This window comes from Sapajus apella, unplaced genomic scaffold (assembly GCF_009761245.1).
Source record: "Sapajus apella isolate SASKATOON/1434 unplaced genomic scaffold, GSC_monkey_1.0 scaffold36, whole genome shotgun sequence".
NCBI classification, from domain to species: Eukaryota; Metazoa; Chordata; class Mammalia; order Primates; family Cebidae; genus Sapajus; species Sapajus apella.
In genome coordinates this window covers 7,788,693-7,860,781 of record NW_022436976.1, presented here as the reverse complement: position 1 = coordinate 7,860,781, position 72,089 = coordinate 7,788,693, and the positions used below count along the sequence as shown (strand labels likewise).

The following is a 72,089-nucleotide window of genomic DNA, read 5'->3' as shown; positions in this document are numbered from 1 at the left end:
ATCATACTTAAAGGGAATTTCACATGTTGCGAAAATAGTTTTTGAAATGTTTATTTTGTTTAAAAATTTTAAGCTCTAAAGGCAAATATTAAACAATAAATATAAATATAGTTTAAGCTAAGCTTTGTACTATGACATAATTTCACACCATTATAGACAGGAAAAAATTTGGAGACCATTGTAATAAGTATATAAAAATGTAATTTTAGGAGTGACTTTATATGTTTATTAGTGTTATCTGATTCACAGGGTAAGCTGTTCCAGACAAAAGATTAATTCTGTGTGAATGGACTTTGCTTCAATTCAGATTGTGCATATTACTAAAAGAGTTGATATAAATTTTAATAATGAAAGGAAAAACTAAGGTTTACTTGGTTTAAAACTTTTTTTTTCAAAAAATAAAAATAGCCTCATATGATTTTGACATCTGTCTTGAGACAAGAATAACAATGAAGAAAAATTCTGCAGCATTGAGTTCCCAGTTATGTTCAATTCTAACTTAAAATATTTGTCAGGTAAAATTAGTTAATCTGTTATTAGAGTATTGGAAAATAAATGAATGTAAATGTTATAACCGTTCATTTTATCTTTGCCTTTGTAAACAAAAATCTTACTATATCAGGCAAAATTTATTTTTATATTTAAAATACTTCCATGTCTATCTGTATTGTCCCCATTCAGATGCTTCTGCCCATTTCCAGCTGATGTATTCTGTTAGCACCATCTAAGCTAGTGTGACTGACTGGTCTAAAAATGCACAAGTTTTCCGCAAATTGGGGCATCTTTGTTATTTGGAAATAAGTAAAAAAGTGAAGTTGGTTTAAAACTGATTCAAAACAAATTCCTTTTTTTTTTATTTTCTATTTTTTTGAGATGGAGTCTTGCCCTGTCACCAGGCTGGGCGCAGTGGCGCAATCTCGGCTACTTCCAACTCCACCTCCTGGGTTCAAGCGATTCTTCCGCCTCAGCCTCCCGAGTAGCTGGGACCATAGGCGCATGCCACCATGCCTGGCAAATTTGTTTGTATTTTTGGTAGAGACGGGGTTTCACCGTGTTGGCCAGGATGGTCTTGATCTCTTGACCTCATGATCCGCCCACCTCAGCCACCCAAAGTGCTGGGATTATAGGCGTGAGCCACAGCGCCCAGCCCATAACAAATTTTGTCAATAAAAAAAAAATCAGTCAAATAGTTTTTAAACTTCAATAAGTTATTTTTTCTGAGAGAGGCCTTCCTTGAACACTCTCTTGGTCCATTCAGGCTGCTATAACAGAATACCACAGACGGAGTGGCTTATAAATAACAGATATTTCTTTCTCACAGCTCCAGAAGCTAAGAAGTTCAAGATTTGTTGTTTCATGTGGGACTGGTTCATGGTTTATAGATGACTGTCTTCTCTCTGTGTCCTTACATGGTGCAGGAGTGAGGGAGCTCTCTGGGGCTTTTTTATAAGGGCACTAATTCTGTTCATGAGGGCTCTTCCCTTATGACTAATCATCTCCCAAAAACCCCACCTCCAAATATCATCATACTGGGGATTAGCTTCCAACATGTGAATTTTGGGGAGGCACAAACTTTCAATTTACAGCGATCACTCTGACTAGAATAAAGTGTCCTCCCTAATCTCATGGCCCTACTCACAAAACACAATAGGAGTTCTGTAAATGTTTATTCATTAGCTTATTCAAAAAGATTGTGTTTGATATCATTTGAAAGCTAACATAAGCAGCTTAGAAATAGTCCATTCTGTAGCATTCAATGACCTTACTGATTCTGATTTTTCAACTAATCTCTGTGGGGTAATCTCTCCAGAACAGTCACTGTGTGTGTATGCATGTGTGCACATACACACACATTTTCTGGTGTGAGTTGAGGAATATGGTAAGGGGTAGAGTGAGAGAAAGGAATAAAATCGGCTATAAGGTAAAATGCAAGGAAACTGACCATCATTTTTCATTTAGAAGTATCAAATGAACACGTGAAATTATTATTGGCTAGAAGTTATGCAAAAGTTTGTCCTACTACCTGACATTCTTAAAACATGTTAAGCAGTATGATTTTAGGGCACTTGACCATTGGAAAACCAAAGAAAACATTTTGGGGATTTGTTTATTTAGCTTTGGCATGTTTCATAACTAATATTCTGATAAATGCTATTTAAACTTTTATATTCTGGTAAAATAAAATGTATTAAACAGATTCTTATCCTAAAAGCTCTTATAAATAATATTTGTCTTAATGCTAAAGTGATGTGTATAAGTAGTTCCATTAAACTGGCCTAGATGTCATTTTATAAATGCCTAGTAAAAACTGCTGACTGTCATGAAATATTAGCGCAGTATCTAGATACTTTTGAGATGTCATGTCTTTTTCATCTATTTGAGAAGAAATTAAACTTTAAAACCTACCTCTGGATAAATATTTTGTTCTATTGAAAATTATAGAAAGGTAATATAATAGCTCTCAATTATGACAGCTATTATTAATAGCTGTGTACTTTGTGCTAAGGTACTTTGGTAAGCATTTTGCACCCATCATTTTAAATGTTCCTGTAATAGAGATTCTTGGAATTAGAATTCCACTCAGATGGTTCTGCTGAATACCCTTTATTGATGGGGACAGGGTTAAGGAAACAAACATGATACTGAAGTTCCCGGAGCCTAGCAATAGTGGCAAACCACTGTGATTTGAGGGGGCTTGAAAAAGGAAATGTCACCGGAATCCAATGAAAGTGGGAGCCCTCCTGGAGGGTGTGACTGACAAGAGCTGAAGTCCTAGACATATTCAGCCATTGTCTGAAGTTCACAGTACAAAAGCAGGGCATTAGCAGGGAGGTGTACAAGAGAGAAATAACCCCGTTTCTCTCTTTTCCTATCTTCTGATCTTCTAGTGGTGCCTCAAAATAGGCTATACTAGAAAGGGTAGAAAGGGACTCTATGGATACAGTCCATGGGTGTCAGCCTACTGGGAAATAGACTAGGACAGAGAAAATGGAAACTGATCAGTCATCTCAAGGAGTAAAAACTATGTTATAAACATGAAGGCACCGGGCTCAGAGAAGTTAAGGAGTCTGCCATACACGGATTATAAATGATAAGGTCAGGATCTGACCATATACCTCTGTTCTTTCTATGATATCATTAGAATGGGTTAATTCTGGATGAGAAAGAATAGGTCTAGACTTGTATGCAATCAAGATGGACAATGGTGAATAGATTGGAAGAGGGTGTGAAATTGAATTTCGGAGAAGAGACCAGGTAAATAAAAGATTGACAAAAAGTCAGATCAATGGTAATACACTATGGTTCATTGCAAAATTGCTAAATGTTATTTATAAGGAACTAACATTATGCAATAAATGTGATATTAAGTGTATACAGAGAGGCTGAAGATGGCCTTTACTCAGCAGACTTCGAGATAGCCTCTCATAAACTGTTAGCCTGCATTCAGTATAATCTATCCTTCTACTGTTCCATATTTATAAGCCCCTTCTCTGGCAGTGAGAAAATGGGTCCATCTAGCCATAATGTGTTTACTTATTTACTCAATATCCACTCTGTAGCTGAACTGTTAGTCAAGCCAGGTGGAAACTTGGCTTAGGACTCGTGGCTGTGCCTTACCTCCTGCTGAACAGGCTGGCTAAGCCATAGGAGGAGTGAAGGAAGGAGACTGAAAGTCAAGAAGGCTTAGCTTGGGATATGCTATTCTCCAGCTCCTTGTGAGTGGTAGTGCCATCAAAAAAATTTTGTCCAGAACCAAAAACCTGCTTCACCCTCACCCTGCCTCATGTGGAATCCACAATAATTTGATAGCGAGTGAAGAGAATGTTTCCAATTAGCTAAGATTGGTCCCTTGAAATCTTTCAGGTATTGCACCAACTTCTCCTCTCCTTAATTATCTCAGACTTTTTGGCTGAAAATCTTTTAGTAACCAGCATTGCTGTGGCTGACTGAAACTAAATTTAGCTTTCAAAGCTGACTTAGTGTGTGTTTGCAAAGCTGACATATTAGTTGGGATTAGGTTTAATACTATAATGGGGGGAAAAACTGTCAAAGTAATAGTGGCTCATATTAAGATGAAAATTATTTTACTTTCATATAAAAGAAAGCTGGAAATATGTAAACTCATCCTAGTACTGCAGTACCACAGTTTATTAGACAGCCAAATTCTCTTCCTTGTATTTTCCCATCCAAGGGTGTGGTTTCCTTCGTCTGGGACATCACATGACTCATAACAGCCAGCAGAGCTTCAGTCATCATGTGATCTGCAGAAGGAGGGATGGCATAAGGGAAAATAATTGGCCCCAACTAACTGTGGCGACTGTTGTCAAGCAAGTCTCCTCAAGTTCTGCAGAATCCTTCTACTGATATCCATTGACCGGAATTTAGTCATAGTGCGGCCACAGCTTTAAGGAATGTTGGGCAGTATACTCTTCTATTTCCGGTGACAATGCGCTCAGCTAAGAATCTATTGCTGAGGAAGCAAGGTTAGGATAGGGCTTTTCTAGTTTCTGCAAAAACTAATACTGGTCAAACAATGTTGGAGAACTTGGAAGCCATTAAATGAAAATAAAGCACACTCAGTAGGTGACAATATTAAATAAGGAGAATACAGTCATGTGTAGCACAATGATGTTTCAGCTAAAAATGGACAGCATATATGACAGTGGTCCCATAGAAATATAATGGAGCTGCCCTTTCCAGTTGTACCATATTAAAATCTCTTATACCATATTTTTACTGTACATTTTCTATATTTAGGTACACAGTTATCATTGTGTTACAATTGCTTACTGTGTGCAGCACAGTAGCATGCTATACAGTTTTGTAGCCTAGGAGCAATAGGCTATACCACTTAGCCTCGGAGTGTAGCAGGCTGTACCATCTAGGTTTGTGTAAATATGCTCTATGATGTTTGCACAATGATGAAATCGCCTAAAGAAAGATGCGTTTCTTAGAATGTATCTCTGTTGCTAAGCAAATCATGACTGTAATACAAACTCCTAATCTGATAGACAACTCCATTAAATTTTGAAGTCTGTTCTTGGTGTCAACATGTATTAAAAAATACGTAGGTTCTTCTCTCAGGAGGTCATAAGTTTATATGTAAATGGTCCTCCAGGAAATGTCTGAGAAAGTAGCCTTCTCTCAAGAACAATAATACTCAGAGTAACAACTACAAATGTCTATTGTGTACTAATTAAATAATAATCTAATTTACTATTAAAATAATTGTAACATTAATTTTAGTAAGTACTGCCCCATTGATTTTGGAGTGGTTTAACTCATTCTTAATCAATCTGATAGCATATTACCCTATTGTACTTAGACTCTCTATAATATAACTAATGACAGTTTTCACGTTCCACTTAACATTGAGCTTTAACAGCAGAAGAGAGAAAAAGAGAGTAAGATAATCATAGATCTGAATAAGGAGACCTATTTTGAACGTTTTAATATAATGATGTTAAAAACAGTGTATGGCATTTGGCAGTGAGTACTCTTAAAAGGTTGAAGTGCTGGCATGTCCTCACTAAAAGCTGAATGGGATAGACATCATGATAAGGATATTCTTTTAGAGGGTCTGCTCACTCTGCCTTCATTGGTATTCCAGATACCTCTCAACTGAGTTACATAGAGGTTTATAGATAGATCGAAGAAGCAGTTCAGGGATGTAAAAGTAAAGGTACGGTGGTCTCCCTCACCGCTTGAGTGGATACATTTCAAGACCCCCAGCATATTCTGTAATTTTCTCTCTGTCTCTTTCTAAATATTCCTACTCCCTCACTGTTTTCCTGAGATCCTTTCCAAAATAAACTGTCTGCATTCAAGCCCTGTTTCAAGCTGAATTTAAAGGAAACCAAACTAAGGCATATATTTACAAGAAATGTTCTGCTTTTCTAACTGTTTTTAGATAATAACAATATCAAAATATCAACAATAGCACAAAAACAATGTTCCTTGTCTCTTCTTACTCAGCCTTAGTTTAGGAATAAAACAAGTAGTGGAGCTTAAAGTAAACTGAAGAGATTACTTCCGACCTAAAGGAGGTAGTGCAACCTAACTACAGTCAATTGTTACTTTATGGGAACAGGCCAGATCTTCTAATTTTTCAGAAGAAGTTAGAAATAGTGACAATTAAAATTTTTTAAATTAAAAACAATCTGAATACAGTACTTTGCTTTCAGCCTGGATTCAGCCCTTGGATTACCAGTGACGATATAAAAACATAATGTCATTGGGTGGCTTTGCTGTATGATAGACAAATCACATAGTATCAAGTACCTGGGAATAAATGTAACAAAAATGTGCAGGATCTAAATGAAAAGCAAATCAAAACCCCAAAACCACAGCAAAAACATTATTGAGGAAGATAAAATAATATTTAAAAATTATAAAGATGTAAGCTGTTCCTAAATCGGTTGTTCAAATTAGCACAATACTAATGAAAATTACATTGGCATGTTTTGGGGAATCTCAAAAATTATTCTAAAGTTAATCTGGAAAAAGAGGTAAACAAAAATAGCCAATGTTTTTGAAGAAAAGTAGAAGGGGACATTTGCCAAAGCAGATAGTAATTTTATTACAATATTACAGTAATTAAAACTTTTTGGAACTGAGGCAGGAGAATAGAGCTTGGGGGCAGGAAATCTAAGACCAATTCACCCTGACTTCCTCAAACTAAATCAAAATGAAAACACAACTTTCCACTCCCAAGTAATAAAAAAGATCAGAGTCTACTCCCTTCGCAAACCCCTCCCTTTTGGCCATGCAGATGAAAATGGAAAGTACCTCTGATCAGTCCCCTCCTGCCACCAATCAGACTGAACACAGGTCTAGTCTTCATTTGCATAGGGGTGTGACTTTGTAAGTTCACTTCAGCCTCTAATTGGTTGCCTTCTGCAATGACTTAGACTGGTCCTTTGTCACTACTTCATTTACATAGAGTATAACCAAGAAACCAATGAGAAACCTCTAGTGGGTATTTAAACCCAGACAATTCTGTATCTAGCACTTTGGAGCCACTTGCTCAAGCCAGCTCCCACTCTGTGGAGTGTACTTCCATTTCAATAAATCTGTGCTTTTGTTGCTTCATTATTTTGTTGCTTTATGTGTGTGTTTTGTCCAATTCTTTGTTTAAAATGCCGAGAACCTGGACAATTCAGTCAAGACTCTCCATGGGTAAAAGAAACACAATGAGCTACCACTTTATGCAAACTAGGTTGAAAATGATAATAACGGTAATAATAATAATAATAATAATAATAAAACACAAAGTAACAAGTGGTAGTGAGGATGTGAAAAAATTAAAGCCTTTGTACATTGCCGGTAGGAATGTAAAAGTGACAATGTAAAAGTGAATCTTTGGGAAACAGTTTGGAAGTTCCTCAAAAGGTTAAACATATAATTAGCATATGATCCTGCAATTTCACCTTTAGGTGTATACCAAAGGAATTGAAACAGGTTATTCAGACAAAAACATGTACACAAATGCTTATAACAGCACTATTCACAGTCACCACAAGGTGGAAGCAGCTCAAATGTTCATCAACTGATGAATGGATTAACAAATGTTGTATATCCATACAATGGAATATTATTCAGACATAAAACGAAATAAAGTACAAGTACATGCTACAACATGCTAAGTAAATGAAGCCATACACAAAACTCATGTATTGTTGAATCTGATTTATGTGAAATATTCATAAAGTAGATCAGTAGTTGCCAGTGGAGTGGCTGGGAGGTGCGAGGAGTGACCGCTTAACGGATATAGTGTTTCCCTTTAGGGTGATGGAAACCAGGTTGGTGTGATTGTTGCACTACATTGCTAATGTGTTAAATGCCACTGAATTGTATCCTTTTAAATGGTTAGTTTTATGTTACATAAAGATAGTCTCAAAGTTTTGTTTTTAAAAAGCCCTGTATATGGTGCAGGAATAACCAAGTAGAAGAATGAAATATAATAAAATTTCCAGAAATGAACCACATATACATATAAATATTATTTGCTGGGTTTAGTGCATCAAGTCAGTGAGGAAAATGATAGATATTCAAATAAATATATTGAGAACAATTTCATATGAAAAATAAAAATTAGTTTTTTACTTACCAAAATGAATTATAGGCAGACAAGATTATATAAAAATATGAAAACTGACAAAAATAACCAGAAGAAAATACAGTAAAAAATATAATGGAATACCTGCATCTTGGCAGAACAAATATATGGGAAAAATCAGGAAAAGATAAGACTGATGGATTTGATGACATAAAAATAACTTTCAAGTATTTCCAAGCAATTAAAATTTTATTCACTTTTGTGCCCCAAGAAAGTTGGGGGGGGCGTATCTCAGTACCGTCATCATATTTTATCCTGTTTCTCTTTTATTTTAAAATACTCAGTGGTTCTCTTTAGCCTACAGGAAAAACTCTACATTCCTTTGAATATCATAAAAGTAATTTTATAATAAGATCATCCTTATCTAATGGGCACCCCCTCTTCCCACTCTGCCTCCTGCTCATGTTCACCACAGCACTTTGTTGTATAGGGCCAGGTGGCGAATGCAACCTAATAAGTTACCAAGGAAATTTAATTCTTTTAGAACTGTGAAGGTCAAAATAAAATATAAAGACAAATCTCTAAATTTAACCTTTTGTTTGGGGAAGCAAGAATTGAAATTCAGGGCATATGCAGAATGGGTGTTCTTTGATAAGTCTGAAGAACGAAGAGAAGTTGGGAATCTTACTAGAAAGAGAAATGTTGCATATTGTTTTGAAAGAAAGCTCATTAACACTAGAGAAGCTTTTGGGAGCTGGCAAGCTGTGATTGGTGAGTGGTGATGCTAGGTGAAAGCTGTGATTGGTGAGTGGTGATGCTAGGTGAAAGCTGTGATTGGTGAGTGGTGATGGTGGGTGAAAGCTGTGATTGGTGAGTGGTGATGGCAGGTTGTTTTAGCAGCTACTAAGCAAAACTGGTCTTAATATTAGAGCAGGCCATTTCAGCAACTGGGCTTATGGAAAAGTTAATTTAGGGAGCAGATGCTATGCACCGTGAGTGCTATTTTTATTTCCTGGCCCTTCTACTCTGATTTAATTGGATATGAAAAGAGTGACCCAATTTTTATAATCAACTTTTACAGAACTTATGTAAAAAGTTTGGAAACATTCACAGAAACCTATCAGTCACTCTGCATTAATGACAGCCAGATAGGTTTGATTAGTAGGTAAGATTCAAGATTACAAATGACAATGAAGGTACAGTATAGCAACAGCATTAAAGTAAGGAAAAGCATGACTGCTAAAAGTGACTCACAGGCCCGGTGGGGTGGCTCACACCTATAATCTCAGCACTTTGGGAGGCCGAGGCAGGTGGATCACTTAAGGTCAAGAGTTCAAGATCAGCCTGGTCAACATGGTGAAACCTTGACTCTACTAAAAAAATAAAAATTAGCTGGGCATGGTGATGTATGCCTGTGATTTTAGCTACTCAGGAGGCAGAGGCAGAGGAAACGCTTGAACTAGGGAGGTGGAGGTTGCAGTGAGCCACAACTGGGCCAACACACTCCAGCCTGGGCAAAGAGCGAAAGTGCCACACTGCGAAGTATGCAAGTATGTCTTTAAAAATATATAAATATTTCTTAATAAATACAACTATTATATTTGGAAGTGAGCGAAGATTTCTGTCCAATGATTAGCCCTTCATCTGTAGGAGGAGGTTTGAACAGGGTGTGGGGGAACAGTGAGGAAGGCTGAGGACAATTCAAGTTTCTTTGAGTTGACAAACACCAGTCTCCCCAGGCTTGAGGAGAACAGTTAGAAAACAAAACTGTATGTACCTATCTAAAAAATTCTAAGAAGGAAAAAAATACTGTCATTCCAAAACCTCAGAAACAGAGTCTACCCATGGAAATTAGATATACCACCAAAAATATAGAAAACACTGGCATTCTGGAAATGATGAATTAATATAAAGTCAATGGTAGAAGAGGCTAAGATAAAAAGTAGCTGAATAAAACAAAAACAAAAAATATTGGAAGTGGAATAGAAAAATTAAAATCCACATTAGGAGTAATAAACAGCAAAACTTTTAATGGACAGTTGTAACCAGATTAATGGAGTTCTGATTTGAGAAAATCGCCTAGAGTGAAGAGGAAAATGAATTAAGAGGTTAAAATATGAAATAGTAATAGAAATAGACAAAAGAAAATAGAACTCTGACTGAAGAATTAATCGCAATCCTTAGGAAGTACTTTATAAAATAATAATTAAAAAATCCCTAAGTAGTAAAATAAAAGGCCTCATTACAAGGACTCATTATTTTCTAAGGAAAGTTAATTTAAAAATCCATAGAAACAGCCTGCGAATTTTTTGAATTATATGTGAAAAAGAAATAAGCTTGTAGGATAAAGGAAACACAGACAGCAAACATGGGACAATGAATGTGTGGCACCACGCCTGGCTATTTTTGTTTTTATTTGATTTTTGTAGTGATAGGGTCTCACCATATTGCCTGGACTGGTCTTGAATTCCTTGGCTTGAATAAATTTCACAAGTAGTTCTTAAATGAAAACACATGTAACATTGGAAATAATAATTTGAAGTTAATAATATATATTGAATTGCTTAGATTATATTTACAAATGTAGAAGAGTGAGTAAAAAAACTTAGTAAGTTTTCATTTTAAGAGAAGAAAAACTAAGTAAATTTCATTTTATATGGCGTGAGTGAGGCAAATTCATCCTTTTGATAATCAGAAAATTAATGATCTTTTGTTTTTAATATTAAAGTAATTAGCAGCATTTAAGAGCAGGACACATCTCTTCTATCACTGAGTAGATAGTACTAAGAATATATAGTCTGTAATAAAATGCAAAAAAGTTGAGAGCTGTTTTAAAAAAAAGAAATTCAAAATAAGAGGAGTTATATCCGTTACAAAAAATAAACACAAACGTTTATTAAATTAAAAGTAGTTGCAAAAACCGAAATTATGTGTGCATCAAGCTATGGTCCCACAGCTGATTAAAATAAAGGAGCAATGAAAGATTATAGGGCAAGTAGAAACAAAAACCAAAGGAAGTGTTAGATTTCAAAGAAAGGATAGCTTATGGCAGGCAATTAAGCACAATAATACCCGATCATCAAGTATGGTTCACAATGACAATATTCGTCATGAGTCATTATAGTAGACTATATAAACTTGAAGTATTTTATGTAAAAATGTGCCAGAAGTATACAGACAACTAGAGAGAAACAATATTTGTAGAACATTATAAAACACTCAACTAATAAATTATATCCAAAGGACAGCTATTTCAATTAAGACATTCATAATTTTATAATTTATATGTATTTTTAAAATAAATAAGTACACTCACCTAAATAACTATTGGATATAAAATAAAATGCAAACTCAATTTCACACTGTTTAGAGAAAACTAATATGAGAACATTAAATGTATCCAAAGAGCTACTCAAGAGCAAATTCAAGGCCTTAAATATTTAAATGGTTCAAACAGATAAAATTTTAAACGATTGATTCAAGCATTTAACCACTGAAATTTGAAAATGAACAACAACAAAAAATCTTGAATAGTGAAAGCACTACGCACTAATGGGAAAATTCTGCAGGACAGGTAAAAGTAATGTCATTTCAAAAGTTCAGATGAAGAGCATGATGACAAAAACTATGCACTTAGGAACCTGATGATAATTAATTGTTCGGTTTCTTATCACACGTGAAAAATGACCTTTATGGCAAATGAGTATGGAAATAAAAAATTAATAACCTAGAAAATAGATGAAGCAAGAAAACTGGATAAAATTAAAAATTGATTGTTTGAGAGAAACCTAATAATCTAATGATATATAAAAGCATGAGAGAGATAATTGGCATAAAAAGAAGAAAATCAATAAAAATAATGAAAAATCAAATATATTTTTTAAATTGAGCATATACTGCACACAATTCCATCCTAACAATATTAAAAACTGGGCAAAATTGATTACTTTTATTCATCTCAATTTGTCCTATCTCACCATACATTATATAAATAGAATTTAACTAGTCTAATGGCACAGGTGGAATTAGACTTCGGAACCTAGACTCTATTACTGTTTCACTGTCGAAACATTGTTTGAACTATCGTTTAGTTGTTTTTGTCTCCATTTCCTTTCTCTAATAATAATTTTATATTCTATCTATCTGATAATCTATAAGCTATCTTTAACCCCTTCTTTCAAAGAATGTTATACACACAAGCCTGCCAGTATTTGTAAAGCTCTTTTAAGGTTCCTGGAAGTGGTTCACTAGCTCTCAAGGTAGAGATAACTTGGAGTTTCATTGTAAACACTCAAGTGCACACCTATTTTTGTAAGGTATCAAACCGCCAGCATAAATGTGTATGGCCTTATAGTTTCCCTAAAATGCATTATGCCCCAGCCACCGCAGCTGGGTATCTGGGTTAAAATTAAGCTCCTCAGTGAGACGCCCAAGCTTCATTTGAGCTCAGCTTTCCAAAGGCCATACATTATGAAAGGCAAATAATAACTTCTTAATATTTCCAATGAAGTCATTAGGTACAAAAGTATAGCAATGGAATAGAGTATAGGAAATGAGCAGGCTTTTTGTACATTAATAAAAACAACATCTGTTGGCTCCTGACCCCTGCACTCTGTGTTCCTCAAAACAGGTGCTTAATTTTCCTGCTCTATTCACCTTGTGTAGATTGTAACACAATATCACCTCCATGAGAAATATTGATCCTTCCTTCCTTGTAACAAATATTTGCTGAACTCCTTTCAGTATCTCCCAATTTTAGAAGCTACATACTAAAACTACACATTAATCATTAAACTCATGGCAACAGAGTGGCCAATATTACTTTCATAACAGTAGAAAACACAATGGAAATTTGAGGCCCACACAGGGTATTATTAATTTAATAACACCTGGTAATTTTAAGAATAAATTAACTTTCCTTGTCCATTTATAAAACTAAAAATCATTGATTAATGTAATTTGAATATACTTTCTTTGACTTATTTTGGCTTAGGCATATCATTTAGACTCCTTGGAACCATTTTCTCTCATATATAAAGTAAGAACAACATTATTTATCTCCTGGATTGCTCAATATTTTAATAAATAATAATGATACACATATAAAGATATGACCATTATTTCCATTTCCATTATTTCCATTGTCTGGCAATTAGTCTAGGATAAGATCAGAATTGAAACAATAGGGGAATTCTTGGTTTGGGTGTAGGGAAGAGTCTTTTCAAAGATGCACATGTGTGAAAACATGGTGGTTAGAAATACCGCATCATTGGAGCTTAGGGTGAAATGTAGTCAAAGACTAGTTGAAGATTCTTGGAGAACTTGGACATTACTGAATTTGTATCATTCGGAAAGCCATGAAGAATCACCAAACTATTTTAGAAAGGAAAATCATGTAAGATTTGCATTGTAGAAATGTGCCATGCCTTTCACAGCAGTGAGTGAAATGTACTGGGGGGACTGTTAGTTACCCTTGACTAGTTGAGGGCAATGGCCTGAGCCCCTCATGAGCCCACTGATGATCCCAACAGGGACAGTGCCAGTCAGGACAGAGAGGGAAGGACAGAGGGCTAATGCTTAGAAGACAGATTACCAGGGCTTGGTGACAACTATATTTAGGGGGCAAGGAAGAGAAAGGGATAAAATTTAATTCCAGTGACATTGATTTAGGTACACTAGGTGAAAGCCTATACTACTCAAGCTAGAGAACAGAGAAAGATCAGGTTTAGGGAGGAAAATGGTGAGTTTTAAGTGCCTGACATCATTAGAGATAAAGTTCATATTTTCAGTTGTCAGCTAAACACAGCAGTCTGGAGTTTAGTGGGGAGGTCTGTACAAGTGTAACACAGCAGCTTTGAACATACAGGCTTCATATGGCTTCAGTTAAGCCATGGAAATGAATGGGGTTTCTTAAATCCAAGGACCATGCTCATTGAGACATTGCTGGTACTAGTTAGACAGAAGATAAAATACTGATATAAATGATTTATTTTAAATAAAATAATGGAGATGTGCAATTTTTCAAAGGTAGCACACAGACATTAGGTGTCAGATGAATGTTGGATCTTATTATTTTATGAAGATGTTTCATTCTAGCAGTGTCAATTGGGAACTGTATTCTGCTTCATAAAGTAAACCAAATTACCAGTGATTAACTTAAAAAAGTCATAAAGTAAAATCAAACATTTATGAAATAATGACAGAAATATCTCTAAATTTAAGATAAATAATAAAATGGAAACTGTTCTCAGAGTTCATGAACTGGGCTACTTTCACCAAGGTTAATTACTTTATATAAAAGAAAGAAAGCAATATTCCTATTTTGAGAAACAATAGTAAGAACTGTGAAAAAAAAGTAATATTCCTATTTTGAGAAATAGTAGTAAGAACTTTGGAGTATAAAAGACTAATTTCTAGATATTTTGAAATTTCAAGCAGGTGTCAAGCATAGTCAAATAAATTGAATATTATATGATCAAAAATATTAAGAAGCTGGAGAGTATCAGTGCCAATCAAATGGAATTATAAAGGATCTTAAGCTTTCACAAATTGATCTATTTTGTTGGGAAGAGAATAAGCATTTTTACACAATGTTGTATATATGGCCTATATGCAAATCTGAATTTTTCTGAATAAGTTCTATGTCAGACTGCACTTCACCAATCCTAGATATAGGATTGCATGATAAGTCAGAAATAATATTAGTGACTAGAATTTAAGGAATTTATAGAGAATGACTACAAAATATACCTAGATGTAATGTTTTTATTGTGCTTATCTTTAAAGTTCCAGGAATTTTTGAGGACACCAAAAACTAGATTTTTGACTGATATTTTCAAAGCTAGTGGCTAGTATGTGGTCTGAAATTACCACAATCCAATAACATAATGATGTTATTCCTCATTTTCTTTGTTAGTATGTGTGAGCTCATCCCAGTGTGTTTACGCATGCATGTTTTACATCCAGCTAGATCGAGTCTTACCTGGGTGCAAACATTAAAAAACATTCTGTTGCATAATGAAAAACTCTCTAGAGATTTAAATATTTATTACTATCACCGCAATGATCAGATTCTATAATTTAACAATATTTGTATGAATGTATTTTTAAGATCTCTGTCTTGCATTAGATGAAAGCTTTGTGATGACAGGGACCATATCAATTTTTTTTTTTCCAGCACTCTCTCCAGTGCTTAGCTCAGTCGTAATGAAGCACATGGAGATGGTCCATAAAAAATTTGTAAATTAATAATAATGAAAAAATAGTTTTGATTCTTCTCTGTTCATCCCTGCCATTCATTATCATCTGTTACTTCTTTATTTCTTGACTTTCAAGGATATAGTTTAGATTTACTGAGTTCTAAGGCAAGATAGCAGGAACTATATTAATAAAACAAATGATAAAGAGGTGCTGTGAAATTTGATTGTCTAGGAACAGAGTAAGAAGTTGTGCTCGATCAATATTATTCTCTTAATATTATATTCATTTTTTGGAAGTTTTTGAAGATATTTAAAAGCTAGAACTTCAATGATATACTGCAGTGAACATGCAAGATGGGATTTATATTTCTTGATTGGAAGTAAATGGAACCATATGGAACCAAAGAGTCTAATGCAAGTCCTACTGGCCCTAAAGAATTATTTTTAACATGTCTGGCGTTTCCTACAAAACACTATTTATCACTGACTTGAAAATCAGACTTCAAGTAATAGGAGAAACTTTTATTGATATACATATATCTTATTTTATATCTTTCCATTTTTGAACACTTATTGTTCACTTTTGAACAGCATTGTTTTTTGATCTGTTAGAATCTGAATGCTTTTCTTTAATTTCAAGAACTAAGTGATTTCATGACCATTTTAAAGAAAGAAAAGATAATTTTATTTATAGTTCTTCTAACATTTGTTATTTAGTAGGGTTTATGTCCTCCCCAAATTTGTATGTTGAAATTCTCACCACTAAAATGATAACATTAGGGAGCCTTTGGGAGGTCACTAGGCCATGAAAGCAGAGCGCTCATGACGAGATTAATTCCTCTATACGAGAGGCCCAAGAGAGACCCCTGGCTCATCTACCATGTGCGGCTAGAGTGAGGATGCACCTGTCTTTCAGGAAGTGGGCCCTCACCACACATTGAATCCACCAGCACCCTGATCCTGGACTTCTCAGCCTCTAGAACTATGAGAAATAAATTTCTGTTGCTTATAGGCCACACTGTCTATGGTATTTTGTTATGGCAGCCTGGAAGGACTGAAGGGACAAAGACACTGGCAAACTGAAATGTATACATGGCAATATATTTCTCTGTAATCTGTCTCTGTCTTCTTGTCTCTGTCTTTCTTCCTCTCTGTCTCTCTCTCTTCCCCCTTTCTCATTATGTCACATTCTGACTAAAATTAAAATGTGATTTTTTTTGGGGGGAGACAGTGCCTCGCCCTGTTGCCTAGGTTGGAGTGCAGGGGTACAATGAAAGCCTTCTGCAGCCTCCATCTCCCAGGCTCAAACTGTCCAACTGCCTCAGCCTCCTGACTAGCTGGGATTACTGTCATGAGCCACCATGCCTAGCTATTTTTTTTTAATTTTAATTTTTAGTAGACATGAGATCTCTCTATGTTGCCTAGGCTGGTCTCAAACTCCCAAGTTTAAGTGATTCTCCCTCTCAGTCTCCTAAAAATGTTGAGATTACTGCTGTGAGCCATTGTGCCTGGCCTAAAATGTGAATTTTAAGAGTATTTTTCTTTAAATCAGAAAGTGAAATTATCTGGTAAGAATGATAGTTAAGTCTCCAATTCCAGTTTGGAGAAATCTTCATTTATTTTACCAAAACTGGTTTGTTACCAGGATTGACTTATCAGATTAGTGGAGAAAATAAATCTAATTTGGGCAAACAACCAGCATTCACCTCATTTAAAAAACAAATCCTTAAAGCTTTGGTATTTGAGTTGGTTTTAAAAGTGTTTTCTGGGCTCAGTGGCTCACACCTGTAATCCCAGCACTTTGGGAGGCTGAGGCAGGCGGATCACCTGAGGTTAGGAGTTCATGACCAGCTTGGTCAACATGGCGAAACCCTGCCTTTACTAAAAAACTGCAAAAATTAGCTGGGCATAGTGGTGGTGGATACCTGTAATTCCAGCTACTCTGAGGCTGAGGCAGGAGAATTGCTTGAACCTGGGAGGCAGAGGTTGCAGAGAGCCGAGATGCTGATGCTGCACTCCAGCCTGGGTGACAGAGCGAGATTCTGTCTCAAAAAAAAAAAAAAAAAAAAAAGATAACAGTCTGGGTGCAGTGGATCTTGCCCATAATCCTAGCACTTTGGGAGGCTGGAGGATAGCTTGAACCCAGGAGGTCAGGAACAGCCTGGGCAAAATGATGAGACTCCATCTCCACAAAATGTAACAAATCTTAGCCGGATGTGATGGTGAATCCCTGCAGTCCCAGCTACTTGGGAGGCTAATGTGGGAGAATCACTTGAGCCCAGGAGGTAGAGGGTACAGTGAGCCAAGATCATGCCACGGCACTATAGCCTGGACAACAGAGTGAGACCCTGTCTTAAAAATGAAATAAAAATAGATTAATAAGTAAAATAACGAAAACACAATCTCTCTTCAGGTAATCTGTTTTTCAAAAATATTAGCATTGGGTCAGGTAATCTAAAAATGGACAAAAAATAGTTTCCTATCCCTGACAGCTTACTAGTCTCTGGGCAGAGAAATGAGACAAATATTCTGTCTACAAAGCAGAAGTTAAACTAGGTAAACTAAGCTCTATTTTTTAAGCAATGGCTATTTGGGAGTATGTTATGTTGTGGGGGTAGAGGAGTGACACACTGCACATTACCTAACTACAGCCTGCTGGAGTTTTCAAACAACGGCTCAAAGGTAGAGAGAGGGAGAGAAGATAAATGGTATGCACAAATCGTGCTGCGAAAGGCACTCTTAAGGAGCTCTTAAACTCTCCTCACCCAACAGCTAACTGAGAAATGTCACATGGTTGTTCAACTTCTAACTTTGTATGTCCAAAATGGAACTTTTGGGTCCCTATGTCAAATCTGATCTTTCCTGAGTTTCCCTTTGGTTCAGAAAACGACACTTTCATTCAGATAGTTGCTTAAGCCAAACAGTTAGGAGTTGTTCTCCGTTTCTTTCTTCCTGCCAGTCCCATACATAAACAACCCTCAGGTTCTCCTGGCTTTCCCTCTGAAACACTACTTTTATAACTATTTGGATTCAAATTGCTTTGTTCTTGAATATACTGTTTTACCAAATCAAATGAGATGCATATCACTGACTTTCTACTGTATGTTTACTTTATGAGGTCTGAGGCATTCAGTACGTTGTGTATAACACAAGATTTGTGGAACAGTCAGATTAAAAAATATTGTGATGAACTGAAATGATTGTTTAAATGTAACAGAAAGTTAATAAGGATTTAAAAAGTCCTGCAATGTAGATTGTACGATGGTTTAAACATAGCATCCAGAAAAAAAATCATCTGTGGGTATTAACCAACTGCTAGTTTAAGCAAAGTCTGTGATAGGATATAGCTGATGAAAATACTTCAGTTGACTTAATAGGAGTGTATACTCTGTACAAAACAGAAGAATTTGGTCCTGAGAGACAGAGCAATCACAAAGGCTAGAAATTACAAAAGGTAGAGTTAAATATTAAGTTAGAATGCACTTTGTAGCAATCAGGTAAAGGTTTTGGAGAAATGTTCCAGTACTCATTGGATGACCATTTTCAGGGTAATTGTAAGGAAGCTTCATGCTTCATATTATATTTTATAGATTTACAGAAAAAGATTTTCAGAAGAGTGTGCCTTGCTGGGCCTTTTAAAGATAAATTAGCACAACACATCAGAACACCAACAAGAGAATCTGGGAAATATAGTCATTATCAATGCAGCAAGAGAACCCCCTTGCGGCCAGAGAACATTTTTTCCAAATGGCTTTAGATTTTTAAAAATCTTAGGCCCAGTACACTTGAATTGTGAGTTAATGACACCACATTCGCTGATTTGATGTGATCACATTTGTTTGTTTTTGTTTGATTTCCTCTACTCTCTTTTAAAAAACAATTTATTAAAATATAACGCACATACAGAAAGTGATACAAAGCATAAAGGTACACCTCCGTGAATTATCACAAATTAAACACCAGTGTAATCAGCACAAGAATATTATTAGCATTCAAGATGTTCCCCTTGTTTCCATTTCTAGCCACTACCCCTGCAAAAGTAGCCATTATTCTAATTTTTAACACCATGAATAGATTTTGACTATGCTTGAAGTTTGATAAATGGGGCCATATAGTATGTATTCTTTTTTCATCTGGTTTCTTTCACTTAACATTATGTTTGTGGGATTCATCTATACAGACTGTGTGTATATATGTTTCATTTATTCTCACTGCTCTACAGCATTCCATTTTGTGAATATACCATAATATATTTATTTGTTGCATTGTGCATTTGAGTAGTTTTCACTATAAAAATAAGGCTGCTATGAACATTTGTGTAGATGTCCTTTGACAAATTTGCATACGATTATGCATACTGGAAGTTGAATTGCTGGATCGTGAGGTACACAGATGTTCAGCTTTTGTTGTATTGCTTGCCGGTTTGTAAAGTAATTGTACCCATTTATACTTCCACAGCCAGAATTTCCACTGTGCCACGTTCTAGCTAAAACTTGATTGGCCTTTCTGATTTTAGTCAATATTGTAGGTGAGTGGTGGTATCTCATTGTAGTTTTCGTTGTGCCATTCTTGATTGCTGATGGAGTTGAATACCTTTGTGTATGTAGGCTGAGCATTTCTGAAGTACCTATTTTTTTCTCTTGTTTGTCTATCTTGATTTGTAGTTGTCCTTTAAATACTCTGAACATGAGTTCTCTGTTGAATATATGAATGGGAAATATCTTCTTTAACTTTCCAGGATACATTTTATTATAAGTGGTGTGTCTTTGATAAGAAGTTCTTAATTTTCAAATTTTCATTCTATCATTTTAAGTGGTTAGCACCTTTTTGCCTTTAAGAATGCTTTGCCTACTCCAAGGCCTGGAAATGTTCTCATATATCTTTCTTCTAAAAGTATGATTGTTTTATCTTTGACATATAAACTTGCAATCCATTTGGAATTTATTTTTAAGTATGGTATGAGATATGGGTGAAAATTAATTTGTCTTGTGTGCCTATCAACGGACCTAGAACTATTTATTGAATAAACCATCCTTTCTCCATTCCCATCTCTTGTTTATCATTGATCAGGTGATAGTCTATGTGTGAGTCTGCCTCTGGGTTCTATACTGTTCAATTGGTTAATTTGTTTCTCTTTGCATCAATAACACAGCATCTTATTGCCTTCATCTCTCCAGGCTGCTGTGACAGAATATCATAAAGTAGGTAGCTTTTAAACAAAACAAACTTATCTCTCACAGTTCTGCAGGCTGAGAAGTTCAAGATCAAGGAGCCAATAAGCTCAGTGTCTGATGAGAGCTGCTTTTTGGTTTATAGATAGTGCCATATTTCTGTGTCCTCACATGGAGTAAGAGGAAGGCAACTCTCTGATGCCTCTTTCATAAAAGCACTAAGTCCATGTATACAAGCCCTGCCCCCATGACCAAATCACCACCCAGAGGGCCTACTTCCTCATACTGTCATATTGGTGATTAGGTTTCAACGTATGAACTTAGAGCATTGTTGATATATAGAAATGCAACTGACTTTGTGCATTAATTTAGTATCCCAGGACTTTACTGATTTCGTTTATCAGCTCTAGGAGTATTTTTGGAGGAATTTTTAGTGTTTTCTAGTCATAAGATCATGTTGCCAGCAAACAGAGATAATTTGACTTCTTCTTTTCCAATTTGGATGCCTTTTATTTCTTTCTCCTGCCTGATTGCTCTGGCCAGATCTTCCATTACTATATTGAATAGGAGCAGTGAGAGTGGGAATCCTTGTTTTGTTCCAGTTCTTAGGGGGAATGCTTCCAACCTTTGTCCATTCAGTATGGTGTTAGCTGTGGCTCTGTTATAGATGGATTTTACTATTTTGAGGTATGTTCCTTTGAGGTCTAGTGTGTTGAGGGTTTTTTCTTTTATCATGATAAGATGTTGGATTTTATCAAATACTTTTTCTGTGTTCACACAAAAAATTACCTAGAAATACATTTAACTGAGGAGGTGAAAGATCTTTACAATGAGAATAATGAAACACTGATGAAAGAAATTGTAGATGACACAAACAAATGGAAAAACATCTAATTCTCATGGATAAGAAAAATAAGTATCATTCAAATAACCATACTTTCCAAAGCAGTTTACAGATTCAATGCTATTGCTATCAAATTACCTTAGTCATTTTCAAAGAATTAGAAAAAAACAATTCTAAAATTCAAATGAAACCAAAAATGAGCACAAATGGTCAAAACAGTCCTAAGAAAAAAAAGAACAAAGCCAGAGCCTCACATTACCTGACTTTATACCATTCGGCTTTATACCACACAGCTCAATGGAACAGAACCGAAAACTCAGAAATAAAGCCCCATACCTACAACACACTGATATTTGACAAAGCTGACAAAAGTAAACAATGAGGAAGGGAGAGCCTATTAAGTAAATGGTGCTGGGAAAACTGACTTGTCATGTGTAAGAGTAGAAGAATGAAACCGGACCCTATATGTCATCATATACAAAAATTAACTAAAGATGAATTAAAGAATTAAGTGTAAAACCTGAGACTATAAAAATTATAGAAGAAAATGTAGGAAAAATTCTTCCGGGCATTGGTCTAGTCAAATAATTTATGACTAAGACCTCAAAAGCAAATGCAACAAAAACAAAAATATATAAATGGGACTTAAACTAAAGAGCTTTTGCATGGAAAAAGAAACAACAGTTAACAGACAACCTATGAAATGAGGGAAAATACTTGCAAACTACGCATCTGACAAAGAACTAATATCCAGAATCTATAAGGAACACAGACAAATCAATAGAAAAAAAACACTAAAAAATAGGCGGCCGTTTGCTGTGACTCAAGCCTGTAATCCCAGCACTTTGGGAGGCCGAGGCGGGTGGATCACAAGGTCAAGAGATCGAGACCATCCTGGTCAACATGGTGAAACCCCGTCTCTACTAAAAATACAAAAAATTAGCTGGGCATGGTGGTGCGTGCCTGTAATCCCAGCTACTCAGGAGGCTGAGGCAGGAGAATTGCCTGAACCCAGGAGGCGGAGGTTGCGGTGAGCCGAGATCGCGCCATTGCACTCCAGCCTGGGTAACATGAGTGAAACTCCGTCTCAAAAAAAAAAAAAAAAAAAAAATAGGCAAAGAACATGAATAGACATTCCTCAAAACAAAACATACAAGAGGCCAACAAACATATGAAAAAATGTTCATCACTAATTTTCAGAGAAATGCAAATTAAAACCACAATGAGATATCATCTCATACCAGTCAGAATGGCTATTACTAAAAAGTCAAGAAATAACAGATGTTGGGGAGGATTTGGAGAAAGTGAATGCCATACACTTTTGGTGGGAATGTAAATTAGTACAACTCCTATGGAAAACAGCATGGAGATTTCTCAAAGAACTAAATATAGAACTACTATTTGACCCAGCAATCCCACTACTGGGTATCTACTCAAAGGAAAGAAAATCATTTTATCCAAAAGACACCTACACTTATATGTTTATTGCATCACTATTTACAATAGCAAAGTCATGGAATCAGCCAAGTGTTCATCAACAGTTGACTGAATAAAGAAAATGTGGTACATATTTCATGCCATGGAATACTATGCAGCCATGAAAAGAATAAATTCATGCTCTTTGCAGCAACATGGATGGAGCTTGAGGCCATTTTTCTAAGTGAAATAACTCTGAATCAAAAAATCAAACATCAGATGTTCTCACTTAAAGTGGGAGCTAAACAATGGGTATACATGGACAGAGATACGGAAATAGTAGATGTTGGGGACTCCAAAAGGGAGGAGGGTGGAAGAGGGCCAAGGGTTGAAAACCTACCTATTGGATAGTATTTTCACTATTTGAGTAATGCTTTCACTAGAAGTCCAAACTTCAGCCTTACATAATATACCTATGCAACAAACCTGCATACATAACCCTGAATCTAACGTTTAAAGAAAATGAATTTGGAGGGGTGATGCAAACATTCAGACCATAGCACTTATTTATGACGGTTCTATAATAGTTTAATAATATTAGGTCCTCTAGTTTTATTTTCTTTTGTTCCAGTTATCAATTTATTCCTTCAGCTTCAAACTCATGCATTGTCCAGTCCCTGCAAAGGGAAACAGTCCCTTTAAATGTTTTTCCTTTGTCAGCTGGGATAAACTTAAGCTTTGTCAGTAGAGGGCGTTGAAGAGACATTGCAAGAGAAAGTTTGCTCTCTGGTTCTGCAGATTCTGAAGCACGTGTTACTGCCCAGGGCCTAGCTTCTGCAGCAGGCCGGCTCAGCTATTCCTGTGCCAAGCTCCTGCAGTGAGTTCATGTTGGCCAGCAGCACCTAGCAGCTTTCAGCTTTCTTCAGCCTCCCCCTGAGTTGGTTTTATAGCAGTGTGACTTGGGTGAGACTTCTCCATGTGACTAGCTTTCCTCAATACCCTAGAGTGTGAATTTCCAGCAGTTTTTACCAGTACAGCACCATGAACACTTTTCTGCCATTTCATGAGCCACAGTCACACCCATGGTCTGGCTATCAGCCTGCCAGGACCTCTTCATTGTCTAATATGTAAAAGAATTCACTAGCAAAGTCATGGGGGTTGGGGATTTTCTTTGTAGGAAAGTTGTCCTTTAAATTTTTTATTTTCCCAATAATTTTACACTTACAGAAAAGTTGAAATATGACACAGAAAGTTTTCATATGCTCTTGATTCAGCTTTCCTTAAAATTAACATTTCCCATAACCATAGTAAAATGATCAAAACTAAGAAATTAACATTAGTATAATCTTAGTAACTAAATCACAGGCCTCATTCAAAGTTCATTAGTTTTTCTATTAGCATCCTTTGTCTGTCTCAAGATCCGTTTAAGGTCCCACGATGTATTTAGTCGTCTCTTTAGTCTCCTCCAGTCTGTGACAGTTCCTTAGTCGTTCCTTGTCTTTCAGGATCTTGACACTTGAGGAATTCTGGGAAGTTATTTTATAATATATCCTTCAATTTGGGTCTGTCTGATGTTTTCTCATGCTCAGATGAAAGTTATGCAAAAATACCACGCAAGCGATGCACCCATCTCTGTGAATGATAACTAGGGGTACTTGGTATCCATATGCCCATCATGGCAATATTAACCTTGATCATTTAGTTAAGGTGGTGTCTGCAGGGTTCATCCACTTTAAAGTTACCATTTTTTTCCTTTTAAATTAATAAATACACCAGGGGAGAGTCTTTGAGGCTGTATACATGTTCTATTTCTCTCCAAATTTGTACACATTAAGTTTAGCATACATTGCTGGATCATGCCTGTAAAAATGGATTATTACAGAGTTCACCTAATGTTGATTTTCTACTTCCTTCATTTTTCCTATATTTATTAATAGAAATCGAGAGTTGTACTTTCTCATTCATTTATTTATTCAATTATTTATTTATATCAGTATAGATATTTATTATATTCTGTGGGCTATAATCCAATACTCTTATTCTTTTCTCTCAAGTTTTTCCCCTTTTGGTCATTTCTCTGCCTCCCAACATGACCCTATTTGTTGTTGAGCATCTTCTTACTTTCCAGCATGAGAAGATCTTCTAGGTTCATCTTGCAGCTTTCAACAGATCTCAGACCTGTTGTCAAACATTTCTCCAAGGATCCTTGATTCCTTTTATTGGAGACTGATATGGCACGATAGCTGGCCAACACCTTGAGTGACAGACGCTGAGCAGAGAATCCAGCTGAGTCATGCCAGTCTCCTAATCCATGGAAATTGTGTGATAATATATTTGAATTGTTTTAAAGCCTGTGGATAGTAATAACTTGTTACAAAGCAAGATAAAACTGATATCCCCTTTTTTCTAAGACATTCAATTTTGATTTGCCATTCCTCTGCTTTTAGAGCCTTAATAACTTTTCATTGTCTTAATGATAAAATCCAACTTAATTAAAAACTTTTAAGGTCCTCCTGGGCCCTGGTCACCACTCCCCCAGCCTCATTGCTTGTGAATCCAATGCTCTCACTCCATTCCAGACAGACTGAAATACTTGGATGGCCCTGATGACACCATGTTTTCTTACTTTCCTTGCCTTCACTTCATGACTCAGTTTAAACTTTGATTTCCTAGCAAGCCTTTTACAGGTGCCCCAAGCCTGGGGGAGGCTACTGTTCTCCTGGCTCTGAGGGAATGTTTTTCAGTAATTAGTGCAGTAACTCAATTGTCTGTGTCTGACTGTCTTCCTGAGTATACAGCACTCCCTTTCAGTGAGATGTTTTTAATTTTAATTTTAACTTTTTAAATCTTACTCACCATTATCCTTCCCCAGGGTCTATGCCAGTGTGGACTGAGTGAATGAGTAAATGAGAAAATGAACAGCGTAATGCCTTATAAATTCAGGAAAAGCTGAACCATCATTTGTTCCAGTGCAGACAGGCTTGGCTTTGAATACCAGCTAGTTCCATGATCTTTCAGCTGAACTTTTAGTTTTTTTGTGCTTTAAGAAACAAGGGCCAGGCGCGGTGGCTCACACCTGTAATCCCAGCACTTTTGAAGGCCGAGGCGGGCAGATCACCTGAGGTCAGGAGTTTGAGACAAGCCTGGCCAACATGGTGAAACTCCATCTCCACTAAAAATACAAAAAAAAAAAAAAAAAAAAAATTAGCCGGGTGTGATCATAGGCGCCAGTAATGTCAACTACTTGGGAGGCTGAGGCAGGAGAATTGCTTGAACCTGGGAGGTGGAGGCTGTAGTGAGCTGAGATTGCGCCATTGCACTCCAGCCTCTGCAACAAGAGCAAGACTCAGTATCAAAAAAGAAAGAAAGAAAGAAATAGGGATAGTAATAGTGTTTACTGTATGCAATTGTTCTGAGGACAAATTAGGAAAAGATATGCAGTTACACAGTGCCACGTACAACTCTAAATTCCAATTAATAAATGTAGGAAAAATGAGGGAAGTAGAAAAATGCACAAGAAATGTTACATATTAACTTTACTGCAGTTTCTTCTTGGTAGTTATCATTTCATGCATGCCTACAAATGGGCTGCAAGGGAACCAATGATTGTTTTTAGTGCTCAGCAGGGTTTTTTTTTTTTTTTCCTTCTCTTCCTAGTGAGGAAAATGAAACTTAGCGGCAGTTGGCATGCTGCCAGCTGAGCATTTACTGCTCTGAGTTTCAGTTTCCTTTCTTTTCTAGAGTGAAGAAACGGGTCTCTTAACAACCTTCTGTCTCCAAACTGTGGCTGCTCGATAAATCAGAACAGTTAATCCTTAATTTAAGCCTGATCCAACTCTTAGAAACAGGTAAGCGACTTTTTAATTGAAATATAATATTCGTACATATTTATGGGGTATGTGTGATATTTTGATACAAACATATAATGTACAACGATCAAATCAGGATCATTGAGAAATCCATTGCCTCAACCATTTATCATTTCTTTGTGTTGGGAACATTCCAGATCTTCTCTTCTAGCTATTTCAAAACAGACAATAAATTATTAACTATAGTTGTCCTATTGTGCTATAAACACAAGAACTTATTCCTTCTATCTAACTGTATTTTTGTACCCATTAAATATCCTCTTTTCATCACCCCTTCCTCTGACTTTCCCAACTCCTGGCAACCACTAGTCTACTCTCTACCTCCATGAAATCAACTTTTTTTTAAAAGCTTCCACTTATAAGTGAGAACATCACAGGTAAGTGACTTTTTGCCATCCAATGTTTCTTAGCTGTGTGTGAAGAAAAAAGCTTTCTTTTCTTTTTTTTTTTTTTTTTCCTGAAAGGAGTTTCAGAGTGGAATTGCTGCTAATGATCATACTTTTATCTTTCATTTTCCTTATATTTTAGTGAAAATTTTACACACAGATAACTAGTGAGTGTAAATGAACCATTGTAATCTGATACAGTTTATCAGATTTAAAAATTATTTGCTTTGTAAATTGGAATCAATTTCTTTTCCTTAAAAACAAAGGCATTACAAATAAAGTTGAAGAACTCTATGAATCTCTCCTATACTCTTGGTTTTTGTTTTTTGTTTGTTTGAGACACAGTCTCACTCTATTGCCCAGGCTGGAGGGCAGTGTTTCCATGTTGGATCACTGTAGTCTCCACCTCCTGGGTTCAAGGGATTCTCATGCTTCAGCTTTCCAAATAGCTGGGATTATAGGCTTGTGCCACCATGCCTGGCTGATTTTTGTATTTTTAATAGAGATGGGGTTTCACCATGTTGGCCAGCCTGGTCTCAAACTCCTGACCTCAAGTGATCTGCCAGCCTCGGTTTCCCAAAGTGCTGGGATTACAGGTGCGAGCCACTGCACCCAGCCTCACCTATACTCTTTACCTTTCTTTCTATTTCCAGAGGAAAACATTAGCTAAACTTTGGCGTAAGTTTTTGTCATGATTGTTTTTATGGTTTTCTGTATGTGTGTGTGTGTAGTGTGTGTGTGTGTGTATGTGTGTGTGTGTGTGTGTATATATATATATGTATGCATGTATCTAAATATCTCTAGTATTACTTTTTAAAAATTACTTCTGTTTTTATATACCAGCAAAGATGGTTTTACACAATAATTTAAAAAAAATTTATATTTGTATTTATTTTATTTTTATTGATACATAGTACACTACATATTTGCGGGGTACATGTGATATATGGTGATGCACTTAGAATGTGTAATGATTGAGTCAGGGTATTTGTGGTTTCCATCACTTTGAGTATTTATTATTTCCATATTTTGGGAACAATCTAAGTCTTCTAGCTACTCTGAAATATACAATACATTGTTTTTTACTGTAGCCACTCTACGTTGCTGACTAATAGAACTTACACCTTTTATCTAACTGTATATTTGTGCTCATTAACCTGCATCTCTTCACCACTCTTCCTAGCCCGCAGCATCTATCATGATACCCCCACCTTTATAAGATCAACTTTTTAGCTTCCATATATGAGTGTGAAGGTGTGATATTTCCTGTGCCTAGGTTATTTCACTTAATATTCTCCAGTTCTATCCATGTTGCTGTAAATGACATGATTTTACTGTTTTTATGGGTAAATACTATTCCATTGTGTAATATACCACATTTTCTTTATTCATTCATCCATTTGTGGACAGGTAGGTTTTCTACAGTTAATAGAAATTCACAATAGAAAATGTTGCTGTGATAAACCTGAGAGACACTAGGAAGAATTTTAACATATTGACCATATTCAGCAATCTTTTACAATGTGGTGTACAGACTGTAAAATAGCTCATAATTGTCCCTGCCTTCTGGTACTCATGTCCGTGTGTAACCCCCCTTGTCTGTGGATGAAACCTGTGACTTAACTGTAACAGATAGAATTTGGCAAATGTGATATGTTAAGATTATAGTGTCTGCTATGCTAGGAGATTCTCTCACTTGCTGGTTTCAATGAAGTAAGTGGTCATGTTGGGGAGGCCCATTTGGTAAGCAACTAAGAGTGGCTTTAGACCAATAACCAGCTGAGAACTGAGGGTAGCCTCTCATCATCATCAGCAAGAAATGGGGTTCTCATATCTACAACCACAAGGAACTGAATTCTGCTAACAACCACAGGAGATTGGAAGCATGTTCTTCTCCCATTAAACATTCAGAAGAGTCTGCAGCCATGGCTAACACTTTGATAACTGCCTCATGAAAAATTCTGAAGCAGAGAACCAACCTAAGTAATGACTGTATTTCTGACTCAGAGAAACTGTGAGACTATAAATGTGTGTTGTTTTAAGCCTCTAAATTTACTATGCAGCAATAGATAAATAGCATACTAAATTAGTCAATACTAATACTTTATCTGTAGATGTTTTAGGGTTTTCTGCATATAAGATAATATCTGTGAGCAGAGATGATTTTACTTCCCTTGGAATTCAAGTGCTTTTACCTTTTCACTTTCTTTTTTATTTTGACCTACTTGCTCTGGTTAGGACATTCAGTAATACGTTGAATAGAAGTGGTAAAAGTGGATAATCTTGTCTTGTACCTGATCTTCGAGGAAAAGTTATCAGTCTTTCACTGCTGAACGTGATGTTAACTATGGACTTTTTATACATGGATTTACTATGTTGAAGTCATTTCTTCTACTACTGTTTTTTTTAAGTGTTTTTTATCATGAAAAGGTATTGAATTTTGTTAAATGCCTTTTCTGTATCAATTGAGACGACCAATTTGACTTAATCAGACTTCTTCAGAGAAACTGAAGCAACATAAAAAAAACAAAACAAAAGCAAACAAAACAAAACAAAAAACCGAAGGAAATTTGTTATGGGAGTTGGCTCGCATGATTTTGGAGGCCGAGAAGTCTCTCTGTCTGCCATCTGCCAACTGTAAAGCCAGGAAAGCTGGTGGTGTGATCCAAAGGCCTGAGAACTGGTAGAGCCAGTGGTGGAACTCCCAGTCTGAATCCAAAGTCCTGGGAACTGGGAGAGTTGTTGGTGTTAAGTCCCAGAATCCAAATGTCTGGAAACCAGGAGCTCAGATATCTGAGAGCTGGAGAAGATGGATACTCCAGCTCAAGAAGAGAGAATTTCTTCTTCTTCTGACTTTTTGTTCTATTCGGGCCCTCAATGGATTGGATGGTGATTCAAATACCAATCTAAAATGTGTTTGTATCTTCATTTGTCTCAAGATTTCCTCTTATTATTATTTTTATTTTTTTATTTTTTGAGATGGAGTCTCTCTCTGTCACCCAGGCTGGAGTGCAGTGGTGCAATCTCTGCCTGCCAGGTTCAAGTGATTCTCCTACCTCAGCCTTCTGAGTAGCTGGGACTACAGGTGCACATCACCACATCTGGCTAATTTTTCTATTTTTAGTAGAGACAGGACTTCTCCACATTGGCCAAGCTGTTCTCGGACTCATGACCTCAAGTGATCCACCCGCCTCGGCTTGCCAAAGTGCTGGGTTTACAGGTGTGAACCATCACACCTGGCCTCAAGATATTTTTTAATTTCCCTTTTTATTTCTTTTTGATCCACTGCTTATTCCAGAGGGTGTTGTTTAATTCTCACATCCTTGTTAGTTTTCTAGATTTTCTGCTACTGATTTCTAGTTTCATTAGAAGGTTGAGAGGAAAGACACTTGGTATGGTTTCAATCTTCTTAGATTCGTTAAGGCTTGTTTTTTGGCCGGGCGCGGTGGCTCATGCCTGTAATCTCAGCACTTTGGGAGGCCGAGGCGGGCAGATCACGAGGTCAAGAGATTGAGACCATCCTGGCCAACACGGTGAAACCCTGTCTTTATTAAAAATACAAAAAAATTAGCCAAGCGTGGTGGAGCGTGCCTGTAGTCCCAGCTACTCGGGAGGCTGATGCAGGAGAATTGCTAGAACCCGGGAGGTGGAGGTTGCAGTGAGCTGAGGTTGCGCCACTGCACTCCAGCCTGGTGACAGAGAGAGACTCTGTCTCAAAAAAAAAAAAAGAGACTCTTTCTAAAAAAAAAAAAAAAAAAAAGAAGACTTGTTTTTTGACCTAACATGTAATCTATCCTGGAGAATGCTCCTATAACACACTTGAGAAGAACGTGTATTTTGCTGTTGCTGGATGGAATGCTCTGTATATGCCCATTAGGTCCATTGGATCTATACTGTTGTTCAAGTTCTCTGTTTCCTATTGATCTTCTGTTTGGATGTTTTATAATGGATAAAATATTGAAAGTGGGTTATTGAAATTTCCTTCTCTTGTTGTGTTGCTATTTATCCCTTCAAGTCTTTCAGTGTTTGCTTTATTTATTTAGATGCTCTAATGTTGGATGAATATATATTTATAATTGTTATATCTTTCCGGTGAGTTGACTCTTTTATTTTTACATGATGTCCTTCATAGCCTCTTATGACAGGTTTTGATTTAATGTCTATTTTGTGTGGGTTAAGGACAGACATCCCTGCTCTCTTGAGGTTGCCATTTGCAAAAGCACCTTTATTATCACTTGATTTTCATCTTATGTGTGTCCTTAAGTTTAAGTGAGTTCTTGGAGACAGCATATTATTGTATTTCATAATGACATGCTTTGACTCAGTATTATCCTTCTTTCTTTGATTTGCTAATATTTTGCAGATGATCCTTTCATCTATATTTGTGAAAGAGATTCACCTGTAATTTTTCTTTCTTATAACACCATTAACAGGTTTTGGTATCTAAGTTATTCTCTGGAAGAACATGTGTAAGATTGTGTATTATTTATTCTTTAAATTTTGTTAGAATTTAGCAGTTAGACTCTGATCCTTGAGTTTTTTTGGGGCAATTCTTAAATTAATTATGAATTTAGTTTTAATTTTAAAATTATGAATTTTAGCTATGAGAGAGTCAAATGTTGTATTTATTTTTATGTCAGCTTTGGTACATTGCATTTTTCTTGAAATTTGTCCACTTATTCTCAAATTTATTTTTACAAAGTTGTTTATATTGGGATCATTTTATCATTTATTGCATCTGTACTGACATTTTCTCTTCTGTTTTCTTTTTAGGACATTTCTTCCCTTTTTTCCCTTTATCGGTGTCAGCAGTGTTTTACAAATTTTGTTACTCCTTTTGAAAAGTAGGTTTTGGTTTTGTTAATCTTCTCTATTGTATACTTAATACTTCTGTTCATTAATTCTTGCTTTTATTTTTATTATTTAATTTTTTCTGCATTCTTTGGGTTTAATTGGTATTTTTTTCTGACTTTTCAAATGGAATTTATATAATTAATTTTCTGCCTTGCTTCATTTCTAACACATATGTTTAAACATATATGATTTTATGGCATTTTATCTTCACTCCATAAGTTTTAACAAGAATATTTTATCATTTAATTAAGTTTCATTATGATTTCTTATTTGAATAATGTATTATTTCAAAGTATATATTTTATTTTCTAATGTATGAGGGAATCTACTAATTATCTTCTTTTTAAAAAACTTTTTGGCTTATACTGTTGTTCAATACTATGGTACTTTGAAATGTTTTGAGATTTGCTTGCTTTTTAAGGTTGTAGAATATCTTTTCTATACTTTTTCTTTTATTTTTGTATTCCAGTTTCATACCTTAACCAATTTTGCTTCTTTAATCCCTTTTGGCCTCTCCTCTTTTTATTCTCTTTTTTTCTCAATACTTCAGTTGATAGATTTTTATCTAATTCTTTTTTTTTTTTTTGAGACTCAGTCTCTCTCTGTCACCCAGGCTGGAGTGTAGTGACACAATCTCAGCTCACTGCAACCTCTGCCTCCTGGGTTCAAGCGATTCTCTTGCCTCAGCCCCCCAAGTAGCTGGGACTACAGGCGCCCCGCCACCACGCCCTGCTAACTTCTGTATTTTTAGTAGAGATGGGTTTTCACCATTTGGCCAGGCTGGTCTTGAACTCTAGACCTTGTGATCCACCTGCCTCAGCCTCCCAAAGTGCTGGGATTACGGGCGTGAACCACCATGCTTAGCCTGTAATTCTTTAACTAGGTCTACCTTGCATTTAAATGTATTCACTTAATTATTAATTTCCGATATATGTTTTTAAATCTAGAATTTCTTTTTAACTTTTTATTGTATTCATTTTACTGTCAATCATTCAATCTTGCTTTTTAGCTGTTTGAACATATCAAATATAGTAATTTAAAAATCTCTATGGGTAGCTCCAGTATAAGTATGGATTTGTTTCTATTATGTGCTGTTTCTCTTGGTTTTCTATCATGTTGTTTTATTTACCTTGAAACATAAATGTGTTTATGATGAATGAGAGTCAGTGAACATTTTAAAAAATCATAGAGATAATTTGAAGCTAGAAGAATGTTCTTTTCATCCAGACAAGATTTATTTTGTTTCTGCCATATGGCTGTGGACACTAGCAATTCTCATCTACTTTAATTCAATCAAGGATTGAGATTACTGGAGTAGGAAATTAACTCTGTCTGCTTCCAGTCCATACTTACTTCTTCCCTGTAGCTCTTTTCTTAAATTTTTTAAAAAATTGTATTTCAATAGCATTTGGAGTGTAAGTGTTTCTTTGCTACATGGATGAATTATATAGTGGTGAATTCCGAGGTTTAGGGCATCCATCACCCAAGTAGTGTATACTGTACCTAATATGCAATTTTTTGTTTTTTGTTTTTTTAATCCCTAGCCCCTCTTCACCCTCTCCTTTCTAAGTCTCTAAAGTCCAATATATCAGTCTCTATGCCTTTGCGTACTTGTAGCTTAGCTCTCACTTATAAGTGAGAACATAAGGTTTTTGGTTTTCCCTTTAGAATCCCGGACTGTAGTCTAAGGGAAAGGTTTCCAAGCTACTCTCCTTATTGCACTCCAAAGTATGATTTTTATCTCCCTAACTCTGTGAGTTTAGTAAAAGCTTTGCTTGACTTTTCAGCATCTCACGTGCCTTTTCTGAATTTGACAGATGCACATCAGAAAAGTGCTCCCAAATGCTTATCTCTCTTTATTAACTTCTCCAAATCTTTGCCAATAACTATATCTTAACTGCCTTGTTTGCTCTTTAGAGCATTGTAACACATGTATTTTCATAGTTTATCCTGCTTTTCCAGTTTTTTTCATTGAAATAATTGTCATGATGACCAATAGTCTAGTATGCTGCTGTAGGACTTCTATAGCTGTTATCTCCGTTCATATTTCAGTTTCTTTATGTGTTTTTTCCTACATGAATTCCTGGGTTCCGTTTTCTAATTCATAGGTTGGCAAATGATGAATGTAATATGATGATGATGGCCTGTGTTCCAGCCATATACTCTTTTAAAGAAAATTTTACTGAAACACAGTCATGTCCTCTTGTTTACATATTATCTATGACTTATTTTGCATTACAGTGGCAAAGTTGAGTAATTGTGGAAGAGACCATATGGCCTACAAAGGCTAAAATTATTTACCATCTTGTTCGTTATGAAAAAGTTTGCTGACTCCTATTCTGATTTTTTATTTATTCTTTAACATTCTGAAGTTTGTCAATTGATTTAAACATTTTAATGACTTTTTCCTTTCTAAATAATATATTTTTTATCTACCTACTACTGTGCCATTCTATATTTTTTGCCTTAATCAAATAATGTGTTTTAATTAAGTCAGTGAAAAAAAGAACTGACTGAAAGTAGAAGTGAAAATCTAAGCTATAGGCGACTATATTATACAAGCTTCTCAAAATATAATTGTTTTTCCATTAGATATAGAAATATGGAAGTGACCACAAGATTGACATGGAATGATGAAATTCACCTGCGAAAGCTGCTTGGAAATGTTTCTTTGAGTCTTCTCTATAAGTCTAGTGCTCATGGAGATAGTATTGAAGCTATGTTGCAAAGATGCAGCCATCAGGGATGTACTGTAACAATGATTTACGTTAATTGCAATATCATTGTAGCCTTTATGCTTGGAGATTATTCTAATTTATATGAAAATTCTGCAGAGCTAAATGATTCCTTCTGGTTTTCAGTTCAAAAGAAAGATGATACCACTGAAATAGAAACTTTACTCTTAAATATAGCACCACAAATTAGTGATAAAGAATTGGTTGGTCGTTCCTTGAAAAAGGATATTTTCCTTATACGGCTATATAATAACACAATTTATCTAACTGAAGTGATAACAAAAAAGTTGAAACTAGACTTTTACGGCTTCAAAAAATATTTGGAATGTGAAGTTTTTCGAGTTGAAGGTACGTGAAATTAGATAATCCTACATCTCACATTATGGTTCTAATGTTCGTGTTTGGAGGGTAATAATTGCTCTACAAGAGCAACGAAAGTGAGAGGAAAGTCAGGTTCGTGCCAACTTATCCTCTGATAAATTCTGAAATGAAACATGGGGAACATGAAAATTATGAGGTTTTTATCCAGAAAGTATAGGCTGCTTTGAGCAAAGTAAGTTGAGAAATACATGTGCAGAGATAGAGATGAAAAAGAAGATGGAGATGAAAAAGGAGGGGAGAGAGAGACAGAGAGAGAGAGAGAGAGAGAGAGAGAGATCTTATCATTAGAGCTAGTTTGTTTTGACATATGACCCAAAGATCAGACCCTTGTAACATATGACCCTTTGAACTTCTAGGCGTAATTAAGTGAGGGTTTCTAGAGCAAGTTAATATGCAGAGAGGATAATTTTTTCTTCTCTTCCTCTCACTATGCTGCCAACCCTGACTCCTAACTAAGCAGCTCAGCCCTGGGTTATGCAAATGAATTCGATGTCTTATTTTAAAAGTAGACATGACCACATTTAACCGGAGAAGTTTAAAAACCTTATGATGCTATGTTTATTCCTATAGGATTTAAGGATAACCTAGACTATGCAAAGAAGATAATGAAAGCTGGAGAGTAAGTTAGATTTGTGGGCTATCTACTCATCATTTTATTTAGACCAATTGTATAAAGAATGCTGACAAGTAGTAAAGATAAAAATCATGCCACTTGAAAAGATAAACAAGAGTTATGATGTTATTGATATAAAATAGCAAAGACACTACCAACTATGAAACTTTAAAAATCCACCTGATAACGTTGACCAATTGGACTTCGTTTCCACTTTAGACGTTAGATTCAAATTTTTCAAGTTATAACCATTTTAGATAATTTCTCTGAATCTTTTCCTTGAGATACAGCGTTTGAGAATCCTCAGTAAATGTTAAAAACAAACCCTTTTTCAATTTATAGTTAGATAGCTACATTGTCTATATTTTATTTTGATTTCTTCTTAATATATTTTTAGTGAAAATAATAATTTATCTTCAATGTTACTAATATTATACTTATGTGGTCTAAGACAGATAGTTGAAAAATGGTTTGGTTGCTGGTTAATATTTAACTTTAGTCAGATATAAAATAATGCATTTTCTTTAAGCACAAAATGTATAACTTTAGATATTTACAAATCATATCATAGAAGATTCCGTTATCAAAATAATAAGTAATAAAAAAATCCTTCTTAGAGAAGAGAAAGAAGCTCTAGGTGACTTGTGGTGTTCTTTATTGGGTGTTCTTGTGCTGTATTTAACCATTGCATTTTAACAGGCACAGAAATAGGCTTCTAGCAGAAATCAGAGATTACAAGCCCTATGCAGACTTGGTTCCAGAAATTCGTATTCTTTTGGTGGGTCCAGTTGGGTCTGGAAAGTCCAGTTTTTTTAATTCAGTCAAGTCTATTTTTCATGGCCATGTGACTTGCCAAGCCATCGTGGGATCTGATGTCACCAGCATTACTGAACAGGTAAGTTATTTCCCTGAGGATTTTATTCTATAGATTACAATTATTATATTATTTATGTTTTTGCCTTTTTCTCTCAGGACAATCCTAATATATAATTAAATGCTAAATCTACAATTAAATCCTAAATCAAATGGGAAATAGGAGTAAAATTTTAATCAGAATCACCTCCATTGAGCTATATTATACAGAGAAGTTTTCAAATTTTATAGATGGAAGAAGCAGTTATATAAATAATACTTTTTAGTGTTTGTGTAGAAAACAAAAATTGAAAAACTCTGTGGAAATCTTTGACCATTATATTTGATGTTCATTTTTACACATGTACCACATGATTTTACCTAGTTTAAATGATTTTCTCATAATAAAATAATAAGAATTATGTAAGATATTTTATTTTATTTCATAATTCCATTCTCTAAGACATGGTCATGAAAAGCAAAAATAGTAGTTCACATTGGTGGGTCAACTTTGAAGGAGAAATTGAAGTGTAAATCTATGCTCTTACAAAAACTATCTTATTTACAAAAAGATATGCTTAAGGAAATAAATAGTAATATAGATTTCTTAATTGTTACCCTAAAGAACTACAAATTATGATGCAACAGTTGTCTAGAAAATTCCTTCTGGTTTATGCTTATCAATGTTATCATGCAATCAAACAAAAAATAATAAAGGAAAAAACAAAATTTTAGAATCAGTCTTTTTTTATGATAACCACAAATTATGTCACTTGTTAGGGAATATGCTGTTATTATCAATGTAAAATTTAGCATAATATAAGACTACATAATAGACAGTAATGGTTCATTTGAGCTTCTGTGTCACATTCAATAACTGAAAGAATTTTCTAGGACTTTCCAGAATCACATCTTATTTCTTGATATTGGCCAGATACTATGCTCTTGAGTGGCTTTAATATCTCAGTGTAGCCTCAGAAGTCATAACTAGATACTGCCACACAATTTCAATTAATTAAGCATTGACTGAAATGTTTCTGTTTGTTAAATGTTCATTCAGAACTAGAGACCTAGTTACAAATAATGCTTGGTCTCATTGCCCAGAGATCTCAGAGACCAATGCAGATAATAAATATGCATCATTTATTGTGATACATGCCACAATAGAGGTACTATTCAAGACAAAATTTCTATTTCTTCCTCTTAAGTTTTAAATTTCAAAGGTCTTGTTTTAAGAGAAGATGTAGATACTGAACTCCAGTGAAATGCAAATGTTATTTAAACTGAAGACATATGGGGGGAATTTTAGGAGGGAAATAAAATATTTTATTGCTTAAAGACCTTTTTGTTTGAATAACTGAAGTTATAAAGGAAGCAAATTAATGGTAAGGAAACTGTGAAGACGCATATTGGTGTTCCTGAAATTTTACAATGTACTTTAGCACTAGGGCTTAGTATAATTCTTTTGTGTTGGGGCACTAGTAGGTCTTATTCTCCTAGATAAAAATCTTCAGTAGGATTACTCCTACACATTTCACGGCCCAGTGAGAGCTTTTGACTTTATTACAGATTACAATAGGTCATAGAGGGTATTTTCCTTCTGGTTTGAGCTATATTACACCCTTGCCAGCACCACAGATGGAAAAATTGTACTTAAAGTGTCTCTGAGAAATTCTTTCCTTTGTAATTCTTCCCAAATCTTCTATACTTTTTTGTGTGTATGTGGAAAGTATATCTGACCAACAAATAAAATAGTTTCAGAATTCTTCTAAAAAATACTCTTGCAGTAAGATGGAATGTGTTTATCTGGGAAAGAAGCTTCTGTTGTGCTTCTCAAAGTGAGATTTGTGGACCACTCGGGTTTCCTGAGACATTGTAAGGGTATCTCTGAGTTCAAAACAATTTTTTAGAATTATTCTAAGTTTTTTTTTTGTTTTTTTCTAGTGTATTGACACTTGAATTTATTATGCAACATAGTTTCACCTGTTGGCACATTAGTATGAATCAAACGTGGCACGAAACATGACTAGCAGTCATCATATTTCTCCCAATTGCTGTACTTAAAGGAAAAAAAAATGCCAGTTTTACTCAAGAATGTCCTTTATGAATAGTTACAGTTATTGGCTTTATTTAAACTCCACTTTGGAGTATACATCATTTTAATATTCAGTGTGATAAAATGGGAAGTGCTCATAAAGTACTTCTAATGCTATTGAAAATTGGCAGTTGTCTTTAGAAAAAGCACTGGAGCAACTGAGTTGTTAACTGAACCTTTTTAAAAATATATAACATCACATTTACTGGACAGAACAGACTTATTTATTCTTGGATATTTGGCAGCTATTTTAATAAACATACTTAAAGTGACCCTACTAATCCGGATAACCCAGTGAACCAATGTTTTAAAATGAACAATAAATTAGGCTAAAATTATGCATGAGTAAAAGATATATTCAAAGTGTAAGATAGACCAATGGATTTAATGTGGCAGCATACAAAAATGTCACAGATTCCACATTACAACTAACCTTTAAGAAGTTATTACTTGTTGAGCTTTAATATATCATGTTGAGGAATATTCATACCTGAAAGTTATACAGTGAAATATTACCTCCTCTCATATTATACATATGTGTGAGAGGCCATATTTTCTTCACATACTTCAATTAAAATAACATATCAACAGATTGAATCAGAGCCACATGTATCTCATATATACAGTTATTTTCCTTAATCCAGAGATTAAAGAGAATTTTAATAATAAACCAATGACACTGTTTTCTACAATTTTTTTAAAAAAATACTTTTTAAATAAAAAATAAAAATGTTATTTGATGAATATGTGACAGGTTTGTAATTGTATTTTTAATGATTAAGACAACATTTAAGAGGAGGAGGGGCAGAGCAAGATGGTCACACAGGTCACTCCGGCAATTGTCCCTCCACTGAAACATCAGTTTGATTTTGAACAACTATTAACACACAAAAATATCTTCACAAGGCCTCAGGAAACCAGGTGAAAGATCACAGTACCTGGTTCTAGCATAATCATAAGAAAAGATACATTGAAGAGGGTAGGAAAGATAGTTTTACATTATCTGCATCACCCCTTCAACTCCAGGCAGCATAGTGTAGAGAGAACTATCATCTGCTTGGGGGAAAAGAGGGAAGTGAGGACAGGACTTTGCCCGGACTCCAATATCAGGCCTGCTACAGAAAAATCCAGCACTGGGTCGAAGCCCATGGCCCCAGACTTTAGGCTGATGTCTGAGGGCTGAGCCTCTAGACCCATGCTGGTGCCAAGTGAGACCATGTGGCCCTAGATTTCAAGCTTGCATGGTGGACTCAATCCCTGGGCCACACCATGGATTGGTTATTAGTGGCCCAGCCTGTGAACAGCTCTTAGTGGCAGGGATGCTGCAGTGGTCCTGAGCTTTAGGCATGCCTCAGTGCTGCACAAGTCACCGTGGTCCCAGGCTTTGGGACCATGCAAGGCAGCCTGCCCAGACTCTTTGGATGGGCTGATTGTTGAAGGACTTCTCCAGACAAAGGCGATCTGCAAATTTAGGAATAAGTACCTACTTCCAGAGATGTTTGTACATTGACATAGGGTCACAAGGGTCAAGAATGATCAGTGTAACATGATGTCACTAAAGAGAGAAAATAATGTACCAGTGACCCAAAGTAGAGATGTATGAACCACCTGAAGAATTTAAAATAATTATTTGAAGGAAGCACAGCAAATTTCAAGAAAATACAGAGAAACAATTTAACAACGTGAGAAAAATGTTGAGTGATCAGAATAAGAAATTTAGTAGAAAGTTATGATAATTACAAAAATCAAAAATCTCAGAGCTAAAAAAACACAATGGGTGAAATGAGAAATGACATAGAAAGCATCAGCAGCAGAATTGATCAAGTAGAAGAGTCTGTAAACTTAAAGGCAGGTTATTTGAAAATATAGGCGAGGAGAAAAAAACAGAATGAAAAAGAATGCAGAAAGCTTATGGGATTTAGTATCAAAAGAACAAATACTCAAGTTATAGGAGTGAAAGGAGACAAGAAATTAAGAGTGATAGAAAGCTTAAATAAATAAATAGTAGCAAAACCTTCCCAAACCTAGAGGAAGATGTAAATATCCAGGTAAAGGTGAGAGAAAAGTCCCCAATCGGTTTTAATTCAAACAATATTAACCCAAGACATATTAAAATCAAACTATAAAATATCAAAGAAAAAGAGAGGACTCTTAAAACAGGAAGATAAAAAAGCAAATAACAGAGAGTTTTAATAAGGATGCTAATAAGTAATTTAAAATATCTGGAAGTATAAAACTCACTGTTAAAACTAAGTATACAGTAGAATTCGGAATACTCTAATACTATAATGATGGTGTGTAAATCAGTTATATCTTCAATATGAAGGTTAAGAACCAAAACTACTACAATAATAATAACTGTAACACTTTGTTAAGGGACATGCAATATGGAAAGGTATTGTGGTATCAAAGATGTAAACCGTGGGGAGGAGTGGAGTAAAAATAGAGTGTTTTTTTTTTTTTCTAAGTGGAGCTGTTATTAACTTGACATAACTGGTTATAAATATGTTTTTTTGTATAAGCATCATGGTTAACCACAAAACAAATACTGATAGTAGATACACAAAATATAAAAAACAAGGAGTCAAAACATGCCACTATTTATATATACATACACACACACACATATGCATGTATGTGTGTATATATATATATGTGTATATATACATGTTTTACATGATAAATTACATATAATTTCCCTTTTAATTAAAAAACAAGCATTTAAACTTTTTTTAGTATTAATTTCCAATATTTTAATCATCCACAGATATTACCCACTTAAATAACAGTTCTTTGGGATTCTCAATAACTTTTAAGAGTCTAAAGGGGTCTTGAGACCAAACTGCTTGAGGACCATGGTGTTTAAATATTAATCAGTCTCTTTTCTTCTTATTGTCATGCCTTGAATGCTGGGTGATGAATGAACATTTACACGTAATATATTTTTTAACAGTATAGGATATATTCTGTCAAAGATGGAAAAAATGGAAAATCTCTGCCATTTAAGTTGTGTGACACCATGGGACTAGATGAGACAGAGGGAGTAGGACTATGCATTGGTGACATCCCCCACATCTTAAAAGGTTGTGTGCCAGACAGATATCAGGTAAGGATTCTTCAATATCCAGAAAATTTCAAATCATTTTCTTCAGTATTTTTAATTGAATTTTCAACCTCAAAAGGCAATTTTAACTGCCATAATGTGGTTTCAACATCACCCAATACAATTCTACTTTAAATGAAAAAGAATTCATATAAAAAAGTAGAGTGACTATTGTTCTTTTCTGTAACATTGAGAAATAAAGCCAAAAGGCAGGATTCTATTCATCCACATTCCAGGAAAAGATCACGGGGATGTTGTGTTTTTATCACTCCACACTAATGTAAACTAATAATAAAATAGTCACTTAATCTCTTGCACTTTTTGGATTACATAGACAAAATATTGGAACAAGTACTACTTTGTGTTGAAATGTGATTTTATACTGTAAGTGCTTAGATTTCACTACTAAATACTTAGATTCAAAATTTGGCTCTGCCACTAATGCATGTGTACCCATATGTAAGATACACACTTTCTCTCATAGTCTCTTTTTAGGTGTGAAATGTTGGTATTAATAGTGTCTATCTCATAGGGTGGCTAAGAAGGTTAAATGAGATATTGCAGTCTAAGTTGTCAAAAAAGCTAATAATGATCGTTACCTTTCTTTAGGTGTTGGGTATCAGCCTCAGTTTCTAAAGAATAACCTCTTTTGCCTCCCAATTGTGCTGAGTTGGAAACCTTACCTATGTATTCATTTCTTTACTCAGAAACCATTTATTATAAGCCATATTTGTGCCAAATTCTAAGCCAGTTACTGAAAACACATAGTTCAATAACACAAGCCTTATCCTCTAGGAGTTCATAATCCAGTCAGGGGAAAGGAGTCATAAAGATAAAGAGAGGAGGAATGCAGTGAAGACATTGGAGACATCAGAAGCATACTAACACCCTAATTTTTCATAGCAGGGAATCAGTCAATTCAGTCCAACATTGAAATATATAGTTTAATAACTACACATTTCCAAAGTATTGTTTCATAATCTACTTCCTTAATCTTAGAAAGATTACTGTCTTGTGATAAGGAGACATTAACTTCAAAGTTGGTATTTCTTTTATTTGACTTTAGTTTGTTTTTCTTCTGTAAAATCAAAATAAATTACAGTCTTTTAGTTTAGCAGTTTCAATATTTTTTTCTTTCTTTTATTTTTTCTATCCATTAGTTCACTTAAGCATGCAAAATGCTTAGGGAGAAGCCTTAAATTGTATTTAACACGTGTTAATGCTGTTTATTTCTGGATACAAATATTTGAAGTCAGCTTTTAAAAGATAGTCTTTATACTTTCCTGCAATACCTACAATGGATAATTATCATTTTTACCAAATCAATGAAGTGTTGTTGTTTTTTTTTTTTTTTCACAAGAGAGATATAATGGTATTATGCTCACAGTGGAAAGGAAGTAAAGAGGGGATACCACAAATTTGGGGAAAGAGTAGCTGAGGGGCAGGAGGGAGGTAAGAGGTGACAGTATTTGAAGCATTAACTGTGTCTTTAAAGATTAAACAGAAGCTCTCTGAATTATTCATGTTACTTTATGTTTTTATAACAGTTTAATCCCCATAAACCAATTACACCTGAGCATTCTACTTTTATCACTTCTCCATCACTGAAGGACAGGATTCACTGTGTGGCTTATGTCTTAAACATCAATTCTGTTGACAATCTCTCCTCTAAAATGCTGGCAAAATTCAAGAAAGTTCACAAAGAAGTATTAAGCTGTGGTGAGTCTCATTGTGCTTATCAAACAAATTTTATTCTGAAATAATTATAGATTTGCAGGAAGTTGCAAAGAGGGTACAGAGATTTCCCATGTACCTTTCATCTGATTTCTCTGGCGCAGTGGCTGTTGCAGGTAGAGATTATTCACAGGCATGACTGAAGAAAGACCCCAAATCCTAATGTTCAGTCTTTAAAGAATAGAGTAGCCGTAATTTTTTTTGTCATGTATGATTTTCCTGAGTCTTTAAGTAGGGAAATCCCATCTTCACACTATGTGGCTAGACTAGGAAAATCGAATCAAGGAAAATGATTATTGTTAACAATGTGTGTTTATAGATCTGTGTCATTTTATCACGTGTGAATTGATGTACCCATCACTAAAACCAACTATTACATCACTTTGTAGATTTCCCTCATGGCACCCACTATTCCCCCACCATCCTTAATTCTTGGCAACTACTAATATTTTCTTTATTTCCATGATTTTGCCATTTTGTGAATATTATACAAATGGAATCACACAGTATGTCACCTTTTGAGACTGGCTTTTTTGACTCAACCTAATATCCTTAGACATCCGTCCAAGATTTTGTATGTATTTATTGTTCATTAAAAAAAATTTTTATAGTATTCCATGGTATAGATATACCACAGTTTAACCATGCTATATCAAAAAATATTCCAGTTTTTAGCTACTGCAAATACAATTCCTGTAAATATTAGTGTTGAGGTTTCATGTGGATATAAGTTTTTTATTCCTCTGGGATAAGTCTCCAGAAGTGTAATGCTGGGTCATATAGTAACTGTATATTTAGCTTTGAAGGAGATCACCACTCCAGAGGGACTGTACCAATCCCACCAGCAATACATGAGATAACTAATTTTTCTGCATTCTTGCTACTATCTGGTATTGCTGCTGTTAGAAAATTCTTAACTCTTCTAATAGGTGTATACTGATATTTCATTAGGGTCTTAACTTGCATTGCTTAATGACTAATGACATTGAACATCTTCTCATGTGCTTATTTGCCTTCCATATAGCTTGTTCAGTGAAATGTCTCTTCATGTCTTTTGACAATTTTCTGATTGGGTTATTTGTGTTTTTTAGAAGTTGAATTTTCAAAGATCTGTAAATCCTAAGTGTGAGTTAATTGCCAAACACATGGTTTACAAATAGTTTCTTTCAGTCTAGCTGTCTTATTATTATGACGATTTTCAGCCCTGCCATCTCTCGTCTCTCCTTTTGGAACTCTGTGACATGAATTCTAGATTTTTTTTTATAGTCTCACAATGTATTTATTTTTTTGTGCCTATTTGATCTTTATTCTTCAGAGCGAGTAATTTCTATTGTTATATCTTTAAATTCACTTGTTCATTACTTTGTCCTTTCCCTTCTGCTTTTGAGCATATCTATTATTTTTCCTATCTTGGTTATTATATTTTTTAGTTCTAAAATTTCAGCTTGATTCTTTCTCATATCTTCTATTTCTTTGCTGAGACATTCCACTTCCTTCATTTCTTTCAAGCATATTCCTACTTGGTTTTTATGCACTTTCATGATGGTTGCTTTAGAATCCTTGTCAAATAATTCTAACATCTTTGTCATCTAGTTAGGGTCAGGCTCTCCTGATTAGCTTTTCTCATTTAAGTTGAACATTTCCTGGGTTTTGATGTGACAAATGATTTTTAATTGTGTTTTTTATATTTTTGGTATTTTATTCTGTGATTCTGAATCTTACACCATGTGTTTTAATAGACATATTCTGATACTGGTAGGATGAAAAGTACAGATTTACCATGGCCTTGTCTGACACCCTTAGAGAAAGGGTGCCCCATATAGGATCCCCTGACATCACAGGGGCTAGAAGCCTCCTTGCATCTAAGGTTAATGAAGGCTAAAGTTCCAGCTTCTCACTTGTTCTCCCGTGACACTGCCAAAGAGGGAGAAGAGCACCTCATTGCTGCTGATTGGATTGAAGTCTAGGATCCCCAAGTAGCCTCCATTGACACCATCAGGAGGGACCTTGTTAGTATAGTGCAGGTATAAATGTTCTGGCTCCCTACGTTTTTTTCTTCTCTGATACTACCTCGGCTAAGGTTAAAGGTTGGTAAAGGGAAGGACATATCCATGGATAGGGCTAAGGTGAATTCCGTGATGTTTGGTTGGGATAGTGTGGCTATTTTCTGAAAATTTTCTGTCTTGCTACACAGCCCTTTTTCTCATGCTTTGACTAGATGGAACAGGTTTTACTTTACTTTTTTTTTCTTTTTGTTGGCTCTAATTGGCATTTTCCAGTTGTGAGTGTCTCTAAAAGCCAATCTGGGACATATGAAATAAAAAGAAAGCCTAGAGAACTGATCTCTTTTTTGTTTCTTGGGTCTCAAGGTCTCTAGTCAAATTGCATTCTCTGCACTTTCCAATCGTTGTGTTTGATTTATGTATAATGTCCAGAGATTTTAGCCATATTTAGTGTAAAGAAGAGGGGAAAGTCTATACCACTTGATCCACAACTGGAAGTACTCTCACCGATCTTCCAAAAGATTTTAATATAAAGAAAATAATATAATATAAATATAAAAGAAAATAATATAATATAATATAAAAATAATATAAATGAATTGATTTTAATATAAAGAATTGTGTTTATATTCCAAAGTCTCACTGCTTACTATATTAATAGAAAGGTCACATATTTAGATTCCAAAAAGTGCTATGCAGTTTAATGTATAGAGCATTGTCTCGGTTAAGTGACCCTAGTTTTTAAGTAGTAGTAAACTTTGACCTTGAGGAAGGTAACTTAATTTCACTGAACTTTAGTCTTCTGTTCTTATCAAATGGCGATAGTAAGTTTTGCATCTGAACTTAATAAACTGTCTAACAAACGCCTGAGTAGTGAACATTAGATACACACAATGTAAATATATAAGCATATATAAGTACTTAACAGTTCTAAAGTTATGGAGGGATTGAGGTAAGAGAGAAGTGCTAAGCTTCACAATGAGTTTGCAAGATGTATGGCAACACATTGTGCTTGGCGTGCTGGATGGCAGTGTTTAATGCAACTAACTGTGCTGACTTAGGACCTCTAAAAGGACATTGCATTAATTTTGAAAGAGAAGAAGTTCATTGTAACAGAGGTTGAAAAAAATGGTAGATGCCAATTGAGAACTTCTGTGTACCAGAACTAAGTGTTTATTGGCCAACTTTGCTAGTTATTCCTTTGAAGCTTGAATGAAGAGAAGGTAGTAAAGGAAATAATTTAGTAATGGAAAAAAGGAACACAAGATTTTGGTAGGACAAAGGTACTAAAAGCTCTGGTGAAGGAGTCTTAGGGGCTTCCTTGACTGGCCTTAGAAATTAGTCTTGTATTTTCCTCAGAAGTAGTTGTTAGCATAGCAGAATTTGGATTTGCTTAGAAGTCAAGTGTGATTTATTAATCCAGTCCCTGTGGTTTGAGGGAGAAAGCAGTAGGTCCTTAGTAGAACTGTGTCATCAGTACAGTTTGCTCTCATAAATGTTCATATACAACCCTCCTCACTTCCTCTCTTTCTTGTGGTTCTTTTTAGTCCGCAGAGTCCGGCAACCACTTTTTTTTTCCCTTGACCAATTTAAAACACACTATTTGAATGGAATCGTAGATAATTGCAGTTTAGCATGAATTTAATTGCATTGAAAAATGATCTCTCATGTTGGAAGAAAAAGATCAAAGATCGTTTCTCCACTAGAAAAGCTTCAGGCTCCATATTGAGAATTATTGGGAATATTTTATTCTTCAAATATCAAAATCACCTTTTAGAGTTGCTTTCACACATATTTAATAACTTGTTGACAAATTGATATTTATGATATAAGGTAACTGATTTTTCTATTTGATATAGGTATAGCACATGTAGCCTTGCTTACTAACGTGAATAATTGCAGTGAGGTTCTTCAAGACAACTTTTTAAACATGAGTAGATCTGTGACTTCTCAAAGCAAGGTAAAGAATGCTAATCATCATCAGATATTTTTGTAATCGTATCACAATCATTCTTGTGTGTGTGTCTGTGTGTATATATGTGCTCACATGACACATTTGCAGGGAAATGAAGAATGGGATCAATTGCTTTGAGTAATTCAAATCTATATCACACTTTAAAACTGCAATGATCTGAATTATTAGTATGTTCTGAAGATAACTTATTCAGCCTTAGCTTCTTTGATTTCTTTCTTAAATTATATTTAAAATTGGTCAAATTTTAAATATTAAATACAAGACTTACGCTTCTTAAATATACTTTCCACAGGTCACAATTGTCAATAAAATGCTAGGCATCCCTATTTCCAATATTTTGATGGTTGGAAATTATGCTTCAGATTTGGAACTGAACCCTATGAATGATATTCTGATCCTCTCTGCACTAAGGCAGATGCTGCGGGCTGCAGATGCCTTCTTAGAAGATTTGCCTTTTGAGGAAACTGGTAATCTGTCCCTTTTCTCCCCCTCTCATAAATTACTGGTTATTTTTTAAAAAATCCTAAGGTATATATCAGTTATTAGATGGCTGGGGCCCATCTCCCTGCCCTAGTCCTGAAAACCACATTAAGATATGCGCTTCATTTCCACTCTTGTTTGTTTCATTTGCAGGTGCAATTGTGAGAGTGTTACAGCCCTGCATTTGATATCCTTGACTCTGGATATCCGTGACTCTGACATTTGGGCCAACCTGTATTGGCGTGCCTCAATAAGAGTCCATCTCTATTGACAGTTGCCTTCAGATTTTGCTTCTGTTCATTTTTCCTTCTGTCCTTGGAACAGTCATATCTGAAGTTGAAAGGCCAAACCTGAGAAGCAGTGGGCTAAGATAGGCCCTACCACAAACCACTCTTCCATATTTCTGTGCTATTTACGATTCAATTTCTGTGATATATTTTTAAACCATTCCAGGAAAAATGAGATATTCTTTTATTTATTCTTCTATAACTAACACTCCATATACCTCTATGTAGTACTAATCACATTGAATAATAGTTATAAAATTTTTGCATAGACATCTACTTTCTTAAATAGATTGTGAGTTCTGTGAGAAACAGCATGGATTTTATTTATCTATGTATTCCCAGAGCTTATCACAGTGCCTGGTAATGAGCAAGCATACTTGCTATTACTGCCTCCACCACCCTCTCTGACATCACATTCACTTTAGATTTTTCTCCGCATGCCTGTAGTGTGCCACCATACCCAGTTAATGGTGGCTTACTCAGGAAGCTGAGGTGGAAGAATTGATTGAGCCTGGGAGGTGGAGGCTACAGTGAGCTGAGATTGTGCCACTGCACTCTAGCCTGGGAGAAAGAGTGAAATCCTGACTCAAAAACAAAACAAAACAAAATAAAACAACAAATAACAACAAAACAGAAATGAAGACTAAAAGAGAATGAAAAGCTGGGGAGAGGGAGTAAATATAAAAAAGTGTTTCACATATACCTGAATGAAAATATGAATGACTCTTAAGTAACTGAATTAATTAAAACGAACCAACACTTTAAAAGAATTTACATTTTATTTCTATGAAAAAAATAAATGTTTCTCTTCTAAAAAGCCCATGCCTGATTATCATTAATTGAATTCCAAACCACACTAGACATGTGTCTATCAAATTAGATTACTGGTGCAAATCAATAAGAGCGTTCTTAGACTCATGCTCCAAATAATTCCGAAGTCCTCTCAGTAGCTGCGAAAACTAGGACTATCAAGAAAGAAAAACAAAATTGCCAAAAGATAGTTTTCAGCGTTTTTTTTTCCCTTAAAAACCTCTTAATAATCCTCTTCTCCAAATTTCCCAGTTTTTTTCAAAAGAATATTCTTTGGTTCAACGATTATCAACATTCTGACAGTCTAATTTAGTTTTAATCAGAATTATCCTTGTATTTTGTGTAGTCATGGGTATTAAAAGAGCAAGAGTTTCTTAGGTCCATTTATGGAATATTTCCTAAAGCAAAGCTGCAAGTGAAGTTGTGCTCAAGTGAATGTTCAGGAGACATGACTCAGTGGAAGAAATTGAGTCTTTAAAAAAGACCTAGGAATAGAAGAACCATGGAAATTGAGGCATAGACCTAGAAGTAGATGTTGGGAACAAAATTAGAGAGGCAACTCTAAAAAGTTATTATAGGCTCACCAGAGTTGTGTGCCTGTTGCATAGTAACTTACCAATACATCAAAATAGTAGGTGTCACAATAGAGAAAGAGTTTAGTAATTGGATGGCAGCAAAATGAGGAAGATTGAGGGAATCTCAGATCAACCTCCCTGCTGGGTCTAGGACTGGGGCTTTTGAGAGAAAGGCAGGTAAGGGATTGAAGGTCTGGAGCTGATGATTGGTTGGGGTGTAGGAGATGAAATGAAACAGAGATGAAAACTGCATTTTTTTTTTTTTCTGAGTCAGTTCCTTGGAGTGGGTCTTCAGACTGGTGTCAGTAGACCCATGGGATTCCAGGTTCTGGAAAACATTTTAGATAGAAACTTGAAGTTTCTTAATGTTAAATATATTATCTTATAGAAACAACGAAGGGAAGTTAGTGCCTTGTGAGAATGTCTATGTGACTTTTAGGCGGCAAGAAATTATAAGGAAAGGAGCTAAAAGTCAAGTTGTAAGTAGCTATAAGGAATTGGCTTAAGGGCAAGCTGGTTAATACTTAACTGTGTTTTTATTCAAAGTCTACATTTTATTTAGTGGTTAATATGTGCTGTTCATTAGGATGGTTTCATAGTTACCTTGCAGATGTGGAAGCAACAGGTCCAAAAAGTAGGGCATGATTTTCTCCATGTAATCCAGGGAAAAACAAGTCATGACCATTGTTGGTTGGGAGACTGAAGGTGTTTGAAGGCTTAACATCATTCTCACCAATTTTAGGGCCATAATTCACCCATCCCTTTGGTGGAGCCAGAAAAAAAATCTGGGTAGAATGTAAGACTTCCTTATTTTGTTTAAAGGGGTAACAAAGAGTGCCCTTATGAAGGAGATGAAGACCCTGCAAGGAAGAGGAGTAAAAGAGAGATCAAGAAACAGTGAGGAACATTTCATTTGACCCAACATCTTTTAGGAGCTTAAATGTTGACTCTAAGTTCTCCTTTTTGTGCTAAAATGGACAGTATTAGCAAAATGATATCACAACTTCTTATCCTCTGGCTCTGGAAACACTTAAATATCAAATGGAATTAAATATATATTTGAAATTTAGGTTAGGAAATATTTGTGAGGAGGCCTCAAAAAGTGGGAAACGTCTTTTGCCTGGGAGGACCTCTTTCATTTTGTGGATTTCCCTGATCTTTCTCTACCACCCTGAGGGGTAGTGGGAATTATCATTATGCTACATTTTAGAGGTCATCCAGGATTTTTGAAACCTGACATAATTTGCAGTGAAGCAAGATGTACAGCTCAGTCAAAGACACGAAATTCTTCTTAGAAAAATAGTGCTAAGAAGTATAGCAGAGGAACTATTAAGTGTGGTGGAAGATAGAATATCATCCTAAAGTGAGAGTGATGTTGTGGAGACAGTTGAAATGTCAGTGCTAGAGCCCTTTGTGGTGTGAACGGGTAGGTTAGGTTGTTGCATTAGAAAGTGACTGTTTCTGATAGAAATGTGTAGCTTTGTGCAAACGCACCCACCACTGACCTCAATAAAATAATGAGAAAAGAAAAATAGAACAGTTTGAGTTCTGTGAGGTACACTGGCCCAGAAAGGCATAAGTATGGGCCTTTAGTCTTGCCTCCTGGGTGCCACACTGCCCCTCCACACACATACCTGGGGACAATTGTTTAAAGTTATTTTGTTCCCGACTAGCACTTTGCCCGTTATCTTCATGTTCCTGGAATTTGATACAATTTATAGCCAATCAATAGCTTATGTTATTTTACTGTAAATTCCTGGTAAATAACTTAGAAACTGCCTCTTCCTTTTCTTTGAAAACATACTTGTAACTGTTGCTAATAAGATTGCATATTGTTCAGGGCAACTGGAATCTATGCTGTTGGGTTGCAACCCTCATGCTTGGCCCAAATAAACTCTCTGCTTACATTAGTTTTTCCTACACTTCTTCCTTTTAGGTCAAGAATACCAAGAGAAGTTACTGTGCTGGGTAAAGTGTAAGCTTGTGTCTTGTTTAGAAAGGTACATTTAAAGATTATCACATTGCTTTTTCATAAAACAAAACAGGTCCACAATTAATTTATTTTGACATAATTTGATAGGGGGAGCCAAGTAGGCACCATATGCTTAATGATCAGCAAATAAATAATCATCTTTTAGCAACATAACTCAATCTAATGCCCAGGTACCCACAAGATGGCAAGACTGATCAAAGGCTTCATGGGGTCCTGCAGCCAAAAGCCATGGGAATTTAGAAGCCCTCAATTCCCATCCCTAATCTGAGGAAGCTATGGACCAATTTGTGGATGACAGTAGATTAAATAGATCTGATTTTTGCCATCCAGGTAAGAAGGATTAAAACTTGCATACTGGTTATAAACCCTTGCAAAATCTTTCTCTGATGTTGGAGAAAATGCAGGTTACTTGGGCCAGTAAGAACATAGATATAGAAGTATAGTCAATATTCAACTGCACCCTCCCCCATCCCACTTTTTTCCTCAACACAATTCAAACGAATAGACTCAAACTGTTTCAGCCTCCAGAACTGGAAGGGCAATGTAAGCGAAATTGCCAAAACTGAGAGTACATGGGTGGAGGTGGGGAGGTCGAGTAACAAGGTGTGCTAAACAATTATGTGTAAATATATTTTTTTCATTTTAAAAAAATTGAGTTCTTTTGCGTATTTCATGACAATATCTGTCAGATTTTTTAAATAAATGCAAAACAAAACAGAACACATATGTCTAAGCCTCTGAACTCATTTGTCTTCCATTTTGATAAAGTGATAAAGAAGGAATTAACATGTGAACGGACTTCTACAATTTAAATAAGCATACCAAGATAAATTCATTTATGGTGTTTTGAGTGTATGAGACCCTCTTCTACCAGATAGATGATCAGTGTTAGATTTATAAAGAGGGTATTATCAAACTTCCATGGCCAAGAAGGCCAGAGAGAGAGAGAAAAAAAAAAAAAAAAACGTGATTCATTTGTATGATAGGACTTTAGACACTTCAGATGGACACTGCATTAGCCTGTTTTCATGATGCTATAAAGAACTGCTCAAGACTGGGTAATTTATAAAGGAAAGAGTTTTAATTTGACTCACAGTTCTACAGGACTGGGAGGCCTCAGGAAGCTCACAATCTTGGTGTAAAGGGAAGCAAATATGTCCTTCTTCACATGGTGGCAGGAGAGAAAAATGAGTGCCTAGCAAAGAAAAATTATGCCTAATTCTCAGATCTCATGACAATTAACTCACTATGATGAGAACAGGATGGGGGAAACTGCCCCCATGATTCAATTATTTTCACCTGGTCCCTCCTACAACAAATGGAGTTGATGGGAACCAAAATTCAAGAAGAGATTTGAGTGGGGACACAGCCAAACCCTACCATTCCATCACTGATCCTTTCCCAGATCTCATGTCCTCACATTTCAAAACACAATCATGCCTTCCCAACAGTCGCCCCAAAATTAACTATTTTGAGCATTAACTTAAAAGTGTATAGTCCAAAGTTTCATCTGAGACAAGGCACGTCCCTTCTGCCTATGAGCCTGTAAAATCAAAAGCAAGTTAGTTACTTCCTAACCTGGAGATATACCTATTCCAAATGGGAAAAATTGGCCAAAATGAAGGGGCTACAGGCCCCATGCAAGTCTGAAATCCAGTGGGACAGTCAAAGCTTAAAGCTCTGCAATGATCGCCTTTGAATCCATTTATTACATCCAGGTCCTGCTGATGCAAGAAGTGGGCTCCCAAAGCCTTGGGAAGCTCTGTCCCTGTGGATTTGCAGGGTACAGCACTGCCACCTGAGCTGCTTTCACAGATAGCATTGAGTGTGTCTTTTCCAAGCACACAGTGCAAGCTGTCAGTGAATTTATCATTCTGGGGTCTGAAGGACAGCGGCTCTTTGCTTGTAGCTCCACTAGCCAGTGCCCCAGTGGGGACTTTGTGTGGGGACTTTTATCCCACATTTCCCTTCCATATTGCCCTAGCAGAGGTTCTCTATGAGGGCTCTGCCTCTGCAGCAGACTTCTACCTGGATGTATAGGTGTTTCCATACATCCTCTGAAATCTAGGCAGAAGTTCCCAAATCTCAGTTTTTGTCCTCTGTGTACCCATAGGACCAACACCACATGGAAGCTGCCAAGGCTGGGGGTTTGCACCCTCTGAAGCAACATCCTGAGCTTCACTTTGACTCCTTTAAATAATGGCCGGAGCAGCTGGGAAACAGTCCCAAGGCTGCACACAGCAGTAGAGTCCCTGAACCCAGCCTAGGAAACTGTTTTTCCCTCCTAGATCTCTAGGCCTGTAATAGAAGGGACTGCCATGGGGTCTCTGACATGTCCTGGAGATATTTTCCCCATTGTCTTGGGGATTAACATTCCATTTCTGGTTACTTATGTAAACTTCTGCAACCAGTTTGAATTTCTCCCTAAAAAATAGGTTTTTCTTTTCTATCCTATTGTCAGGCTGCAAATTTTTCAACTTTTATGCTCTGCTTTTTCTTGAATGCTTTGCCGCTTAGAAATTTCTTCTGCCAGATACACCAAATCATCTCTCTCAGGTTTAAAGTTCCACAGATCTTTAGGGCAGTGATGAAATGCTGTCAGTCTCTTTGCTAAAGCACAGCAAGAGTTACTTTTGCTTCAGTTCCCAACAAGTTTCTCATCTCCATGTGAGACCACCTCAGCCTAAACTTCATTGTCCATATCACTATCAGTTCAAAGCCACTCAAGGAGACTCTAGGAAATTCCAAACTTTCCCACAGCTTACTGTCTTCTGAGCTCTCCAAGTCTCTAGGAAGTTCCAAACTTTCCCATATTTTTCTCTCTTCTTCTGAGTCCTCTAAACTGTTCCAACCTCTGCCTGCTGCTCAGTTCCAAAGTTGCTTCCACATTTTTGGGTATCCTCATAATAGCACCCCACTCCCTCTGTACCAATTTACTGTATTAACCTGTTGTCACACTGCTATAAAGAACTGCCTGAGACTCGGTAATTTATAAAGAAAAGAGGTTTAATTGACTCACAGTTCTGTAGGGCTTGGGAGGCCTCAGAAAGCTTACAATTATGGCAGAAAGGGAAGCAGACATGTCCTTCTTCACATGGCAGCAGGAGAGAGAAATGAGTGCCCAGAGAAAGGGGAAACCCTTTATAAAACCATCAGATCTTGTGAGAACTAACTCACTACAATGAGAACAGGATGGGAAAAACTGCCCCCATGATTTAATTATCTACACCTAGTCCCTCTCATGACATGTGGGGATTACAGGAACTACAATTCCAGATGAGATTTGAGTAGGGACACATCCAAACCACATCAGATACCATGTGTAGTTAGATGGCTTCTTAAGGTGGCATTTTAATATATTTTTCTGCATTTTTTTATATATGGTTTCCCATTTCCCAGTCACGTACATTGTTCTCTTGAAAATTAAATGAGGGAATGGTTAAATGAGGGAGTGGAGGAAACAAAAAAGAACAACCAGAAATAATGACTCTTTTTAAAATTTGTTTGAAGGTAGGGTCTCACTCTGTCACTCAGGAGGCTGGAGTCCAGTGGTGCGATCTCAGCTCACTGCAACCTCAATCTCCTGGGCTCAAGCAATCCTCCCACTTCAGCATCCTGAATAGCTGTGACCACAGGCATACACCACCAGGCCTGGCTAATTTTTTTGGGGGGGTATATTTTTTGGTAGAGATGGGGTTTTACCATGTTGCCCAGGCTTGTCTTGAACTCCTGAGCTCATAAAATCCACCTGCCTCAGCCTCTCAAAGTGCTGGAGTTACAGACATTAGCCATTGCAGCCAATATTCAGACTTTTAAACTTCTATAGTAGACTGCTCTTGGTAGGTCAGGGCATAAAAGAATCTGGACATAACATTTACATAATGATTATGGATTAAAAAAGTAATAAAGTCAGGGTTATTTACATTTCCCATTTCTGGAGATACTGCAAGACAGTTACCCATTCTGGAAAAGGAGAGGAAAGAAAAATTAGACATAACTCTGGTGGAAGGAGGAGAGAGAAACAGAACTGGAGAGACCAAGAGAAAGAATGTGGTCAGCAGAGGGAGACTTCTGAGGACTATGCGATGGGTCAGAGTCAGGATAATACATGGAAGCCAGGAAACATGATGGAAGTCTTTGTCATTATTTGAGGAATCCCCACACTTCACTTCATAGAGAAGAAATGCTATCAGTTTTGTTGATGTGGCCTATGGATCTTCCATTAATAATGGACTGCCATCTATAGAATTTCCAATGTAAGAGCCCACTTCTGCCCTGAAATTTAGCTGAGGCAGTCTTTCCACTTGGAATATATCCCCTTTATTTGGACCTAGGATACTCAAAATAATCCCAATACACAAGGTAAGTCACTGGCACCGAAAGGGCACATCGAAGTATGGAAGGGGAGTCCCAGCACGAGTCATTTGCTGGGATATATTACACCTCTGAACTCATATGGAAGGGAACATTTATGTCTTACAGAGGTTCAAGGAAAAGAGCTGGGAACATTAGTTTCTTGAAAGTGATGGTTCATTTAAAGGACATAATTTTATTTGGGAATATTTTACACATCATGAGCAAGGGCTACCTAAATTACTGGATTATTTCAGAGAGGGCAGTTTTGCTTGTGTCTTGATAAATGCCAGCTCTTGAAACAACATATCTTGAAGAATAGGAGATTAAGCACAGGCTACCAAGTGATCTCTCTTCCTATCTCTGTGTCCTGTTCATTTACTAAGAAGCTAAATTTTGTTTATTTCAGTTCAATTGATGCTATAGGGGATTTGTGAAATATTACCCTAAGATTTCCAGGCTTCTTACTGAATGAACAGATAGGTATCTGTCAGGCCCATGTTAGCCACTCCTACTCCTTTGAGTTCTTGACACAATCTTCAGAATGAAAAAAGGAGGGTTTCCTGCTCCTTTAAGACTGTCAGGGAGTAGTGGGACCTGAACATAGAAAGTGTGCAGCTAGTGTGGACACTGTGTTCAACACCTGCTGATCTTCAAAATCCGTATATATATTACTCAGTGTTCTCTGCTTGAGACTGCTGCATCCCTGCCACAGCTTTGTGGAAGTTGTCCCGTGTTTCTCTGTTGGGTTCAGCTTCAAAGCCTTCCTTACCACCAGCAGCTTATAAAGCTATGGGCCGTAATAAGAAAGACAAAAACATTAACAACCTCAGCAGATCAGACAATGTGGGCAAGAGGCCCACTCTAATGGGCATAAAATTAGGGAAATGAACTGCTCACCCTTAAAGATTCATTCGTGCCAGGGCAGGAGCCTCTCTCAGACTGTTTGTCAGCCACAGGCTGCAGTGTGTAACTCAGCTTAGTGGAGACAGGTCCTCTACGGTTTTGCCCCTTTGTTACGGCAGAGCTACAATCTCCACATCTAGCACTTTCCAGCTTTTCTCCACACAGTGGCCAGAGTATTCACTGCTGTTCTTCTCCAAGCTTAACTCTGCTCCAACCATACTGACCGCCTTACTGCAACAAGCTGCTGCAGGGGTGATTATATTTGCCCTTCTCTCTGCTTATAAAGCTCTTTTCGTAGATATTTCCATGGTGCTCCCTCTCACTCCATTCAGGACACTTCTCCAATGATGTCTCGTTAGATAGACCTTTCCTGATTATGCTGTCTAAAGTAGGAGATTCCTTTCCTTCTCACTCCTCTTCCTACTCTTCTTCTCCCTTATACTCCAAAACTCTTGTTTATTTATTTGTAAAGTGGCAATAATATTGTCTTCATCATAAAGTTATTAAAATAAATATGTGAGATACCTGTAAATTGGCAAATAATAAGCCTATAATAATATGATTTTTAAAGCTAAGTAATAATACCCATAAACTGCTTAAAATATTTTTATTTGATGGTGCTATTGTTTTTAATAGGGCCAACAAATTAAGAAATCCTTTTTAGGGCAGGCAGTTAATTTAAATTTGTTAGAACTAGTCAGGTATAAAGCAAGAGTGGACAAAGGGGGACTGGAGAGTGGATACCCAATGATATAAAAGCATTCACACTCAAAAATTAAAAAAAAATAAAGAAATTACATTGGCCCTACACAACAAATGCGAAGGCTGAATTCTGCCTATAGAACACAAATTTATGACAACTAGCAATGCCATGTTAGAGAAGGGACTTTATCATGAAATTAACACGAGTTGGTTTATATCTTGTATATATCTTATATCTTATCTCTATAAATGACATCTCCTCTTTTTCCTGTGGTTAGAACACAGGTGCCAGGCAGAAAAGCACAGGAACAAATCTGGAGGCTATAATAACATTCCACATAAGGAAGTATGCTAGTGTAGATAGAATAAATTGATAGCAGGGATTAAGAGATGTAAATGAATTTGAGATACATACTCTAGAGGGAGAATATGCACTACTTTTTATATGTCTATATACAGGAATTGGTTGCATTATCCTTAAATAAAAATATTTTTAAAAAGTCAGTGAGCTGTTATGTTTCCTTCCCTCTGACTTCAATTCCTTGATTCTCTCAATATTATTTTTTCTATAAATGTACTGTCTAAATTAGCTAGATCAGTTTATGCTCCTTTGTTGAGAGAAGTTGGCATGCTATCAAGTGGGCTGGGCATCCTGAGCTTCAGTTTCGTTTCTCCGAGTCGTCAAAGCTTCAAGGCTGCTGAATAATTTCCTTCTCCAGTTTTGTGCTTTCCTAGATATCCAGACAGAGCAACTACCCTCAGCTCTAGCTGATACTACCGACACTGCAGCAGGTAAATGTCTTTCTGCTTTTCATTTTTCCTAGCAAGCATTAGTCTCTCTCTCTCTCTCTCAGAAGACAGTGTCATTTGTCAATCTCTGTTTTTTTTTAATTAAAAAATTAGCTAATTTGTGTTTTGCTGTTTATCCTTTGTTTTCTCATTTTTTGGCTGTCTGTTCACCCTTCGTTATGTAGAGTATATAAGAGGCATAAATGCAAGTTTTATAACAGTACATGTTATCTGTTTTTTAATATTTAATGGAAAATATATCTGATTTTCCATTAGGTCAAGCAGTATGGCAGTGACAACACGTTTGACATGGTTGCAAGAAAAGATTCTGCAAAATTATATTGGAGAAAAGCGGCTTAGCCTTCTCTATAAGGCTAGTGTCCATGGATTCTGTAAACAAGCTTTGCTTGATAGATGTTGTAATCAAGGGCCTACTCTAACAGTGATTTATAGTGGAGATCATGTTATTGGAGCTTATTCACAAATGAGTTACCAGCAAGGAAAGTATGCTGCCATCCTCCTTTTCACACTTCAAGGGACTAAAATTTCAAAATGTGAAACAGGACGATGTACACCAGAAATACTGTTTGCTGATGAAAATATACAATGTAATTCCATTGACTTCTGGATAAATGTAAGCTATCAAAAAGTGATTATGAGCTTAAAGAAAATTGAAAATCTTGGACTTGGTCAAAATCGTGCTATGTCTATTCAGGAATGTGAAGTTTTTCGTTGTGAAGGTAGGTTTAATCAGCAAATGCTGTATAAAGTTCTCCCTTGCATGCTTGGTTGGTTTGAACCAATTCATCTCTTTAAGGAAATGTGACCTTTTCATTTGTCCAGAATTTGGATGGTTCAGACTGAAACCTGGACACAAATTGTTTGCTAAGACACAACCATGGTCAATAAAATATATATTTATGATAGGAGCACTTAACATAAGATTTATCCTTAGCAAATTTTTAAGTACAGTAAATCCTCACTTAATGTGGACTATAGGCTCTTGGAAACTGTGACTTAAGTGAAACAACTTAGAAGGAAATCGATTTATTTCCCTCATGATTACGGAAGAAAGACATTTTTCAAGGACATGCTGTATGTTGTTTTGCTTAAAATTACAGTTTCCAAGAATCCATGATGATGTTAAGTAAAGACTTACTGTAGACCAGCAGTGGCTGCCACCTTTTTGGTATCACGGACCAGTTTCGTGGAAGACAATTTTTCCACAGACTGGTGGTGGGAGGATGGTTTCAAGCACATTACATGTATTTTGCACTTTATTGTTATTATGCTGTAATATATAATGAAATAATTATACGACTCATTGTAATGCAGAATCAGTGGGACCCCTGAGCTTGTTTTCCTGCAACTAAACAATCCCAACTTGGGGGTGATGGGAGACAGTGACCGATCATCAAGCATTAGATTCTCATAAGGAGCATGAGCCTAGATCCCTCATGCACAGTTCATAATTGCGTTTGTGCTCCTATGAGAATCTAATTCCACCTCTGATCTGACAGGAAGCAGAGCTCAAACTGTAATATGAGCAATAGGGAGCAGCTGCAAATACAGATGAAGCTTTGCTTGCCTGCCCCTCACCTCCTGCTGTGTGGCCTGGATCCTAACTGGCCACAGACAGCCACAGTTCCATGGCCCCAAGGGTTGGGGACCCCTGCCATACGGTATTGTTACTGTAGGTACTATACTGTACAGTAGATCTCTAAGATTTAATTATCTTGCATAGGTAAAACTTTGTACCCTTTTACAAATGTATCCCCCTTTCCTCCTTCCCACAGTCCCTGGCAAACCACCATTCTAACTCTGCTTTTATAAATTTGACTATCTTAGAGTCCTCATATAAGTGGGATTATGTAGTATTTGTCCTTTTGTATCTGGCTTATGTCACTTAGCATAATATCTTCCAACTTCATTCATATTGTCGTAAATGACAGGATTTTTTTTCATTTATAAGGCAAAGTAACACTCCATTATATGTATATACCACATTTTAAAAGTCCATTTATTTGTTGATGGACTTTTCAGTTGCTTTCATATAGTTTGACACTATATGAAAAGAACATAATTTTTTTTAACTAAAGAATATTTATTTCCAATTTTTGCTGTTGTAAACAATGCTCTTGTAGTATCTTTAAGCATATAACTTTGTCTACAAAAATACTTCTTTACGGTGACTCCTTAGAAATGAAATTGTCACTTAAGGGTTATGATTATTTGGATTTGGAAGGATGCCTTTCAAGAGGTTCAGTTGTCTATACCATCCCTAATCATTATAGAAATGCCTGTTTCCCTGTATCCTTATCTATCTTGGATATCATCAAGTTTTAGAATATTTGCTGATTTGATTGTGAAAAGATAGTTTCTCCTTTTTATTTCCACTTTTCCTTGGTCACTAACAACTTTATGTGTGTTTGTGATTTGCATCTTCTATAAAATACTTGTTTATACCTCATCATTGAAAAGAAGGGCTCCTGTGAATGGCATTACCTGAGTATTTGCATGTTCTAAAGTAATTGTCTGTGATATTCATACTTGGATGACTATAAGAGCACATCATTCTTGTATTACATTTATTTTGGGGGATATTTTAATGTTTCTACAGCATTGATGTTGTTGTGGAAAACCTAAGGCCAGATTATTTATCATTTTTTTTAACTACTATTTGAGTCATTTGATCTTTCTTCTTTGCTGTCCTAAATATTTTTTTAAATAAAATTTTCAAAGCCTGGTAAATTTGCTTGGATAAATCATGATATCGGCTATCCTAGATCAGTTAAGTAAACTTTTTATTGAGATGTAACCATAATCAGTAAAGTACACAATTGATAAGTGTATTCACAATTAGAACGCCCTCATGTAACAACATTCAGAATAAAAAATAGACTACCATCATTTCAGAAGACTCTGTCATGATTCTTTTCATTTATTACCAACCAAACGTAACCATTATTCTATGTCTTGTATCAACATTAATATTTTCTGTTTTTGAATCATATATACATAATTATAAACCTACCAAAGTGTCTAGCTTCTTCCATTCAATATTATATTTATGACATTGAGCTAATACAAGGGATTAGATTTCATTTAAAAATATGACTCCTACAAATCAGATCTCTTACCAAATATTGCTGTATTAGTAATTTCAAAGATAGGGGCAATTATAAATCTAAGAAAAGGCAGAAAGAGTACTTAGATATTCTGTATGGCTCCCTAAATCTTTTCTTTCCATATTCCACATATGCATTAGGGGCCAAAGTAATAGGCACGGCTTTTAAGTAAAGTTTATCGTCCACTTTACATATTGAAAAATTATACACCAGCTTCCATGACATTTTCAAGGAAGCATGCCCCCTTAATCCACGGAATCTGATTTTTTTTTTTTTTTTTGAGAGGGAGTCTTGCTTTGTAGCCCAGGCTGGAGTACAGTGGCACGATCTCGGCTGACTGCAACTTCTGCCTCCTGGGTTCAAACAATTCTACTGCCTCAGCCTCCCAAGTGGCTGGGATTATAGGAATGCACTGCCACACCTGGCTAGTTTTTTGCATTTTAGTATAGATGGGGTTTTACCATACTGGCCAGGCTGGTCTCAAACTCCTGACCTCGTGATCCACCTGCCTCAGCCTCCCAAGGTGCTGGGATTACAGGTGTGAGCCACCGTTCCTGCCTGGAATCTAGATTTATTTACTAAGAAATTCTTAGCCAACAGATATCCTGTTAAGGACAGTCAAGATATGAGTACTGTTCCATGTGGGAAATATCATTAGTCTATTTACCAGGACATAAAATTAGAAAATATTTATTAGAAAATTAGACTCGGTCAATTATCTTTTTTTCTGAGAGTGTTCCCCAGTAAAGTGAGTGAATGTATTGGTCTAGCCGCTTTAATTCCTACCTTCATAGTGATTCATCCTTATTCTTGTATGTAGCAATAGTTTGTTCCTTTTCATTCATGTAGAATTCCATTGTGGTCCATTCTTCACAGTATTTTATCCAATCATCACTGGTGGACATTTGTGTTTTCCAGTTTGTGGCTATTACAAATAATACTGCTATAAATATTATTGTACGTATCTTTTGGTTCACACATATGAATTTTTTTTGAAGAAAATACCAATGAAATTGCTGGATCATAGGCTATGTCTATATTCATCTTCAGTTGACACTGACAAAGTTTCCTAACATAGTTGTATCAATTTCTACAACTATAAGTACTATACAAGGGTGTCTGTCACTTCAAATCATTTTCAGCATTTTGTATGATTTTTAGAATATGTAACTTTTGGTATATGAGTGGTGGTATGACATTTAGCAATTTTGTCTTTCTTTGATAAAATAAGATAAAATTTATTTTACATTTCAAAATAATTACTATATTAATTCATCCTTTCTTCACGTTTTAAAATTTGATTTCATATTTTATTATTTACTTTTATATTCCTAGGGTTTGTTTCTTTATTCTTCTTAAATCTATTTTCAATTTCCAGCATTTTCCTTCTTTCTTGTCATTCATGAAATGGGTTTTATCACAAAATGGATATAAAGGTTCATATTGCTATTTTCTATATTTTTATAATTGTGTTTTTTATTTCCTTTTGGATATTAAAATTATTTAAGAGATTTTTTAAATCCCCAGAGGCTGCTTTTCCATTTGTTTGTACTTGGGATTTGTTAGTCTTATTATAGGCATTGAGTGAAGTTTTCACAATTTCTACTATTGGTAATTTATTGTTTACTTTGTTACCACATGTATGGCCATGTTTAGAAATGTTCCACATGCTATTCTTCTTTTGTAATTGAGAGAATTGCTAGCCTCACTTATCCTTATCCTTTCTGTTTTAAATTCACCATAATAATGTCTCTTTCCAAGAATAAATAATTCTGAGCCTGAGCCTTATTGATCTGAATAAAGTCCTTTGCTTACCCCTGAACGATTTACTGTGCTCTGATTGGGTAGGCATGAGTCTCATTTTCTCTTCCGGGGACAGGAATAAAATTAAGTAAGCTGGAAGTTTCTGGAATTCCAATTGTTAATGTCAAGTTGTAGAGAAAATCTAGTGCCTGTGTTTTCTGTTTGTCTCCGCACATTAACCATCTTAGACCTATTGGATTATGGAGGAGAAAATGCCTTATTAGAGCATTCCCACATCTGTAGGCCTTGCTTCTTTTATTCAGAAAACACCCATACCCTCAATTCCCATGTCGGAGTGAGTCACACATCACTGTTGAGTAACTGAATGAGAAGAGATCTGCTGATAGTACAGTCTTGCAGGGTCTAGTGCCTCAAGCCCTTGCCTCTTCAAATGAGATGATGTTAATGAGATTTAACAGAATTTTCTCTATAAAATTGCTCCCTTTTCACTAGGCAGGACTGTTATCATGGAAAAGCTATTTTAGTATTTGTCCCTAGTGAATTCATTGACATTCATTCAGTCAGCCAATCATTCAACAACTTCTAATCTACATTATTCTTTTATTATTTCCCTAGATTTACTGGATGAAAGAAAGATGAAAGTGGTCACTGAGTAAGTCAATGTCTTTAAGATGCTATTACTCTCTTCACTATCTTTGACTTATTCTATCATAGGTCTCATCAATAAAATTGGCAACACATATTATCACACATAACTTGTGGATCATCAAGAACAAACTGTACCATAATCATAAAATGTCTGATAATATTAATGTTAAAACAAAAACATCACTGAGCAGAGGGGAGGAAGTTTTGATGTTACGTACTTGAATAAAAACAGTTATTTGTTTGTATGTCTGCGTTTTGCTTAGAATTCTTGCAGTTAAAGTTTCAATTGCTCTAGAGAGTTTCTGTGGAAGAAGTGGTTGGTAGGTGGGGAATACCTACCATGAACTTCAAGTATATGATAGAAATTGATTACTTTCATAAACTTCGGAAGTCACATATATCGTGACTTCATCCTTACTATTCTGACTAGCAAATTCGAACTACAAGTGAGTCCATAGCTGAATCATATGCTTACCTAAGGCCTTCAAACACTGCTTCCACTGCTACTTCTAACAAATCACCACCAACCTTGCCTTACCCCCACCATTATTCTAGTAGGGGAACTTTTTGTGACTATGGTTTCATTCTCCTGATCAAACATCACTATTATGCCTATAGGACTTAATATACTAATTACACATTTAAAATCCTAATCACATGTATTGTGACGTCTGAAGTTTAGTCTTAAATATTGATCTTTATGTTTAATATAGCTATTATTTATTCATAGATTTATATGGTCTAGGAACTTAAATCTGAAACATTTTATATCTGGTTTTAGTTGTACATTATTTTGCTTTTTGTTCTTTTTGCAGTAGGATTTGAGGTAAGGTAGTCTCATGTCTTTTACGTAAGAAGGCAAGGTGCTAAACAAAAATGGTATCTATGAAAAAATGAATTCTAGTAAAATTCATTGTAAGGTTTTGTGACCTAAAGTCAGTCAATTGTTAAAAATTGTCATGTCTAAACAGGCTCAGGAAGAGCTTATTGTCTGCCTTGAGAACTTATGAACCATATGGATCCCTGGTTCAAAAAATACGAATTCTGCTGCTGGGTCCAATTGGAGCTGGGAAGTCCAGCTTTTTCAACTCAGTGAGGTCTGTTTTCCAAGGGCATGTAACACATCAGGCTTTTGTGGGCACTAATACAACTGGGACATCTGAGAAGGTAAGTACATTTGAGGCCACCTAACCTTTGCTTGTCTGTTCAAATTATTTATATTTCAAAAGCCTTTTACATACAGATCAACTTTATTACATGTAAACTTCATCTCAATTAACAATAAAACATTATTCTTGGCTGGGCGCGATGGCTAATGCCTGTAATCCCAGCATGTTGGGAGACTGAGGTAGGCAGATCATGAGATCAAGAGTTCAAGACCAGCCTCACCAATATGGTGAAACCCCATCTCTACTAAAAATAAAAAAAAAATTAGCCGGACATGGTGGTGCATCCCAGCTACTCAGGAGGCTGAGGCAAGAGAATCGCTTGAAGCTGGGAGGTGGAGGTTGCAGTGAGCCAAGATCACGCCACTGCACTTCAGCCGTGGTGACATAGAGAGTCTCCATCTCAGAAAAAAAAAAAATTCTTTAAAGTTGTTTTTCTCCCCTCTACAGTATAGGACATACTCTATTAGAAATGGGGAAGATGGCAGTTCCCTGCCATTTATTCTCTGTGACTCACTGGGGCTGGGTGAGAAAGAAGAAGGCTTGTACGTCGATGATATAGTCAGCATCTTAAACGGTCACATTCCTGATAGATACCAGGTAAGATTTGACTAATAAGAAATTATAATTAAAAAAAAATGCTTATGTTTGTACAAATGCATCAGCATTTATCTGCTTAAACTATACTTGCTCAATGTTCTTTGTCTCTTTTTGATTTTTTTTTTCAAAAAAATAAAAACGTCTCAAGGGCTCTTCCATCACGGTTATCGTAACAGCTATGAATGCTGTTTCACCTTCCATTGCTTTCAGCTATGTGAAACAGAAGTCCAACTGCATGAACTTATCTACATAGACAGTTTTTCCTGTGTAACAGGAAGTCTGAAGGCAGACAGCTTGGGAGCACTGTGGCGGCTATCTGAAGTTATTCATTTCAGAGATCCTTCTGACTTTTTGACACCCTCAACATGGGGTATAATGATATGTCTCCCACAAATTTATATGTTGAAGTGCTAATCCTCAATGTGATGATATTTGGAGGGAGGGACTTTGGGAGGTAATTAGGTCATAAAGGTAGAGACCTCATGAATAGTATTAGTGTCCTTACATACAAGAGAGACTTGAGCTCTTTCTGTCATGTGACTGATTAAAGGTGACTGACACAAGAACAGAATATCAAACACCGTATGTTCTTACTCATAGGCGGGTGTTGAACAATGAGAACACATGGACACAGGGAAGGGAGCCTCACACACTGGGGTCTGTCGTGAGGAAATAAGGGAGGGACAGCGAGGGGTGGGGAGTTGGGGAGAGATAGCATGGGGAGAAATGCCAGATATAGGTGATGGGGAGGAAGGCAGCAAATCACACTGCCACGTGTGTACCTATGCAACAATCTTGCATGTTCTTCACATGTACCCCAAAACCTAAAATGCAATAAAAAAATTAAATTAAATTAAATTTAATTTAAAAAGGTGACTCTCTGTAAACCAGGAGGAGGGCACTGACCAGAAACTGAATCTTTTGGCACCTTGATCAAACTGTTAAAAATAAGTGTTTGTTGTTTAAGCCACGTAATCTATGCAATGTGTCCTAGCAGCCCCACCTGACTGTGACACGTGGCTTTCATTTTTATGTGAAAGGACACTGAGCACTGTCATTGTTCCAGGCAAGAGGAAGGAGAGATGAAAGAACCATCTCAGTCTATATATTTTTTAAACTTCTAGTCTTTTAATGAACATTCAGATCTTGAATTAATCATTAAGTTTACTTTGTTCCAAATGGATAGTCAATCATGTCAACAACTTTCAGTGAATACATTTTGTATCTTTCCATTGCGAAATATTGGGGTTAGTCTTTGCATTCTCTAGTTTATTCTATTGATGCAGTGATCTATTATTTCATGATAGCATTTTAATTACCATATTATCTAATTGTTTTAATTACCATATTAATCAATTATGTCTTGATAAGTTACTGGATATTCACATTCATTTTTATTACTCCTATTTCTTTTTGTTAGCAATTTTCATAAACGTACTTTTTCAAGTGAGGTTTTTTGTGCTTTGTTTGATCATTTGTGTTTGATTTCTTGTTGTTTACATTGAAATTATATTACACTTTATACTGAAAATTGATTTACATCTTTACGTATCTAGTGTGCCTATTCAAAAACACAACAAGTTTTGTTTTTCTATTCATGCAAAATTCTTTCATTCTTTAGTATGGAGTTATCTTATAAATGCGTTTTTTAAAAATATTCTTTTTTTAAATAAAACCTTTTTTTTTTATAGAGAATTTTAAAGTAGACAGAATAGTTTAACGGATTTCCACGTACTCAACTTCAAAATTTTTTGATCTAGAGTCAATCTTGTTTTATCCACATCTAGCCACCCACTTTCTCTTCTCTTGTATTAATTTACAGTAAACCAAGAAATTATAAAATTTTATTCAACATTGAATATACATATAAATATATAAATAGGAGCATATATGTTTCTCCTTAAACATAGCCATAATACGATTATCCCACCTAAAATTAAAAATTGTTCAAAAAATTGTCAAATACAACTCAATGTTCAAATTTCTAATTGCTTTATAAATACAAATCTTTAAGTTTGTTTGAAAAAATATCAAATAGATCTATTCAGCCTCTTGGATTTGGTATGTTCCGCCTTTATATCTCTTGCTTTTTTCTTGCCATTTGTTTAGTAAGAAATCTAGTTCTTTTGTAGATGTCTATGTAATCCAAACTCCGTTATTTGCATCCCTCAGGGTAGTTTTACATGGTCCTCTGTTTTCTATATATCCTGAATATTGAGAGTTGAATCTAAAGAGTGTTTCAGCTCAGATGCTACTTTACAGATTGTGTTGTATTCTATGAAAAGGTGCACAATTTGGGGATTTCTCACTTTTCTAATATTGGTATTAATCAATGTTTAATGCCTAGACCCATTTACTTGTTAAGGTATAAAAACAGTGACACTCTGTATTATTTGTTCACCATTTTACATATGAAAGAGAAACTTCCCCTCATCCACTCTTTGATTACCCAGTAGTGCAATTTAAAAAGACCAACCGGATACATGCTTGAATTGTTCTCCTTTTTACAGGATTTTGAAATAATAACATCCCCTTTGCATTTGCCAATAAGGGCAAGCTATTATTTTATTGTTATTAATAAGTCAATATGAATTGAACATATGTTGTGTGTTTCAATCCATTGTAGGTTTTCTCCATACTGATGTCAAATTTACCATCTTGTATCAGTGGGAGCCTCTACAATTTGGATCCTGAATCCTTTTGACATGAACTTAAAAGTCTTTTTTATATTCTTTGATTCTTGCCACAGTTTTACAACAGCTGGTTCTTGAAGTAGTCCTGATTTGGGCATTAGAAATGTTCATAGCTACTTGGTTGGTCATTGTTTCTTGCCTTTTTTAGTGATCAGAGTTATTTAATATACATTTTCATGAGAAAAAATAAATGATAAACTTATACAGAAACTTCTTATTCAAATTCAGCACTAAACACTTTTTGCTTACTCTCTTTTCTATTACCCGTATATCTGCTTCTCCCAAAATGAGAATTTCCATTCTCAAAAACACTGGAGATAACAGAATATCATGTCACAACTCATTTGCTTTATCTTATGTGATATCTACAGTAGTCTCAGTATAAAGGCTCTATCAGTACCATGAACAATTTCATCATAATCATTTAATATCATTTCATATAATCACAATCCAAACTGGAGACAAAACATTTTAGCAGACCTTTATAGTGTATTTAGGTTGTATCATGTATCCTTGTAGGGGTATCCAAATTACTGTACTTTAAAGTCAATCAGAAATAGTTTCTCTGTATAATAACCACAACAGTTCACTAATTCAATTAAATTTATGAATTGGTTTTTAAGTTAATTTGGTTTTCTATTTATGTTTAGCGTTGGTTCAAAGATCAAATATACAAAATAAGGTAGATTCAAATAATCTATCTTCCTTCTCTGCCACTTCAAATAAATTTCTCCCCTCTTCCTATTAGTAACCATATAAAATGTACTTACCTTTTTAAATGTACAACAAAGTACATACAAATTTGTGGCTACTCCATTCTTGGAGAAGTGGTACAAAACTATGTTTTATTGACATATCAGTTCTTTTGGGGGGTGGAGGTGACAGGGGGTGGGGGGAATTTTTCATTGACATGGCATTTTTCTGATACAGATGTTTCAGCAGTTAATAACCTTGTGCATGTGTCATTTTGCATTTTTTATAGTATATCAGTGGGACGGATTCCCAGCAGAGAAAGTGCTAGCTGAAGAGTAAAGTCATCTCATCTTGAACCCCTCCCCTCCTTGCACTCTGCTTGATAGTACCAGCCTTTTTTCTGAGTGCTCTTCCTTCTATCGGTGGGCAGATCGCCTCTTTTATCCAGAACACTTTCAGCCATAACCTTACCCTCTTTAGCAGACCAGCTCCTGCTATTTTAGCTCTCAGATTACATGTCCTTTCCTCACAGAGGCCTTACTTGACTCGGTGAAAGGACTGCTAGCTACTTGCATAATGCCTTTTCTCTCTACCCGGATTGTTAGCCTCACACTATTAGAGACTTTTCTGTTTCGTTTACCATTTGCTTCACTTGCACAGTGCTGGCCATATAATTTGTGCTCATAAATATTTGTTGAATTAAAATGTTGCTCTATGTCTACTTTACAGTTTAATCCCACGAAACCAATCACATCAAGTCATCATAACTACATTGATTCCCCATCGCTGAAGGACAGAATTCATTGTGTGGCATTTGTATTTGATGCCAACTCTATTGAACACTTTTCCTCTAAGATGATAGCAAAGATCAGAAGCATTCGAAGGTTGTTAATAAAGTATGGTGAGTCTCACTCCACTTTGCTACTAAGGGGAATTGACCAGATTGTATTTTAGAATGTCTTTTGGACAGGATAAAGAACTTAAGTAATTGCATATTTCAGCCTTCCCTGACCTACCAGCATGCTTCAATCAAATTGAGCATTCAGTAGCTATATGCCTTTGTGCAAGTAATTAAACTCTCTGGGCCTCAATTTTTTAATCAATCAAGTTAGTATAATAATATTCCCTACCTTAAAGTCTTTTTTGTTAAGAATTTTAAAAAGTTTAATATATATATGAAGGGTAGTACAATCCGAACTACATGCTACCCCTGTATCCTGGCATGCATTTATTGACCAAGATAAGGCCTTGGGCCTTAAAAATTAGAAAGTTTAAAGAAACATTTCAGTAAGGAAAAAAATAGGAAGGTAAGAAGTTTGGTAGGGAGAGATAAAGAGTTGGGAGAAATAACTAGGATCAGAGATTTAGGGTGACCCATTCTGGCTTTTCTTGGTCATATCCATTTTGAGTGGGAAAGAGTCAGTTTATCACTCTTCTTAATTTAGAAGCAGAGAGTGATCAACTTACCTGCTTGCTGAAATTTAAAACTAGGCAAAGGGGAGATGTGCAGAGAGATGATTGCTAGTGTTGTGAAATAAGAGCAGTTTACTTGTGATGCTTTGACACATTCTGTCTCCTTCTTGAGGACTCTTCTCCCCCATCTTGTTCATTAGAGCCCTTTGGTCTTTTTCCTAGTCTCTATCCAAACATTATTTCTGGACAGAATATGAAATCAATCAGCAATATTGTAGTATAAATTTTAGTTACCTCTTCCAAGGGGTGGTTTCATTTGAATCCTCATTTTTTACCATGGAAGACAATGGAGGAAATTTCCCATGTTAGAGAATTTTCAGATACTAATAAGTAGTTCCAAGGAGTTCTTTTGGGGAGTGAAGGTGACAGGGGGTGGGGGGAACTTTCCAAATTTGAAATTGCTCCATAGTTGATAGTTGAGTAACTTGTAGCTCTCTAAAATGATTTAAAAATTTCTGTTTGTCATAGATATGGTACATGTGGCTTTGCTCACTCACTTGGATAACATCGATCTGATTACAAAATCTGACCTTATAGAAATAGACAGATGTGGGCGTGTGAAGTTAAAGGTAATTACTGATTCCCTTTGTAAACACATTTTCAGGGGTATGTTACTACAATCACATATTAGTGTGTAAAAAATAAAAACAAACAGCTACTGGGATTAAGAAGAATTTTAAAATTCTTAAACACCAGTTGGGGGAAGGCAATGATAGCTAATGTTTGTTGAGTACTAAGTATGTGATAGATTTTCTTAATCAGTCCTCATAAAATGCCTATGAAATGTGTACTGTCATTAATACATTTTACATGTGAGGAAACAAAGAAAACAGAATAAATATTTACCAATGTTTATTGACAGTGCCGCGCAGTGACAGATAAATATTTTGAACCTGGGCAGTCTGGTTCTAGAGATTAAATAGTCTAAGCAAGATTTAAACATTAAACTAGTGTAATGAAATCTACTTATCCAGAGAACGTCTTGTAAAAGAAACAGGAGAGTTATGGACTGTAGTGTAGATATCTTTAAAATTTTGTTTCTAAATCATTTAGAATCCACTGCACATATTCCAAAATATAACTGCCAGTAACATTAGAACTTGACATGAAGTTCTTCAAGGTACTTTGTGAGTCCTGATCTCCATTTACCCGGTAGAAAATTATTGGCAAGTTCCTACATTTTGATATTGCTTTCATAATTTATATTGACATAAAAATAATATTTTCAGTTTTTGGCAATGTCTTTTTAATTTCTGTATTGCAGATAGAGGAATTCCAAAGAAAACTTGGATTTGCTCTTCCTGACATCTTGGTGGTTAGCAATTATTCCTCTGAGTGGGAGTTGGATCCTGTAAAGGATGTTCTAATTCTTTCTGCTCTGAGACGAATGCTGTGGGCTGCTGATGACTTCTTAGAGAATTTGCCTCTTGAGCAAACAGGTAGATGTGTCTGGTGGTGTGGAAGCCTGGAAGGGGTCAGGTAGTTGGCCACTTTATGCCTAGATCTATCAGATACCTGGTAGCTGTGCCTTTCTGGGCTGGTGCCCTGTGATCAGTTCTGCTGTTTAATCCACTGCCTGGATGCATTTTTCCCTCCTCACATTTCCCTCTCTTCCTGGAGTATGCCCTAGGGAATCTGCACTACATTTTTTCCCCCTCTGATGAAAGTTTTAAAATACTCCATCTAGTCCTTCCCACTCTCTGAGCATCCCAAGCTGTATCCCTTGCCTCTTTTCTCAGA

General features: G+C 35.8%; 2 protein-coding genes across 5 annotated transcripts in view; both read left to right on the top strand.

Annotated features, from left to right (window-relative positions):
* Positions 1 to 26,386: 26,386 nt before the first annotated feature.
* IFI44L (interferon induced protein 44 like) lies at positions 26,387 to 51,346 on the top strand. 3 transcript variants are annotated; one of them, XM_032296511.1, is made up of 10 exons: positions 26,388 to 26,537; positions 31,718 to 31,788; positions 34,391 to 34,881; positions 35,485 to 35,533; positions 36,227 to 36,422; positions 41,428 to 41,580; positions 43,125 to 43,296; positions 47,174 to 47,274; positions 47,582 to 47,756; positions 47,923 to 51,346. In XM_032296511.1, the coding sequence occupies exons 3-10, from the start codon at positions 34,401 to 34,403 to the stop codon at positions 47,955 to 47,957; spliced, it is 1,362 nt and encodes a 453-aa protein (XP_032152402.1). In that variant the 5' UTR covers positions 26,388 to 26,537; positions 31,718 to 31,788; positions 34,391 to 34,400; the 3' UTR covers positions 47,958 to 51,346. The 3 variants fall into 3 exon arrangements, with proteins under 3 accessions (XP_032152400.1, XP_032152402.1, XP_032152401.1); XM_032296509.1 differs by having other exon boundaries at positions 26,387 to 26,537; positions 47,582 to 51,346; XM_032296510.1 differs by lacking the exons at positions 26,388 to 26,537; positions 31,718 to 31,788 and having other exon boundaries at positions 32,570 to 34,881; positions 47,582 to 51,346.
* Positions 51,347 to 55,131: 3,785 nt separating this feature from the next.
* The window catches only part of IFI44 (interferon induced protein 44), a 17,962-nt gene continuing 1,004 nt past the window's right edge, over positions 55,132 to 72,089 (top strand). Inside the window, exons 1-8 of one of the 2 annotated variants that reach the window (XM_032296507.1) lie at positions 55,132 to 58,187; positions 58,461 to 58,924; positions 63,692 to 63,728; positions 64,696 to 64,891; positions 65,341 to 65,490; positions 69,606 to 69,777; positions 70,818 to 70,918; positions 71,614 to 71,788. In XM_032296507.1, the coding sequence (XP_032152398.1) occupies positions 58,471 to 58,924; positions 63,692 to 63,728; positions 64,696 to 64,891; positions 65,341 to 65,490; positions 69,606 to 69,777; positions 70,818 to 70,918; positions 71,614 to 71,788 (1,285 nt within the window). In that variant the 5' untranslated portion in view covers positions 55,132 to 58,187; positions 58,461 to 58,470. The remainder of the gene's footprint in view (positions 58,188 to 58,460; positions 58,925 to 63,691; positions 63,729 to 64,695; positions 64,892 to 65,340; positions 65,491 to 69,605; positions 69,778 to 70,817; positions 70,919 to 71,613; positions 71,789 to 72,089) is intronic. The other variant, XM_032296508.1, reaches the window with a different exon arrangement.

Bases quoted from the DNA above. Each gene is read 5' to 3' on its own strand.
- IFI44L (XM_032296509.1), top strand. From the start codon at position 34,401: ATGGAAGTGACCACAAGATTGACATGGAATGATGAAATTCACCTGCGA. The intron at 34,882-35,484 runs GTACGTGAAATT...TTATTCCTATAG, and splicing joins TGAAGTTTTTCGAGTTGAAG to GATTTAAGGATAACCTAGAC. The intron at 41,581-43,124 runs GTAAGGATTCTT...TTTTTATAACAG, and splicing joins GTGTGCCAGACAGATATCAG to TTTAATCCCCATAAACCAAT.